At 36.7% G+C, this 68,234-nt stretch overlaps 4 protein-coding genes across 12 annotated transcripts in view; 2 read left to right on the plus strand and 2 right to left on the minus strand.

Annotated features, from left to right (window-relative positions):
• LOC144962615 (uncharacterized) overlaps positions 1-123 on the plus strand; it is a 4,628-nt gene extending 4,505 nt beyond the window's left edge. The window contains exon 4 of the mRNA XM_078895709.1: positions 1-123. This exon is cut by the window's left edge and continues 117 nt beyond it. Coding sequence (XP_078751835.1) covers positions 1-123 — 123 coding nt within the window.
• Positions 124-17,555: 17,432 nt separating this feature from the next.
• Positions 17,556-39,568, minus strand: LOC144962835 (DNA-directed RNA polymerases I, II, and III subunit RPABC1-like). Of its 3 annotated transcripts, XM_078896149.1 has the most exons (9): positions 39,317-39,568; positions 32,594-32,793; positions 29,188-29,276; positions 28,816-28,877; positions 28,112-28,251; positions 26,584-26,664; positions 19,042-19,100; positions 18,553-18,631; positions 17,556-17,849 (listed from the first exon to the last, which is right to left on the minus strand). In XM_078896149.1, the coding sequence occupies exons 2-9, from the start codon at positions 32,786-32,788 to the stop codon at positions 17,784-17,786; spliced, it is 771 nt and encodes a 256-aa protein (XP_078752275.1). In that variant the 5' UTR covers positions 32,789-32,793; positions 39,317-39,568; the 3' UTR covers positions 17,556-17,783. The 3 variants fall into 3 exon arrangements, with proteins under 3 accessions (XP_078752275.1, XP_078752276.1, XP_078752277.1); XM_078896150.1 differs by lacking the exon at positions 32,594-32,793; XM_078896151.1 differs by lacking the exons at positions 32,594-32,793; positions 39,317-39,568 and adding an exon at positions 33,676-33,812.
• Positions 39,569-44,501: 4,933 nt separating this feature from the next.
• On the plus strand, positions 44,502-59,565 carry LOC144962837 (glutathione peroxidase-like). 4 transcript variants are annotated; one of them, XM_078896157.1, is made up of 7 exons: positions 45,076-45,105; positions 45,633-45,841; positions 50,044-50,141; positions 52,154-52,298; positions 54,007-54,155; positions 54,401-54,485; positions 56,574-59,565. In XM_078896157.1, the coding sequence occupies exons 2-7, from the start codon at positions 45,740-45,742 to the stop codon at positions 56,604-56,606; spliced, it is 612 nt and encodes a 203-aa protein (XP_078752283.1). In that variant the 5' UTR covers positions 45,076-45,105; positions 45,633-45,739; the 3' UTR covers positions 56,607-59,565. The 4 variants fall into 4 exon arrangements, with proteins under 4 accessions (XP_078752285.1, XP_078752284.1, XP_078752283.1 ...); XM_078896159.1 differs by lacking the exons at positions 45,076-45,105; positions 45,633-45,841 and adding an exon at positions 44,502-44,853; XM_078896158.1 differs by lacking the exons at positions 45,076-45,105; positions 45,633-45,841 and adding an exon at positions 44,848-44,945.
• Positions 59,566-63,135: 3,570 nt separating this feature from the next.
• Positions 63,136-68,234, minus strand: part of LOC144962836 (nucleoredoxin-like protein 2) — an 8,823-nt gene continuing 3,724 nt past the window's right edge. For 3 of the 4 annotated variants that reach the window (XM_078896153.1, XM_078896154.1, XM_078896152.1), the window contains exons 3-4: positions 66,653-66,864; positions 63,136-66,253 (exon numbers count right to left, since the gene is read on the minus strand). In XM_078896153.1, coding sequence (XP_078752279.1) covers positions 66,037-66,253; positions 66,653-66,864 — 429 coding nt within the window. In that variant the 3' untranslated portion in view covers positions 63,136-66,036. The other variant, XM_078896155.1, reaches the window with a different exon arrangement.

A 68,234-nucleotide genomic window follows, 5' to 3' on the forward strand; every position in this document is an offset into this window, starting at 1 on the left:
GGTATTAGACCGACGCCAAAAGATATTCAAAACTTGCGGCAAAAATATCGGCTGTCTGATAGTGAAGAAAAGCAGGCAGCCGAAAAAATTTTGGCAGACATTGTCATGAAGGGGGAAGGGTAGATACTCATTTTGTCGACACTACTGATTCTTCTTCTGATGATATCCATTTCAGAGACATTATGTGTCTGACCTATCAGACTTCTACAATGTTAGAATTGCTATCTCATTTTGGTGATGTACTTATTATGGATGTTACTCACAACACTAATAATATTTGCTTGCCTCTTCTCACTGTTATGTGTATTGATGCAGACGGCAAAGGCCATCCCGTCCTGCATTCTTTCTTGCATTCTGAGGAACGGGACATTATGGTCAAACCTCTGAAGTTTTTGAAGGAATCATATGATTTCTCAAAGACGGCATGTATCTTTGTTGATAAAGATTTTTCCGAAATCGGGGCACTCTCGTCTGTTTTTTCCCGATGTCAAACCCATTCTGTGCTCGTTCCATGTTTCTAACGCCATAAAAAAGGCAATGAAAAAGAAGAATATGTCTTCTTCTCAGACTTCTACTATTCATTCTATTTTCATGGCCATGAAAGAAGAAGTAACAGAGGAGGGCTACTTGTCTTATTTACGAAAGTTTCAGTCTGTATTGCCTTCTCATGTTTTTGACTATTTCAATACTCATTGGTTCAGTAAGCCTCACTTGTGGGCTGCCCACCGGTTGGTGGAGTGGACACTGTCAAACTCCATGTCACCACTACCAACCACTGTGAGGCATACCATGCCACAATTAAAAGAGTAGTGAAAGGTGCTCAAAAACTGTCCAATGTCCTCCAAGATCTCTTATTCATTGATAGAGATATTGACTTTCTGTTTTCTTTCAAAAGCCTCCGGTTGATGAATACGAGGGCAGTTGATTGTGGCGATCCTGTCGTTAACGCTATAAGAGATGATGTAACTCCCTTTGCTGCGTCTATCATATTGAATCAATATTCTCTAATGAGCAAGTTGAGCTATGACATCAGATCTCACTCTCTCTCTGACAATACTTTTCGGTTGTCCAGACAATCAAAGTCCTACATTGCATCTCCATCTGAGTGCTCTTGTGAATTTTTCAAGAATTTAGACTTACCTTGTCGGCATATTTTTTTTGTTCGTTCTCATCTGTCATTACCTATGTATGTTCGTCTTCCTGAAGGACATAGATTCAAACCAAGTATACGCCATTCTCTTCCATCAAACGCTACGTCTCAAATTACTATTCACCAAGTTCCTTTGCCCAAAGCTCCCAGAATAAGGACAAGAGAGGCGAAATTTAACAAGGCAAATTCTTTCTTCAATAAAATGTCTAACTATCTGAGTCTTTTGGGAATGCAGAATTCGATGAGAAAATGAATTTTCTTTCTTCCTTATTTGATAGTTGGACTTCATCATCCAGTGACCTGTATCACCACTCTGTTGATGGTGATGCTATTTCCAGCGAAGATATTCCTGGTCCTTCTCACTCCAGAATTGACTGCAGTAATTTTGTTGAGCATGCTGTTATAGCTAGTCCTGTTGTTGAGGCTAGTTCTCTTATTGTTGGGGAATGTTCTTCTGTTGTTAAGGATATTCCTCTTGTTGTTAAAGCTAGTGCCCCTATTGTTGAGGATAGTCATCTTTCTATAGCCCATCCCCCTTTTGTTGAGACTAGTCCTCTTGATGTTAAGGCTGATCTCCCAGTTGTTGAAACTATTCCCCCTGTTGTAGCAAGTTCTGTTGTTGATGCTATTTCTCCTATGGCTGAGGCTAGCCTTCCTGTCGTTGTACCTCCACCTCCTATTGTTGAGTCGACATCCATAAATATTACATCTCCTCTTGCGGGCCATTCTAGCTCCTCTCCTGTCTTTTTTTCAAATTTGGTTTCTTTTAGTGATGTTAGACTAAAACCGGTGCGTGTAAGAGGTAGGCCTAAAAATAAGCCAAATTTCACACGGAGAAAGCGAAAGGCAACTGGATTGATTCCCTTTTCTACATTATTGGGGAAAGGAAAAAGCAGTTCATGTTAAGGAGAGCTGTTGATGAAGTCAATAACCTGAGGGGAGTGCTTTATAGTACTTGCGATCTGAAGGATGCATTGCGGTTAGGAGCTGTACTATTGAGTGAAGATATTGAATGTTTGGAGGACTTGTTCACTATTACGGGATGGAGTGAGTTGATGCGCAGAGTTGATATTAGAAAGGACCAAGGAATAGTTTGTTTTAAGTGCAAGCATTATGATGATGGTGAGAGAATGATGACAAAATGTGAAGGTTGTTTGGAATACTATCATTATGAATGTGCCCGTTATGAAGAGAGTTATAGAATATCGAATTGGTTTTGCGAGGACTGCTTTTAGTTTGTAGGTGTCCACTTCCCTTTGTATTCGCATGATGGTCTTCTTTCATTTTTAATCTTCAATTGTAATTTCTAGTCTCTCTCCTCAAGTTTTTACTGTGCGTTCCATTCTAGTTTTAGGTTCTTGGTTTAATATTTTTTATCACTACATTGTAGAAACCATCCTTTCTGCTGGTCCCTCTGTTTACTCAATGTCCACGCAGTTCCCGTTTCATAATATTTTGGCTTTTCATCAGATCAATCTAATCATTTCCATAGCCGCCCAAACCCCCCCCCCCCCCCCCCCCCCCTGACTGACAATTTAAATATTTCTAATATTCGTGTAAATTACTTCTTATATATTGTGCATAGAGACAATGTGTGCTTGTGTGTGTGTGTGTGTGTGTGTGTGTGTGCGTGCGTGTGTGTTTGTTTGTGTGTGAATGCGTGCGTATAGTAGTTGTGTGTATGTGTATGAATGTCTGTGTTTGGATATTGCACACAATCGTCAAGATTATATCAATTAACTTATCAACTTTAATTGTTTTCAACTTTCGTCATCACTATGTCTAAGTGTCTATCTTAAGTTTTCAATTTAAATTCTATTCGCAAAATTACCTAAATGTGCAATAGTATTCACAAGCTTTTTTGACATTTCCAATGATTCACCATCATCTGTGGATTATTCCGAAATGCTTTAACCGATTTATCAAGTTTGTTGCTCAAGAGTGCAAGTGGTCTTCTTGCTTTTTTATTAATATTTTCAATCACATAATTGGTACTCTGTACGGTATTTTTTTAGAGACATCTTCATTCGAATATTTGTATTTTTTGTTTTTCTTGAAATGATGAAACATTCATTTTCAAGCATATGTTTATTATACAGAAAATTTCTAATGCTCATTAAACTCAAAATGCTAATCTGTTTTATTTAGATTGTTAAATTAATGCAGCTACAAATGATATTCGATAATGTGAATAATGATTGCTGTCAAAATTTGTGAAACGAACATGGTTAAAGAAAAAAAATGTACAATGTAAATTAAGTTTGGAAGTATGTGAAACAAAAACTAATGAGGGATATTTAATTTATAGAACTATAATGACGAAATTATCATTGATGTTAACTAAAACGCAGATATAATGAATATCTTCGATAGCTTTTCTTGCTGAAGATAATCTATATCGAATATGCATTTTTCAATCAATCGTCATATATATATATATATATATATATATATATATATATATATATATATATATATATATATATATATATATCAGTGTTATGAAATAACTATTACAATAAGAACATGTGTCTAGATGGCTGCCATCTAATGTGTACTTATTTGCAGGTCTGATAATCTAAATATGTTATGGTCTCATTCTTATTATGGAAATACTCTCGAAGGCAAAATGTTTTCCATTGCAACAATGTTAAATCAAGGCCATAATTCCGTTCAGTTATTAGACCTGCAATTATGGGCACGTATCCCCCGTCTTACCGTTTGAAATGATTGCTACAGTTGTCTACCCTTTTCAAAAGCATTGAACAAATCTATGACATTATACATTATATCATATGATTTAAAATAAATGGCAAATGTGACTGCAATGTATAAAAGGCTTGACCTTATGTGATGGTCGATAGCATACTATAGTGAATATTTTGAAAGTATAAATATAAAAAAAAATAACTCCCTGCCTTCCCCCCCCCCCCAACCCCCCCCCCCCTCCCCCAAAAAAATAAAAAAAAATTAAAACCCCAAAAACTCAAGCTCATGTGGCATTCAATATCTGATGATATAAGGGATTTCTCTTCAAAGTGACTAATGATAAAATATATGATTTTCAAAATGGCGGCGCTGAATAGCGACGCACAGTTACACCTATGTGATGCGGGTGGTTGGATGGGAGCATCACCCTTGAATCATATACCTATGATGTTCTCATGGGCGTACGATCCGATAGTGATGTCGTTGCTTCTTCTCTTTACTAGCCTATCCTGCTTCTATGGTTTGTGATTGTATTTTTGACAGGGGATATTTTTTTCTGTAAATCTTCTGCCTGTTTGTTCTTGGTTATTTATAATTTAGCTTATGATATCTTTAGGTTATGATTTTGATTTACATTTGTACTATTTTTGTTAGATTGCTTGTTTTTTTGTTTCAGCGGTCTCTCATATAACCTCAATTGTGTTGGAAGAGACCTAAAGCAACAAACAAAAAACACCTATGTGATGAATTCTTTTGGTATTTATTTGTTTCATGACAACCTTTCACTCATTTACATATTAAACGTTGTATGATTGTTCGTATTAATGAATGGTATGTACTTCAAACTTTAACGTTTAGAGTCCTGCTTCAAATCCTCGGAAAAATCGTTCGTATCAATGTTTTTGTCTCGAGGAAATCGAAATGGCGGCGGTTATGTTTACTTCCGACACAAAATTGCCCCGCTATTTTCATCTTATTTCGCGATTTGTTGATTGAAGACCTATTATTCGCTTAATTATATAAAGCGTTGTACGATGGTTTAGCCTACAAAGAGGCATCAAAAATAATAAACCACCCTCTTGATGAAGTAGAAAGAATTCATGAAAAGCAATAGAAAGGAAAGCGTTCTCAATTACCAACAATAAAAAACATATTTTATACGATGAATTTAGTCTTTTACCATCTGGGAGAAGGTTTTGTCAGATTAAATGTAGAACTAAAAAGTATAAGGGCCGAAAGTATAAATCAACGTTCGTTCCATCAGCAATTGTTGAATATTTCATATGGTACAGAAAAACCAAGGATTGATGCGTTGACTGATTGACTGATTAATTTATTTAATGTTAGATTAAGTGACCAATTGATAATGATTATAATATTTGGTGTTGAGTTGCCAAAAATGTAACGAATTGAAAATGAAATGAATATGTTTATGTTGTGTATATCGCACGCGTGAAAGAAAGAAAGGAAAAGAGAGAGAGAGAGAGAGAGAGAGAGAGAGAGAGAGAGAGAGAGAGAGAGAGAGAGAGAGAGAGAGATCTGATCAATGTTATAGTTATCATAACAAGTGTAACTAAATGATTGCCATATTTATGGACAATAAAGATCTATTATTATTATTATTATTAGTAGTAGTAGTAGTAGTAGTAGTAGTAGTAGTAGTAGTAGTAGTAGTAGTAGTAGTAGTAGTAGTTGTTGTAGAAGTAGTAGTAGTAGTAGTAGTAGTAGTTGTTGTAGAAGTAGTAGTAGTAGTAGTAGTAGTAGTAGTAGTAGTAGTAGTAGTAGTAGTAGTAGTAGTAGTAGTAGTAGTAGTAGTAGTAGTAGTAGTATCTCCCATTTAGACTATTCAACGATTTATTTCACATATTCTTTTTATCAGCATTGTTAGTCCAGAGGCTTAAGATTTAAGATCAATAAACTTTTTTATTTTTTACTGGGGGGGGGGGGGGGGGGGGAGAGTGGGAGGGTGGCATAGCTCATTATGTAGAACACTCACTTCACAACCAAAGTGACCTGTATCCATTCTGTTTGAAGTTGAGATTCTGTTCACCCTATTGGGTTGATGGATTTGTTAGATATAACGGAAAGTAGTTGCTGGAGATTAGCGTTCTGTTCAAAGGATAGCAAGCAATTTGCTGCTGTCCGTTTGGCGGTATCAAAAGCAGGAAAAGCCTCGGCCTCGTGAACCCTACACTCTGAAATATATCTTGTTTTATAAAAGGATATTGACCGCTTTCTATAGTGTGATAGCCACACATAGTTGAAAACTAACATCGCTACATACTCATTGTCAGCATAATATCCACACGTTTTCAATCCTGAAATAAACGATTGATCTTCACACTGTGTAATAAAACTGGTATTATTACTATTACGCACTATCACTATCACCTTTTTATTATTTCAATTATAAAAAGATAGTGATAATGATGATGATGATGACAATGATTATGAATATTGCAAAATAAAGATGATATCAGCTATTTATATATGAAATAGTATGTGTTTGTTCTTTAAACCTGGTCGTGTGCCTAAAGTTATTGTCATTACCTGTTTTGTTGTTTTTTTTTTTCTTTTCCTTTTTGTTAAGACTGACATTCAGGGTCTTTGAAAATAGCAACACTTAGACTTGAGACTGGAATTCCACCAGCTATCATTCAAATTTATTGATATTATGCGATATCCGCAGGGTAACTCATAGCCTATGCTTCACTACACCGCCATTGGGTAACTCGAAAGTACCTCAAGGGCTTTTTAAGTCTTTGAAACTTTCCATGGTGGGCAGGAGGCCACCCTGTGTCTTCTATCCCCTATATCTGTTTTTCCGAGTTGTTTTCTGTCTTTGTCTTGGAATGGGATTACTTTGTCTTGTCTTAGTGTCGGAGATATTTTTCCCTTGTAAATCATCTCTCTGTTAGGTATTGTTAGTTGTATATTCTGTTTTGGATGTATTCTGTAAACATTTGAGTGCATTCCTCATAGGGTATCCTGTCTTGGTGTCTGGATGAGACTTTAAGGTGATCACAAACTAAGTACATTGCCGCTTGGCTCGTACATCTGTTCCCTATTTGAACCAATTCTCCTTTGTCTTACTTTTTCTTGGCGGGCGCTTTGATTGTAAATGTAGAATATTTTGACTATTCCATTTTCTTCTTTTTTACTGTCGCTGATGATATGACTTAAATAAATGTGCCGCAAGCGCCGTAAAAAAATTTTAAATTCCCCCCCCCCCCCCAAAAAAAAAAAAACAAAAAAAAAAAAAAACAAACCAACAAAACACAAGTCTTTGAAACAAATATGTTCCTGTATCAATAAGCCATGGTATCTTCCACGCACGTGGGTCAACTTCCCTGTTCGTGTCATGGTTGGGTGGGGGGGGGGGGGGGGGGGATGGGGGAGGGGAGGGGGTAAACTCTTACTACTGTCTTGGTTTCCCTCCATGTCTGTCTTCATCATTCCATATTACTTTCTATTCTTGCCATGGAATGATATTTCTTGAGACCACTTTAACCATTGATTGGAGTTCCTCATCGACACCCTCAAATTTATGGTATCTTTTACGTGATATGAGGGTCCAGATAACTCTGTTAGTAGAGCACTGGCTTCAGACACATAAGGACCAAGATCGATCCCAGGTGCAGTCGGGATTTTTCTGACCCCCGTGTTCCCCCTGCATCATTAATTGGGTAGCAGGTTCAATTATATCTAGTGGAAAGAACTAAGATAGACCAGCGTCCTATCCTATCCAAATGATAGCAACAAGTGTCCATTTTACGCTATAGAAATCGGGATAAAATCCGGCTCCATGGGTCTTATGGATTTGAAGAACTACTTTTTGTTATGTGATATAGTATTGTAAGTCATCAACTTGTTATAGGTTTTGATATATTGGCATATTTAATGGAGATCCTTTGTATATAGTTTAGGTCGCTCTGGATGAACAGGTATAATACGTTTAACTTTTAACATCCTTCTATATAATTTTATAGAGGAATACTGGGACTTTCAAAAATTACACTGCTTTTAAAATTCCCTTCAATGTAAAGGGATTGAATGCCAAACCATTTCTTCATTTATTCCATAGTCAAACCAATTGGGGCAGGTCACTCAAATTCAACAGGTGTGTCAAAATTATCACAATACCTATGTATATTATTGGTCAAGAACTAATTAGCCTACTATCTATGTCAAAGTCAAATCGTTTTGCAATTTAAAAGCTCAGGGGCTTTTTCGTTGCACCTGCATGTATATGTATATCATACGTATTTGTATGTATGTATGTATGTATGTATGTATGTATGTATGTATGTATGTATGTATGTATGTATGTATATATATATATATATATATATATATATATATATATATATATATATATATATATATATATATATAATATATATTACACAAGCATAGAGCCCAATTCACTGGACGAGAGAAAGTACCCTAATGAATATTATAATATAAATTATAAATACGGACCCTTATAAATATCACGACGTTTTATGCACATTCAATTAATCCATTCAAAATTGAACAATTGTTTGTTCAAAGTGAATGTAATGATTGATGATGTCCAGTTTAGTCATTTTATTTATTATAATATAGGGGTATCTATGCCAGATACAAAACGACATTAACATTTAAATATTTCAAATTTTTATAATCTGATCAATTTATCTAGATATTATTGTTGAAATGGAGACGGCAACAATTTAAAATTACATGCGATTTGACAAAACGATCGGATGATATTTAAAATATGGATATTATGTATATTGAATAAGAAACCATTGCATTACAAAAACCAATTTCCTAGGAGAGAGAGAGAGAGAGAGAGAGAGAAAAGAGAGAGAGAGAGAGAGAGAAGAGAGAGAGAGGGGGGGGGGTGGAAAGTGTGTTATACAAGTCCTATTGTAGGCACTTTAAGATTCGTGTGTGTATGTTATGTATGCATGTATGTATCTATGTATGTATATATGTAGGTAGTTATATTTGTATCTATGTGTATGTACGTATTTATGTATGTAGTGCGTGTATGCTTGCGTATGTTCTATGTATAATTATGGCACGATTACAGAAGATGTAAACTCGTAGCCTACTAGCCTATATCATTTAAAGAGAAAAGGAACTGGGAGAGAAAAATACACAAAACCGAAAACATTATGGGAGTGGGAGTAAAGGTTAAGGGCATAAGTCAGACTTTATCTTGTCTGTCTGTTTTATACTTTTTTAGTATCAAATCTTAAATTGAATCTTCCTTTCAAACTAAGAAAACAATATAATTTCTGTTTGTCAATGATATTGATCAAAATATTAATAACTGCCACTCTTGATTAGCTTTTAAATTCAGATCTACGAAATATTTGAAACGGGACATCAACAATATTTCATTCAACTTTTTTCATCTCTTTGTAAAACGAAGTACCACAAGTGTTGGAACGGTCAATTCAGATTTTACAAATTTCCATGAAGTAACCTAATGACACTATAAACTTTGGTAAAATAACCTAGATCCCAGTGGAGGGAACTTCCTTTCGAGACAGCAATACCTGTCTCGGGTTCATCGTAGACACAATTAAATAGGGAGGGTTGGACACGCCAAAGGATTGAACCACCCAACTTCCTCCCAACGTCCTCCCCTCTGTACTCTTTCTTTTTCTTTTTCAATGGGGACGATCTACATTAATTTTCCACGTGCTCGAGTCATTAGTCACATTGCAGATGTGCTCAAAATGGCATAGTTAATAAAACGTTCACAGTTCTTGAAATATCCAACGTCACATTATGTTACTTTTCCAGTTTGACGGATGAGTATGTTTACAACTTTCATAGACAGAGCAGCGTGTTTACTTTTATTAAGAAAAGATCAACCGTTAGACAGACCTAATCATGTGACTCAGTTGGACTAAAACTTGATTATAGATCGCTCTCATTTGGATTAAAATCTTAAATCTATGAGAGACCTAGATCAGAGTAGAAATCAGGTATCCAGATCAAATTTAATTTTAATTTCATATATACGAAAGCTAAATTAATTATGAAAGTATAATCGACAGAATGTGATGTAACAAAATGAGACTGTTTCATTTTTATAAACCTCTTGTAATATCTAACCTTCCACATATCTATATTCAGCCGCTTCATAAAATAAATTTTTTCATGAAATACAATGAGATAAAATTAATTTCTGAAATTAGACAAATATACAAACACTCACACACAAACACACTCGCACGCACGCACACAAACATACACACACACACATAATTTATTATTATTATTATCAACTTTATCTGTCCTTTAAATGCTGCTAAAGATATTTAAATAATATTACAAAGTTAAAATCTTTTATCCCCCCCCCTCTCTCTCTCTCTCTCTCTCTCTCTCTCTCTCTCTCTCTCTCTGCACCTACAGAAACAACAACCACCATCCCCGTTCGTTAAATGCTCTCTTCCTGTGACTGTGACAATGATTAACGATGTTTTAGTCCACGCTCATTATCAAGTCTTGTCAACCGCCCCCCCCCCCCCCCCCCCCCCCTTCTTACCCAAGCTGTATAGTCTACGGTCTATACGATATCTTCTTTTCTTTTTTTTTCTTTTTTTTAACCTATGGCGGGACGGAGAAAAAAAAATTGAAAAAAACATCAAATAGCAGCATTGAGTTTTTCAATAATAAATGGGTCACAGTATCCGTTATTCAACTTCGCAAAAATTATTCGTACGTAAGTCTAAGCCGTCTGTAAATTTTAGAACTGCCAACTTCAACGAATAAAAAAAAAATATTCGGAAGTTTGCAAGATGGTGGTGACCTTGTTACTTGTTATGGTGATGATGGCGATAGTGACGCTCTGGGCCCCTTTTTATGGACGTGGACTAGCGCTTAGTCTTTGATTTTAGCTAAGGACTTGAAAAAATCGAATTATATGTGAGATGACCAAATATTTCCCAGACTAAAATCACGTCACCTTCAGACTAAGTTTGATTAAATTTTAGTCATTTATTGCTGAGGCCGGACTTCAAGCTTAGTCTGAGACTAGTTACGAGGATACGTAATATCGTCGATAAGCTATTTTTAGATAGAGAGAGCTTCGATTCGGAAAGAAAATACTTCGGTTACGAATGACAGAGGCAAAAGGTGTCCTGCTGGTATTGTCACTACTTTTTTAAAAATGTAAGATATGCTAGACCTTCGAAAGTACAATTTTTTTGTGAGTAAAAACTAGGGAAAAAACCCGGAATCTAATCGGTTAGCAGGTTGCAAATGAACGGAGACTCGAAGTGGAAGGGTTCGCTTCAAAGAACAACGAAGAAAATCAAACAAACAAAAAACAAAAGAAAAAAACAAACGACTAGAAAGTATAGTGGAGACAAAAAATTATTCTGCTGGCATGACACTGACTGAAATAATGTGATTCGTCAGAACACATTTTCCGTTGTTTTTTTTTTTTTTTTGTTTTTTTTTAAAAGTTCAATTCGTTTGATTTTCACTGACACTTTCATTGGCCTAAATATATAATTGACAGTCGACCATGGCATCATTGTTGTCTGATCAGTCGACAGTCAATATCATGTGATTTCATTAATCACGGCAAAAGTAAGTTCAAATATGAAACGGAACGGAGGTGTTGCTAATTTCTTCTTTGGAAATCTTTTGCGTTGAAAATATCAAGGCTGGTGTCTTACTTGCCATTGTGTACTAGAGAGCTTGATGTTACAAGCACAAAATAGCTGAATTAGGCACCGTCCTAACAACGCCCACTTCTCGGCAAGAGCCTCGCTAGTCAGAGACTAGAAAACGTTCATGAAATCCCACTTTTTAGACACTTGTTCCGCCTCGGCTTAAGGCTAGCAAATCATTTACTAGACTAGTAAATAACTAAATCTAGTCCGCTTACATAAAATTGGGCCCTGGTGGTGGTAGTCGATGTTGTGGTGATAGTAGTTAGTAGTGCTAGTGGTGGTGGTAGCAGTGATGATGCTGTTAATTTTGTTGTTTTTGTGATGGTCGTGATTGAAATGGTGATCCCTGATTGAAATGATGATGATGATGATGGTGGTGGTGGTGGTGGTAGTTACAAAGCTGATGCATTGGTGATGTTGATAGTGATAATAAGAATAATGTGGTGGGGACGATAACGACCATAATTTACTTGTAGTGGTGGTGTCAATGATCAAGAAGCTGAAGTGATAACATTGAAGGCAATGGTGACGCTATAGTGTACGCCTGTGATATTGGTATTTAAAATGATTGTTTTCTGGAGTGGTGGTGGCTGACATGAGAGTTATGCTTTTGCTAGTGGTGGCAATAGTTGATATGACCATGGTAATGGTAGGTATAATGCTGTGGTAGTGATGTGGATGGGGGTGCTGATACGTATGATATGGTGCAAATGATGGTGGTAGCGATTCTGATGGTAATGAGGCTGTTGTAAAAGTGCTTGTGGTAGTGATTATTGTCTGTGATGGTGATGGTTTTTAAATTGATGTGGATCGACGTGCACTTATTTTCAGGTCTGATAACCCATTTCCTTATTGGCTCATTGTTGTAATGGAAATCTAAAAAAAAAGACGCAAAATACTGTCCATGATACAACAATGTTAAACTAGGCTGAAAAGTGGGTTCAGATGTCAGACCTGCGTATTTCTACACGTCGATGGGGATGATTTGTTAACCTACAACGCAGCACAAATCCCTTTCGAAATGGTATTCTGCCATCCCACTATAATACAATTATAAGTCGAATGCTTGGCAGGTCTGTATCACTGCGTACATAGACACAAGTTAGTATTAGTAATATCTATTGAGTTACCACATTGAGTGGTGATAAGCCAAATTACACATCTGGAATACAACATTTGCATACAAAGTTGTTTGAATACAGAATTATTGAGAAAAATCGTGTATTTTTTCTTGTAACCATTGTTTAAATATATAAAGCTTATTATGTATATATTTCCGTGTTTTTATTTTTCAAATTTTAACTAAAGTTAGAAATATATTTTTGGCCAGTAATCTTAGCTTTATCAGACGTTAGAGACGTTTCTAATATTGATGTTGTTATCTATAGACCCCTACCCAGATCAAAATAACAATCCCAACACCCCTGATAACATAACCCATTGTTCTGAGTTTAAGAACATAGGCAAATTATTGTTCTTAGGCCGAACTGGGCTTTTATGTTCTGTATCATCCTATTTCATCCAGTTTCAACCCGTAGACATTTCAAAGCCCAGCCCGTTGACATTCTAACTTCTCGTCAGGGCAAAAGTGGATATCAAATACTTAATAGTATTAGCTAACGAATGAAGTACTGAAAATATTGAGGACTTGGTATTAGTATATGTAGATTAGATTAAATGCAACGTTGTGCTTTCGGCTTTGGAATTAATTTGCGTGTTGTAAAGCCGCCAAATTCCATACCGTCTATACCATTACCTCGTTCACTGCCACTAACTCATTGAATTCTCCGTGAATTAAATCTACAATTCTGTAATACAGCTCGTCTACTCAAGACGGTACAACTTATAACAAAATTTTCTGAAGTTAAAGGACATGTATCGACATTGTTCAAATAAATGAAAAATGTTGGCTAAATTCAAGCCAATATTGATGGCCCTCACTGGAGTTATCAAGATTATAATATTTAAAAAAAACTGCTTCTTAAGAGATGTTTTGGGCTGCTTATATTACTATGACTAATATAATATTTTTGACAATTTTAATACTAGTCATTTAAATTAAATAGTTATTGAGTGTTAAACCACTATCATAGATAGAAAACATGTAATAAAGGCAACCCCCCCCCCCCCCTCACACACACACACACATACACAACAATTTTTTTTTTTAAAAGAAGAAGAAGAAAAAAATAATTATCCCCCACCACCAAAAAAAAGAAAGAAAAGAATACCTGACGAATCTTCCTCTGTGCCCAACCAACCCAAACTTTCGAGCAGGCATTTGAATAGGATACTTGCCAAAAGGAGAACACGATAATAGTTCCTAATAAGGAAACGATCACCATTCTGGAAAAAAAATCCCAGAAGAAAACGAAAAAAAAAAAAAAAAAAAAAAAACAACCCCCCCCCCCAAAAAAAAAAAAACAGAAAACAAAAAAAACAACCCCCCCCCCACACACACACACAAAACTAACACATACACGCACACACACACACACCTACACACAACTGATTATTTGACTCACTAACAAAAATTTAAAGACGATACGGATATATCATGTAATTACGTAGAATCGAATCTAGCTCAGTACAAACAGAAACGGAATAGTGCCCAGCTGTAGTGTGAAGTACGAATAGTGCAAGCAACACTATTTGTCCTTACGGACGGCAATGGCGGTTGATGCTATTCGACCTTAAGGACGAATAGGGCTACCCGGTCGTGTCAAGTCGGTAAACATCCTCTCGCTCATAATGTTTATATTATAATTGAAGTTCGGCACAGGTTTTCGCTTTCTATATTCTGACGCGATTTCTTCTCCCTAAATTCTCTCATATGATTTATATAGCGAGAAGAAATGGTGTGTATTTCATTTAAACATATGCCATCAATACACAAATGGCATGTTAAACAAATTGGCATTGAACAGCCACATACGGAAGGAGCCCCTAATTTTCATGTCTCAATATTTTCATTTTAGTCTCCAGCAACACAGTTTTGTATGTCGGTACATTATATCTGGCTGGCGGATGTTTGGATTATTTTATCTAAACGCATCGTATCAATGCATTTACGAAGACTACAAATTGATGCGACTTGTTGGTATGCACTGGCGTTTGCTTTTTATTAAAGGTGTCTATTAACAACACGCTTGTAACAATTTCATGGGAGAACAGTCATTGCACCATTTTTCCATCTTGTTATTTCAATAAAATTAATTTTAGCGCATGTACAGCGAACAAGTAATAATCTAGTGGCAGTTTTAATGAACTCGTGTTATTGCTCACCAACGCCTTGTCATTCTTATTTACGATTGAAGTAAGGAACAACCTGAATTTCCAGATTACAACTTATTTGAGCAACTATGCTTGCCATCAACACAAATTATGCGCATGACAGAGGAATAGGTTCTGTATCCAAATCAACGTCAACGAGGAAGAGCAAAGGTCGGCAGCATTTACAGATGACGATAAAAAAGCAATAATGATATGCCTACTATCGATGAAAAAGAGAGCCGAACGAATGGAATGTGACTTTATACTTTTCAGAGGCCCAAAAATCATGAAAATATTAATATGCGTGAATTTGCAAATGCTCAGTGATATGGATATCCTTTCAGACTTCCACGAGGATATAGGGATGTTTGTTTTAATGGTTTTACTGTGCTTGCGACACATTTAGGTCATTTCAGCGCCAGTCAAAAGGAAGAAAATGGGAGAATAAAAAAGTTATAGATCAAAAGCACAAAAGAAAAGTAAGCCAAATGGGAATAATATAAATATGGAACAGATGTAGATTCCAAGATCATACTATCGGTGTACTGAGTTTGAGATCATATCCAGACACAAGCACAGGATCCGACTAAGAGGAACACACTCAAATGTTTACATTATACATTCAAAACAACTATAACAATATATAACAGAGAGATGATTAACAACACAAAAATACTATTACAGCACGCTTTGTCATAAAAAAACTCCATTTGGTTCTATGTATTTAATACAGGGTAATATTTTTAAAAAATATAATTAAAATATTTTAAGTCGAGAGGTTCAGTTGAGCGTTGTCCTCGTAAAGTTACAACAGTTACGACACTGACCAAAAATTGACATCAAAATGCCAGTCTTTCGCCACAAAAGAAAACAAATCGTGACTTGTATTCAATAGTTCAACCAATGAAATAACTTGTTTCCGTGAGCATTACTAACGACAACTCACTAGGCAGTGCAAAACCCAAATAATGACGTCAAACTGCCAGTCCTTTTGGATTTCAGTGTCAGGCTATAACATAACTATGGCTACGGTTTGAGCTGATGTCTCGACCTCGTCAACGTATTAATTAATATTAATATCAATATCAGAGAGTTTGGTTGAGACGCTCGTTGCCAGTACGTAGTTCCAGCAATTTGTGGTCACGTGTTATCACTGATCACAGTCACAGAGATCTATCTACGTATTGGGCTGTCATCTGCATTTTTTTGCCAAATTGGGACCTAAAATTTGCCAAAATTTGCCCCAAAAACCTCCAAAATTTGCCAAAAAGACCAAAATTTGCCCAAAAATTTGCAGAGAACTAAGCGTTTCAGTAAAAATTAACACGCGATACAGAAAAAGATATATATAAAAGACAATTTATTACATTTAAGGAGGCTACATTTATTAATTTACACAATAGCGTTGTTACAAAGATTTTAAAGGATCATTATCCGTAGAGAGTAGCTTCCCTTGGTTTGGGCCCAGGCAAAGCTACAACATTTCTCAAGTTTCGCACTTTTTTTTTCGTTATTTTGTTTTCGCTTCTTTTTTTTCCCCCAAAATTTGCCACGCGATTTGCCAATTTTCCCAAAATTTGCCACGAATTGCCAATTTTGGGAAATTTGCCAAAATTTGCGGATCACCCTGATATTTGCGGCCGCAAAAAATGCAGATGACAGATTGGGGTACTGTGGGGCGTGTTCTGTTGCTTTTATTTTTATTGTGTGTGTGTGTGTGTGTGCGCGCGCGCATGCATGTTTTTCTTCATAATTAACAACGCATCCGTGACCATACAGAAGCAATCCTCGATTAAGAACTTCTTTGTTAAAAAATAACTAAGTAACTGGCCCATTTCTTTGTGTTATTGTATTTTGCTTTCCTGTATAAAACGAAAAGGAAAAACAATTTTTAAAAAAAATATCCCACGAAAATTGAAAACCAGTCATGAAGCTAAGCAAGTTTACCAACATGGTACTGCAGTGGATTCCAGGACACTGTGGGATACTTGGAAATCAGATCGCTGACCAACTGGCAAAGGCAGGCAGTCGCATGCAGCAACCCTCCCCAATGTACTCAACAGGAGAAATTAACAAAATGGCCAAATTTATCCAGTCTCAGAGATGGAGAGAGAAGCACCCAGAATACAACATGAATGACCCAATCAAGGTGCTCGACAGAAAGGAACAGGTCATCATCTTCAGACTGAGAACTGGACACAACCAGTTAAAGGAACATATGTGGAGGATGTCCAGAGCAGGTGCCTCTGGACAATGTGACTGCGGACTTGAAAAAGAAAATGGACATCATGTCCTAATGGAATGTCCAAAGTACAACCAGTTGAGAAGGAACTTCTGGCCTGACCCAACCCCATACTCAAAGAAGCTGTACGGCAGTGAGGACGACCTCAGGACCACTGTGGCTTCATTCACCAGACCGGACTGACCATGTGACGTGACGGGAACGAAGAAGAAGAAGAAGAAGAAGAAGAAGAAGAAGAAGAAGAAGAAGAAGAAGAAGAAGAAGAAGAAGAAGAAGAAGAAGAAAACCAGTCCATACTCTCCAACTTCGCTGATAAGGGAAGTAAGGCAGGAAACAATACTTGAAGAACATAGTATGTATTAGTTACCTCCCATGACCGACGGATTTCAGCACGCTCAGATTCTAACACGCCATTTGACTTCTCCCGAGAGTGTGCTAGAATCCAGGTAGTACAGTATGCAGGATTATTATGACAATAATGGAAAGAAGGCTCATATAAATTCTTTTCAACAATTTATTTGATAAAACAGACTTTCCTCTCTCTCTCTCTCTCTCTCTCTCTCTCTCTCTCTCTCTCTCTCTCTCTCTCTCTCTCTCTCTCTCTCTCTCTCTCTCTCTCTCTCTCTCTCTCTCTCTCCCTCTCCCTCTCCACATTAAACATGAAATTATAATCAATGTTTTCGATGACATGATAAATGACATGAGCATTTGTGAAAAATAAAGGTCAGACAACCAATCTATAGCTGACATATCTTCCTGCTGTCTCACTGGGTCGAATGATCTTAACAACCTTTGGAAAAAAAAAAAATAAATGTCTCGGTTTTGACTTAAACCATATAACATATAGTAAAGTAAACACAGATGAAGCAAAAAATTCATAAAGATAAAGAACTGAACATGTGTGTAAGAAATGGACAATAAAAAAAACATCCCAAAAAAATCAGTCAACCTCAAATGGGGATCGAACCTCAGACCTTCTGATTACCGGTAATCAGACGGTTTGAGGTTGACTGATTTTGTAGGATGCTTTTTTCTTTCTTGTATTTTTTATTCTTGCTTTGTTTAGCACGTTTCATACACACTTGTTCAAAACAAAAACAAAAAAATAATTACAGTATGCAACAGGGAGATGATTTTTACAAGGATATAATATCTCCTAAAATTAAAACTAAACATTTGTCTGTCTCCCTCTCAACCAAGGACTCCAGCTAGGGCCAGGACATACTAAGTAATCTTTTTCCAAGTCAAAGATAGAAAGCAACTCGGAAAACAGATAAAGGGAATAGAAAACGCAGCAAATGATCTCCTGCCCACTATCCGAGGTCAGAGGACCCTAAGAGTTTGTTCTATATCCAGACTTGGCCATGTTTATGGCCAGCTGCGGGAGAAACTGGGTTGATTGTATATCAAAAACAAAAACCCTACCTCTACGCATCTGGTGAATGCTAACTGCGGAAGGAAGTTCTAAAATAATGTGCTATGAATGACTATACCTGTCCACGTTTAATGCCAAAATAACGAGCCACTGGATCCCCTTGCTGTATCCTGGGTAGTTGGGACTCTTTCAATTTACTGGCATGGGTTAAAGAATTGAACACAACAGTTCCATCCGTCCTTATTTAATTTGTACAGTTGTACACCATATGATACGATAATGATGATGATGATGATGATGATGATGATGATGATGATGATGATGATGACAACAATGATAGTGATGAAGATGAAGATGATAATGAAAATGACGATAGTGATGATGAAAATGCTGATGGTGATGATGATGATGATAAGCTCATCAGATTTGTCCCAAGTCAAGATACGGAAAGGATTTCTTGGAAAATTGATGAGGATTCCCATACCATTCTCTTCCACAAAATAACACTTGAGAAAAGTACTTTTACAATGCAAATTCGTCAATTGCTACTAACCATTGAGCAAATATAATATGAAATGTCAAGAAACAACTGCGATGCAAAGGATACTATCTGTTTAAAAGCTCTGCCTTTTCGTCTGGAGTCATCACTTTGTGCTCAGGAACCAGCTGAAAAAAAAAATAAAAAATAAAAAAGGTATCAGTTTATAGAACGTAGACATTCACTTTTATAGCGTCCATGAAAAAAAAAAAAACCCGAACACCTAAAAAATAGGGAACTAGTTAAAACATGTAACTAAGATAATAATAATAATAATAATAATAATAATAATAATAATAATAATAATAATAATAATAATAATAATAATAATAATAATAATAATAATAATAATAATAATAATATTAACAATAACAATAAATACAATAAAATTCTCTTTATTTATCCACAAGGGGAAATTTGTATTTAGGATCAGGTCTATTTCAAAGGAAGACTTGGATTACCCAGGCGTCAACCGTAGTGCAGCGCCACAAAGTGAGCTAGGACGAGGCGATTGGCTCAAAGCCACAGCCTCACAACGCGGCGTGGATTCGAACTTGGTACCTATTGGGTACGAAGCAAAGACCATTCTTCTGCTATAAAGAAGGGCATGTAAGTCCAAGAAGAGTTTGAACCCTTCTAATTCTATGGGAAATTTCGCTTTCTCCCGAACATTATAATTAATGTCAATTCAGAAAAGTCGGCTGTTACAACCAAAAGGTGAAACCTAACAGGCAAGTCTGGTTTTAAGTTGTAGTGTGTCAAGGTTAGAAAGAGCACACGATGTGATAATAATTATTGGTCTCTCTCTCTCTCTCTCTCTCTCTCTCTCTCTCTCTCTCTCTCTCTCTCTCTCTCTCTCTCTCTCTCTCTCTCTCTCTCTCTCTCTCTCTCTCTCGCTACTTTAAATACTTCTGCAACTGCTGCTGCTACTATTACTAATTCTATTACTACCACCACCACCACCACCTCGGATTTCTCTAGGCCGAAACCGAAACGGACACTAGCAACTGCTTGTTACTATTTGGGATCAAATTAGATACTACGAAACTACGCTATAAAGTCAAAGCGCGTTGTCCATATTTAAAAAAAAAAAAAAGCGCCACATTATCCTCCCCCTCCCCCGCCGACTCTTTTGTGATTAAAAAAAAATAAATCACTGCTGTCCTCTTTTGGAACGTCCCACACACACACACACACACACACACACACACACACACACACACACACACACACACACACACACACAAACACTATTGTACGAACAGTCTAAAAAAAATCCCCTTCTGCCCCTGTCCCAAATCCTGGCCTTTACCAATTATTATGATAATATTATACTCCGGGCATAATAATAATATTATGACCAGCGTAACATCCCGAGGGCATTATGTAAAACATGACATTAAGTACGTAATAGGTATAACTAATCACACATTTATTTCTTCTTTAAAACTGATAGACTCTCTCTCTCTCTCTCTCTCTCTCTCTCTCTCTCTCTCTCTCTCTCTCTCTCTCTCACACACACACACACACACACACACACACACACACACACGCGCGCGCGCGCGCGCAAGCGAAAAACATTTAAAACTTCATGCAAAGAGACCGTGTGATTAAAGCCATTTACGGTGATTGGTGTGTGTGTGTGTGTGTGTGTGTGTGTGTGTGTGTGTGTGTGAGAGAGAGAGTGTGTCTATGTGTGCGTGTCTATGTGTGTGTGTATGTGTGTTGTTGGCAAATGTAAATGAATGACGAACATGTATGCACCAGATTTAACTATCCACTAGACACTCTGTAATCGATAACACACACACACACACACACACACACACACACACACATAAACACACACAAACTCAGCGAGAGAGAGAGAGAGAGAGAGAGAGAGAGAGAGAGAGAGAGAGAGAGAGAGAGAGAGACCCGCCCACCACCGTTACTGATGCAATACGTATTATACTGCAACAACGCCGGTCCCGACGGTTGACTTTCCATTTTAATCATCAATTACTACTACTACTACTACTACTACTACTACTACTACTACTACTACTACTACTACTACTACTACTACTAATAATAATAATAATAATAATAATAATAATAATAATAATAATAATATTAATAATACCGCAAATAGGTGGGAATTCGTCGTTTGGTTACACTTATACGTACTATTACAAAATAATGAAGAACACACAAAATATATCGACATATCATACCGGGGTGGCTCAGAGAGACCGTGCCCTGATTACTGATTAGTTTCCCACTTCTTTACTATCTTACATCCTCAAACCTTAAAATCTGAATGGCAGAGAGATCAAATATTTAAATTTATGCTGTTTAAATTTAAAAAAATGAAATTCTTATTACTTTACACAACAATCAAAAGCACGGTGCCGATTTGTTGAGTGAATTTGAAAGTGCGTGATATTTTACGTAGAATTGGTTTCATGGGCTCGTTGAATACGATCGCTTGAAGTATAAATTACTTTTACAACAAAAAGGACCCAAAAGAGCATTGAATTCTGGATCACAGGTATCGATCGAGTGTACAAAAAATTATAAAAGAAAATAAATATCAAACTGAAATCTGTGAAAAGACTCAACACATCAAATGTGAGAGCATCTTCAAAGTTACATCGATTGTGTAGGGCTAAAAAACATTAAAAGCGGTACACTGATAATATTCGGGTTATTTGATTTTCTAATCGAAAAAAAATATGTCTAACTCCCATCATAGTCAAACAATTGACACAAAAAGAGACACACAATAAAGAGTCAAAAATGTGCTTATTTTACCATGATCATTTCAACAACAATTATAGCTGGTGAAATTACTCGAAAATTAGTATAATGACAAATTTATATTTGCAGTAAAGGTACAGCAATATAGCTTAATATCATCATAATAATCATCAACATTATCGTCATCATCACATCACAGCAACTTTCAAAATATTTCCATTACCATCCTTCTCTTTCACCATACCCCATATCACTATCACCATCCTCATCATACTACCTAATATGTATCTTATTGTGGTCATGTAAAAAGGTTATAAGAGGGAAAGCGGGTGACTTTGATATCCGTCATCAGAAAGCCAAAGATCGTGCGCTCTCTCCCTCTCTCTTCTGCACTCATTTCATTTCCTCTTTCATTCCCTCATTATTTTCTCTATTCCTTCATTTCTTTTCGCTTTCCTTCCTCTGGAGAATAGGGATCATGTCCACTCCCCCCCCCCCCCCCCTTCCACTCTCTCTCTCTCTCTTCCGTTCCATCCTCTCTGTATGTGACAAATAACTTTGTATATGCAACAAAGTTACATACATAAATATATTTTGAGTCCTTATCACACTCTCTAATCTCAAAACATAAGTGCACACACACACACACACACACACACACACACACACCAATACCCCCCCCCCCCCCCCCCTTCTCTCACTCTCTGTTTCTTTCACACATGTCAGAAAATAGTAATACATTATATTATATTATAGGGTAAAGGGTCCGAAATTCGACACAGGCCCTAAAGTCGACACTCTTAGAGAGCCTTCATTCAAACCTATTTTTCATCTAAATTTATGTTTTCGGACACAAAACCACTGAGTTCATCTTAACCGCCGATAAATTTTCTTTCTGTTTCACCTAATTTCCGATTAAAAAACGGATGGAAAATTCCGTTTTGTCATGCGTAAACGTATGGTTCACGAAATCCGCTTCAACACCCGCCATTTTGTGAAAGTTAAGGGGTGACCCTAATTTCAATACCCTCAAGGAAAAAGTTCCAAACAAGTTCCAAAGTTGAATTAAAAGTCTGACGACAGAAAAACAAAAGCGGAGCCCAAAGTAATCCTTTAGAGCCAATCGGCCCATGAAGCCGGAGTTTATCCCGGTTTCTGTAATGGAAACGGACATTAGCAATGACTTGCTATCCTTTAGATAGGACACTAGTCTATCACACAGTACTTTTCGCCAGATCGAACAGACCCAGCTACCCAATCACTGCTGGGTGGACAGGAAGACCGGAAAAAATCTCGACTGCACCCGGGATCGATCACAGTCCCTTTGCCTGTGAAGCGAGTGCTCTACCAAATGAGCTATCCGGACCTCCGAGCTTAAAGCAGGTTATGAAAAAATTATAAACTACATCCATTCTCTCCATTGGGCCAAATCAATTCAAATCAACTTTTGTGATTTCAACTTCAAAATTAAAGTTTCAAGCCGACATAACACTGCATTGAGACATAGGGTCATTGATATATCTGTTTACAGTTAAATTACAAAGAATCCTGTGTAAAATTATATATATTGTGACCATTGGCACGTATATAAAATGTGTGTGTGCGTGTGTGTGAGAGGGAGAGGGAGGGAGAGAGAGAGAGAGAGAGAGAGAGAGAGAGAGAGAGAGAGAGAGAGAGAGAGAGAGAGAGAGAGAGAGATTATGCTGTACTTTCATATCATTCTTATCAAAGAACAGAGCCTGATTCTTCTTTACGTATTTATTATGTATTACCTTATTATAATGGAGATAAGCCCCATACACTGTTGCTCTTTAGATTTAAAAGTTAAGAAACCAAGATCAGTCAAATTTGGATTGTTGATTGGGAACGACAAAATTCTGAGAGTTGTAGTTATATGATTAAATGGTAATGTTTGGTTCCCTCACAATTTGAATAAATAGACTGAATTATAATAAAACAATTACGAAACAGGAAGCCGCCATTAAATGACGACTTCTCAACCTCTGGCCACACAATCAAAGGCGCAAATAACTAAAGAAATCAGAAAGCGTAAAAGAGGTAAGAAAAGAGGCCAACTACATTATTCGGTCGCAGTCCACTTTTGTAATTATAGTCAATGCGTGCTATGTGGTTCGCCAATCGGGTAGTTTAACCCTCCCCGAGTCCGTTTGTAAAATGGGAATACCTGCTAATAATAATAATATTAATAATAATAATAATAATAATAATAATAATAATAATAATAATAATAATAATAATAATAATAATAATAATAATAATAATAATAATAATAATAATAATAATAATAATAATAATAAGAAGAAGAAGAAGAAGAAGAAGAAGAAGAAGAAAAAAGTTATATTTTGCCTTGAACTTCAAGTTGAAGCAATTATCCATTTATTATGGTCACAGCAATACTCTCTCTCTCTCTCTCTCTCTCTCTCTCTCTCTCTCCCCTCTCTCTCTATCTATCTATCTCTATCTCTCCTACCCATGCACAGAAAGATTTAAAACAAATTTTAAAGATAATTAAATAAATTAAGTATATGGAATAAAAGAAAAAACATACAAACCCAGAAATCTAAAAAACTGTAGGATAAGTGTGTCAATGTTTCGGGGTTACAGCGTTTGTTACACTCTAATGGAATTTCGGATGTAGGTAAAAGGTTATTCACAAATGTTGTTTACAAAGGATAATAGGGACGCCTCGTAATATTTTTGATATTACGCTATAGTAAAATCAGGTTTCCCCCAAAACCAAAGGGCTATAATAACATACTATGAAATGTAATGAAACTAACTGGAATTATGGTTTTATAATGCTGAGTCAAGATGATGACATGAAATGGAGAATAGGAAGGTAAAAATGCACCAATCATGGGCGACAGCCTTTGTCATGATCAAGTAACAGTCAATGATGGCTACAGTGGTTACTAGTGATAATTAAATATGGCCCTTGCTTTGTATTCTTGGATAAAGTTCACATCGCACTAACTGATTCAGTGTGGCAAGACTTATGTGAATGAAGACACTTAAGGGATGCATAATGTATCAAATGGGAATCTGGTACAATTTGACCAGCTGGGAGAGAACAAAAAGAAGCACTGTAAAGCTTTTCAGCTTGACGATACAGATTGCGGCAAAGTAAAATGAGAATTTTCCCCTTGAACTTAAATGCTGATAACACCTGAACTTTTTCACGGATTGCAAACAGTCTGGCATGGCTATGCCAAAATTTGTGGAGATGATACATTTGACACACTTATTAAATGTGAGTGGCATCCCCATCTTTATCTGATGACAATGCCATTAATTTATGTAACTATGAATAGATGGAAAAACATGGCTATTCAATCTCTACAATAAAGGAAATGTAAAACGCAATAAACTTTCTGAAAGGTCAAATATTCCTCTTTTAACTGCAAAATATAAGCATTGTATTTGACTGAGGTAAGAGAGATAGTAGTGGGCCCAAAAACAATGGGGCTTGCTTAACTCACCAACCTAAACTTAACGGTTTATAATATCACTTTAATTTTACATATTGTAACAGGGGAAGAATTGCGGTGGGGTCATAAGTAATTTTTCAAAGATACCTCACTCATGGTCAGGAAACTGAACAAGACTTCCCCAACTTAAATTAATCATCAAGCAAAAATCAAAGGCATATTAAGTGGTTTTTAGACCAACAAAATTCTGACTTGAAATATGTGATTATTATATAGAAATCAAGACTCCTAAATAAAATTAAGATAACATCAAGGACAGGGTCATTGCAAGTTGTCTCCATGGCAAGAGTATCATCATGACATTTCAAAAGGTATATCAGTTTCAGTAGAAAACGGTAAGGGCTGCCTGAAGCCGGTGATCGTAAAATACTAACGAAAGAGTGAAAATGGAAAGGCTTCGTATGGGAACACAAAACAGACAATGGACGTTTCGGGTACAAACCCTTTGTCAGCACAACAATACACAAATAAACATGGAAAACAAATAAAATATAATGAAAAATAACTTGTAGCGTCTGCACTCAATGGTGGTTGCAGTATGAATGAAATGTTAGCGTGGCGTGGGTAGAGGATAGGGTGCCCCAGGGGGGTGATCTAATTGATAAGCAAAGGTCAGCGTCAGGGAACAGAACTTTCCAGACTATAATGGAAGATAAAAGACATATTGGTAGTAGTAGTAGTAGTAGTAGTAGTAGTAGTAGTAGTAGTAGTAGTAGTAGTAGTAGTAGTAGTATTAGTAGTAGTAGTAGTAGTAGTAGTAGTAGTAGTAGTAGTAGTAGTAGTAGTAGTAGTAGTAGTAGTAGTAGTAGTAGTAGTTGTAGTAGTAGTAGTAGTAGTAGTAGTAGTAGTAGTAGTAGTAGTAGTAGTAGTAGAACGCTGTAGTGAAACAGTACGGGGGCGGTGGAGGGGGCGAGGTGAAAGGGTCACGGCAGAGGTGGGCGGGGGGGGGGGGGTTGTTGGATGAGCGAAGGTCGAGTCTTCGCGAAGGAACGATGCGATAGTAAAGTGGAATACACCAATAAATAGATAGATAGATAGATAGATAGATGGATAGACAGATAGATAGGTAGATAGACAGAAAAGAGGGGAGAGAAGAGAGAGAGAGAGAAAAAAAAAATCAGTTTCAGTTCCAATGGCAACTCTCTCTAATTATCAAAACCAAAAACCTTCAAAAATAATGAATCTTAAGAAAAATGGACATAGGTAACTCTCATTTTTTGTTCAGCTACAATCTGTGTGTTTTACACTGATGGTAGAAAGATAGCATTTTTTTTGAAACCATTAATTAGAAGAAAAAAAAAAAAGCAAAGAAAATAAAGAACATATTCTGAATAGGATGAGTTATCTAAACAACTCTTACCATATGCTCTGTTATATTAATCAGCAATTCGGATTCAATGAACATTTCTAAGATGTATTTTGGTGCCATTTCTACCAGTGCCTGAAATAATAAGAGAAAAGAATAATTTAAATTTATAATTATAATAATACTGTTTGACTTCAAGTATGAAAAATTTATATAAAAAAGTATGCTGGGTCTTTAAAAGTTAACTGAGGACATTTTAAAAGTAGACTACAGGTCATCCATATGTGACGAAAGACAGTAGTGATCACTTTTTTGCACGCCAGATTTCTGCAGACATTGCATTACTGCAAACTATTTCTGGGTGACAGAATATTTTTCTACATAATAGTATGTCTCCATACCAGCATGCAAGGTTCAGATAACTGCATGCTCTACTTCGACAATCTTCTTTTTCCCATCCGATATTTTTACAACTAGTGTAAATCATTGGCAATGGAAACGGACTTTGATACATCATAATTTATCTGGGAAATGTGATAGTACCATAACATTGTTACAAAGGCTAATTACATCTTACTACAAGGTGGATCTTCGATGTTCGCCAGGCCATGCAAGGTGTCATAATCATAATGTTAGTGAGAGTTTACACAGAGCGAATCTTCGCCATTCGACAGGCCACGTGAAATGTGATAATGTTAGTGGGAATTTACACCACTCAGCCATCGTGTCTCCCTATGCAATAAGTCTTCAAAACTGCATGCTCTTTGTCGACATTCTTCTATTTCCCCATCAGACTTTTGTTTTATGACCAGTATAAATCACTGTCAATGCAAACACACTTTCACACATCATAAATTATCAGAGATGTGTACTATCACGGCGAATCGTCGTTTTTGCCAGGCCAGACAAGGTGTCATAACGTTATTGAGAGTTCACACCTCTTCGACGATTGCAACCTATCAGGCATTGAAAGGTTGAGCTGGGTCGAAGCGTTGATTTATGGGGAAGAGTTGAGTCAAAACTTAAAATTGAGTAAACTGTCACATATCATTAACGAAATTGGTTTAGGCGCAAGGCGCATTGCATTGAGAGGTGCTTAAATGCATGTGTGGGTAGTACTGCATTGTCTCCCTTCACATATAGGATTACCACATGCTTTTCAGCTCTCACGAGCACAGTGCAGAAATGTGATGACTACTGTATCATAACAATAATGAGGAATTAAAAAAAAAAAAAGAGCTTTTATATAACGCAATATCCACTAAACATGCTTAAAGCGCTTTACAAGGGGTCCCTATGCTATTAATGGCCAGGTACTCATTTTACACATGAGTACAGTGAGAGAATGTGAGTAAAGAGCCTTTCCCAAGGACTCAACTATGCACTGAGCGAGGCTCGAACCCAGGACCTTCTGATCCGAAAGCAAGTGTCATACCACAAGACCACCTAGCCGCAATTATAGTAAGAATTATTGAATTGTTGAATATCAATTCTTTGGCGTTGTTGATAGTTCTTAACAGACCAGTGACAAAAAAAAAAAAAATTGTACAAAGTAAACACCAGTGAGTAGCACTCAACCAACCTGCTTTGCTGAAGGAGTCATACTGGCTTGCACCACAATGATGGCCCTCATTATATTCTCTTCCTGCATACGCTGGCAGTATGTCTTGATTGTCTTTAACCCAACTTTTGCCTCATCCGGAAAAAATACAAACATCTGATCTGTAGTCAGTAGATTTAGAGACAAATTCACATTACAATGTTGGTCTCAGTATGATCAAGGCATGTAAAAAAGAATCCATTTCTACATGATAAGAAAAAAATGTGAATGATATTACTTGTAAAATAAAAGCATTTCTTATGGGTTATGCTTAAAAGTTTATACATAAGGGAAATAAAAATGTGCCATTGTGATAATATAATGTAACTCATCCCTTTTTTTTGGCATGCGATCTTGAGTGAGGCAATAGAAACCATGAGATCACTCATCAACTGTCTTTGAGCATTTATTTCTTGTTAAGGCAAGACTATGAGTGACTGAGAGCCACAATTTAATATTATATCAGGGTGAATCGGACAATGAAAAATGAAAAGTCTTAATCACTAGAAGTGAATGCTTTTACTTAAAAAAAGAATAAATGCCGTTTCTTAAACTGCTAAAAACTCAAAACTTCATCTTTCTAATCACTTTGACTTTAAAATCTAATTTCCAGCATCTGGTTTATTTTGACATAATATAATGAGATTGAAACACATTTATGACATAATCCATAAAATACATCTCACCTGTTGGATCATCATTGTGTGCAACTAATACGATCAAATCACTACGGCTGGGTTTTCTTTCACTGGAAAATAAAAACACATAACAAATATGTGAAAGGAAAGATCAGTATTAACATATAGAGGAAATTGTTCCAAGTATTCAGCATTATCTTGAAAAAAGTTATGCTTAACTTTATCAGACGTGTTCCAAAGAGTCAATTTGTGATGATAATCAACCAAATGTGTCACTACTTAAATCTTGAGAGAATATTACTGTCCACAAGTGTGATTGATGGATGGCAATGCGATCAATATTTATTAAATTATTATTGCTAAATTTTACTTTCTCTTCTAATGCTTCATAGCTCATATTTCTTCAGTAAATTTTCTTACCTTGGCTTATCACCAAATAATTCCTTGAAGCCTTCTAAGGTTTGATCCAACTCTTCTTGTGTTACTAGATATCCTCTGTCATGGCACAACTGAAATAACAGTGCAATAATAAGACAGTCAAATGCCTGATATCAAGAGCATATGTTTACAATAATATGAGAGTGAGTCAAAAAGTAATGGGACTCTGCTTATTACTTTAAAATAAATTGAATCAATACCATGAATCATACCACAAATTAAAACTTGGCATTAGCGGAGTAGAATGCCACTTCTCAACATAGCCTCCGCCTCTCTCTATAGCCACAGTCCACCATTTTGTATTCCGTCCTCGTAAAACTGAGTTGACTGAACTTTTAGCCAATTTGTCATTGCTGTCTTGGCTTCTTCATCCTCTTCCAAGTGATGTCCCCTCATTGCCTCCTTCAGTGAACCAAAAAGATGGAACCCTGAAAGTGTCAAGTCTGGTGAATACGGAGGGTGAGACAGCGCTGTCCATCGATTACCTCCCTTTTCCTGACACTTGTGTGTGGATGGACATTTTCATGAAGAAACAGTACCTGTTCCATCTCCAAATCTGGTCTAACTCGACAAAATTCTTGCTTTCAGTCGATTCAATGTCTATTTGTACCTGCTATCTCATCAAGAGAAGTTCTAGAAGATCTGATCAATGCTTCTGTCTTTATTTGATTCACTTAGTCAACACTGCTTGGACGGCTCACTACTCAGCCATCTCGTGTCTCCCTATGTATTAAGTCTTCAAAATTGCATGATCTTTGTTGACATTCTTCCATTTTCCCATCAGACCTTTGTTTTATGACGAGTATAAATCACTGTCAATGGAAACACACTTTCACAAATCATAAATCTGTCTTTATTTGATTCACTGAGTTGACACTGCTTAGACACGGCCATCACAACATTTGTCAGGATTTCAGGTCAGGTGCTGGATTGCATCTCATTTTATTCTAAATGACGAGATACATGATCAACCCACCTAAAAACACTCTCTACAAAATGCCTGAGTTTTATAAACTTTCCAAGGCTTTTAAAATGTTACTTGAGGTTTCCTCTTCGAAAACAAGAAATTCAATGACAGCTTCCTGTGGCTGACGGACATTTGTGGGGGCAGCCATTTTGAACTGCCATTACTTTGTCAAAATTTGACAGAATTAAAATGTTCAACTTTTGGTTAAAAGAGTACATGTTTAAGTTCAATCGAGCTAAATATGACATCACATGAAAAAGCAATGAACTCAGTAGGTTATTTGACCCATCACTTTTTGGCTCAACCTAGTAATATAATATTACTTGGATAATTCCCCAAGATAGCACAACAAGTGGGTGAGAATGACTAACCACAAAAAAGGACATTTTTCTCCAACCACTGTGAGGGAGAATAGCTTACCCAATTCGGTGGTGGGGAACGGTTATAGTAGTGGTGATAGGGGTGATGGTGTGGTGAGTATGAAGGTTGTGGTGGTGGTGATAGGAGTGATGATGTGGTGGTAGGGATGATGATGTGTAATGTAAGTGTGTAATGTGTTCAGCGTTGGAAGGCTGCTTTTCACAGAGCTCTTAAAATTACTTCATTTTACGGCTGTTTTTTTAAGTGTTATTTCTATACAGGACGAATTTTATTTCATATTCAGAGGATTTCGTATGAGTTTGTGCTGCTTTTGACGAAAATTCGTGGATTTTAAACAATTAATTTAGCAATACTTTAAAGTTTTATAAAATTTTTGCAAGGATTTTATCATCTATTAAGACCATTGTTGTTTACATTTTACGATTTTAAGGAAAAAACAGTGAGCTATTTTAATCGTATTACAACGTTCGACGATGAACACCGAGAATGACAACACCTAATTATTGTTATAACTATTCACCCCAACACCTTTGTACAATACGACACACATTTAATAATACACCGAATTTAGAAATAGTGAACCTTTTGAGATCTATTAAATTATTCAAGGCATACAGAAAAATAACAAAAAGAGGAAATAAAGGTGGAAGGAAACAAAAACAAAAACAAATAGAAGCCAAAGAAAACATCAAAAACAACTCAGTCAAATTAAAATGCAATAATTTAAATTCTACTAATAACAATCTAAAAATTCTAACAGTGAACTGTCGCAGCATTGTACACAAAAGAGCTGAATTCTGTGCACTCATTGACAAACATGAACCAGACATTGTTTGTGGACAAGAATCGTGGCTAAATGACAATATTAAGTCATGTGAAATCTTCCCCAAAGAATACGAGGTATTCCGAAATGACAGAAAACTACCTAGAGAAGAGGCAGAAGATGAAGGAAGTGAAAATGAAGACTATGAGACCAGGCGACCGGGAGGTGGAGTATTCATACTCGTTGATAGAAAGCTCACAGGCTGTGAGCAAACAAAATTCAAAACTGACTGAGAGATAATTTGGGTAAGCGTTAAAATCCAAGGCCATAAAAACATCCTTGTTAGATCGTTCAAATGCCCCATTGAAATGAAACTGACATCGTAGAACTGCAAAAATTGCTTGAAATAATCAACTCAGAAAAAACTCCAAACCAAATGATTCTAACAGGAGACTTTAACTGTCCTGATATAAACTGGGACGGTTCAAAAACGTTATCTGTCTGCCCACAACGTGCAATACAACAAAGCCTCATCGACATTACAGCAGGAGCGCACCTAACACAAATTCACGAAGAATGCACACGCGGTGACAATATTTTAGATCTTGTTTTCGTATCCAATCCATCACTGATCCATTCAACAACATCACAACTAGGAATATCAGATCATGCCTGCGTTGTTACTGAAACCACACTAAACCCCAAATATATTTCAAAAAGGCCAACTGGGCCGCACTACGAAAACGAATCGAGGGACTGTCATCAGAGATCACAGAACAGCACAAAAACAGTATGGATGTAAATGAAATGTGGAGCCATTTTCAGTCCTGCCTACTCAGTGCAATCAAGGAGTCAATTCCCCAAAAAGTACATAAAAATACAAGAACGCCGCCGTGGATGAACAGGAAAATACGAGCACTACTCAGACGCAAAGCAAAAGCATTCAAGCGGGCTAAACTGAGCGGAACCTGGGATACATACAAATCGTTGCAGCGTCAAAGTAGGCGTGAAATAAGGCAAGCAGAATGGACGCACATTAACAATGTCATAGAAAAAGGACTTGAAACAAACAATACCAAGCCATTTTGGAAATACATAAAAAGCAAGAAAAACGATTCCATTGGTGTAGCCCCATTGAAAGAAAATGAAACCCTGTACATTAAGGGGAAGGATAAAGCAACGATCCTCTTGGATCAATTTAAATCTGTCTTTACCCCTCATGAACCACACGATACAACCACCCCACCGACATCACATAGGTGTGACCAATCTCTTACTAATATCAACATAAACATCTCAGGAGTTGAAAAGTTGCTGAAAAACGTCGATCCATCTAAGGCGTCAGGTCCAGATAACATCTCCAACACAGTACTAAAGGAGTGTGCTGAGAGTTTGGCCCCCTCATTATGCATAATTTTCCAAAAATCGGTCGACACCGGGATGCTCCCTAATGACTGGCTGAAGGCAAACATCGCACCTGTATTAAAAAAAGGTAACAAAAATAAAGCAGAGAACTACCGTCCAATCTCACTGACGTCTGTAATATCCAAACTGTTAGAACATATAATCTGTAAGAACATGATGAACCACTTTGAGAACAATGACATCCTAACTGACCTGAACCACGGGTTTCGCAAAGGATACTCATGTGAAAGCCAACTCCTAATAACTGTAAACGACCTGTTGAGACTCCAGAATGCCAACACTCAGGCAGACATCGGCATCCTTGACTTTTCCAAAGCATTTGATACTGTGCCCCACCAAAAACTCCTGCAGAAACTAGAAAATTACGGAATTCGTGGCTCTTCGAGAATGGTAAACATGCCTGATAATGTCATATATCTATACTGAGTATCAATTCAAACTGGCCAGTGATTAATAGTCCATAATTTTTTAACTGTTAGTCACATTGACATACTTCATACACCATTGGAAAATTAAGAGAATTCCAGGTATAATATACGAATTTCAGTAAGATACATATATTATATATATGTTTACCCAAATGGGGTGTGGTTGAAAAATATCCAACATTTCACAGAGAGCAAAAGTAAGTATAAATGTACAAAGTTGAAGAATACATATCATTTCTTATAGTCGTGTTGTTTTTCCCCTCATACCTGTTTTGTTCTGGTTCAAATTTAATTCATCTGGAACATATATCGTGAAAATTCTGCCTATAATGATACAAGACCTAGCGAGCACTTTCATAGGTAACTGAGTAAAACAATGTGACACTCACAATAACAAATAATGTTATAAAATGTCTTTCAAGAATGGATATGCCCTCTCTGCTGCCTCCTTAAATTCATGCACACAGAAATACATGGAAAGTACAATCGAATTTAAGCTTGCTGACCATTGATATTTCCTCTATTTCTTTACTGCATAAGGTGGCCACTTCATAACGCAGCTGCAGCCATTTATTTCTGGGGAAAAAAACAAACCCTTGGACTTGTGTACAGCAGCCAGATGAAATCTCTAATTGATAATATTGAACCCATTATTAGTGGTGCTTAAAGGATCCAGGAGTGTTACTGGATGCAGCTATGTGGTCTTGTGGTATGACACCCGCTTTCAGATCGGAAGGTCCTGGGTCAGAGCCTCTCTCAGCGCATAGTTGAGTCCTTGGAAAAGGCTCTTTACTCACATCCTCTCAAGTGTAAAATGAGTACCTGGCCAATCAGGGCTTGTCTCTGTCGGAAAAAAAATTGTAATATCGCCTAACAGGCATCATGTCTCGTTTTGCATGTTACGTGTTGCTGTTGGTCAAAGACCCTTTGTAAAGCTCTTTGAGCATGTTCAGTGGATAATGTGCTATGTAAAAAGCTCAAGTTTTAAATCTGTGAAACTCCAAAACAAATAAACCTCTTCAAGCTACCTGCTTGTCTTTGCAAAGGTCAGACTCAATCAATCTATCATAAAATGAAAAATTACATGGTAGGTAGGTACTATATACCCTTCACACAGACAAACATACCTTTGGCTGAATGATTATGTGTGCAAAGAAAATGTGAAGATAAATTTGTCTTATTGTCTTGCCAAAGTGATCTTGTCAAGAATCAGATAACCAAGGACCGTGTAATGTGTCATTATAACAAGACTAATTGAAGAAGATGGCTATCTACAGTATAAACCAGAAAGCAAACATTTTATGGCCAATTGATTGCCCCTCTTTTTAAAGTCATCTTATTTCCACAATGAGAATTCAACTGGAGTATCGCATCTCTATTCCCAATTGAAAGTTTACTGTGTGCTTGACCAGACGATCATACCCGTAGGCTAAATGACAAGACAGTACAATGAGTAAATAACACACCTGTACTAATTGTGTTGCAAAATCCTTTTTGGGCTATTTTAGATCAAATGCAGGTGTTTATTCAAGTCAAACAACATTGAGTTGAGATGGTCATTATAATACTCAATTGGAATTAGTGGTTGGGAGTCCTGCTATTCCGTTGGCAGAGCACTTGTTTCACACATAAAGGAAATGGGATTGATCCTGGATAAACCTGGGATTTTTTTCTGACCTCCTGTCCACCCAGAAATGATTGGGTAGCTTGGTCTTAGATCTGTAGACTAATATCATATCAAAGGGTAGCAGTCAATTGCGGATTACTGGGATTAACTCTGGCTCTATAGGCATTATGGCTCTGAAGGACTATCTAAATAGGCATGATTCAGAGTTGAAACTTTAAAGAGAATGAGAGAGAAGGGGGAGAAAGTAAGGGAGGGAAGGAGAGAGAGGGAAAGGAGAAAGAGAGAGAAAGAGAGAGAGAGAGAGAGAGAGAGAGAGAGAGAGAGAGAGAGAGAGAGAGAGAGAGAGAGAGAGAGACTGACAGGATAGTTGGGACTTAGATAAGTTTTATTTAAAACTGATATAACATGTAACTGCCACTTATGTGCTGTCCCATGGTTGGCCACATTATACAAGTTTGAATGTATATTGGTGCTTCAATTATGTTTTCAGGGATAGCCATGTATTCTTTCAAAACCACCTGAAGCTCTGAAACTGTTTGATGTCATTTGTCATTCCATTTGCCAACTCGCTGACCTAACTCAACCCAAATGTGTACAATGAGAGAGATATCCAAAGCATTGTCTTGTCTGGAAACTTGAATTCAGCCCAATCATGTGGTGTTCCTTGAGTAGAATTCTAACGAATGGTCATCGACACTTCAATTCTGCCTCTCCGAGTCTTCTTCTCACAGTTAATAATGAAATCTAGTTTTCACTCGCATAATCCGACTGATGCAAATGTGTCGTCATCATGATGTTGGACTAATTATTTGGACTTTTTTTTTTCCCCAATGACTTGGGAGGTTGAAGGCACTTCTTTGATTGTGTTACAGTGGTCACCATTTATAAGCACTGGGTAAAAGCACAATCGGGCTAAATCCACACTCGGGCGTGAGACAGAATTTTTACTATTGATAAATTTACCCCTTTATAAGCATGCCCACCGAAAATGACTCCGCTTTTATAAGCATGCTCAATTTTCAGGTCATTACTTTAAAATTACAAAAATAAAATGAAATAAATAAATTACCTATGATTGACAAACAGGGTTAACAGAAACCATCAAAATGCTCTGCGAGTAACGTAAGAGTACACCTCACTACCCCATAATTACAGTGCAACCTCGATATAACGACATCGTCGGGACCGGGAAAACGTGTCGTTATAGAGGGATGTCGTTACAGAGAGGTTTCCTATGTGTGTATATCAGGAGGTGTTTTGGGTCTTGTGTAGTGAATGTATACTTTTTCATTTTCCCTCTGTAGTTTATCCGGGCTTGGGACCGGCAATGAATGGAGAGTGGACAAAGGATTTATAAACAGTCCAGTGTTGACCTGTCACAGGAATTCATTGGGTGAAAGGCGAGCCTTTTGATTGGTGAAAGGCGAGCCTACTGATTGGCTGCGGTGTTGTACAAATGTGACTATTGATTGGCTGAAAAAGAAGCGTTTTCATTGGCTACAATAAGAACTAGCTCTGGGCTTATTACGAGTAGACAACATACATAGAATGGAAGATACCACTTGTAATAGTTACGAACAATTTCATGGTAGACAAACACCTTCAAGGTTTGTCGGACCAGAAATGTCGTTATACAGGGGTTTTGCTGAAATGCACGTTGCTATATATGATATATAGTAAAATAAAATGGGACCTGAGTACCATGTCATCATACAGGGAATGTCGCTATAACGGATGTCGTTACATCGGGGTTGCACTGTACTTTACTTGCATGGCAGAGAACAGAGTCGGAACCAGTTCGCAGTAAAAGAGAGAAAAGCAAGTGCATCCAACCAAATAATAAAGCAAAAAAAACAAAAGCTTCTTTACCCAAATCAAACACCAAAGATGTGATGATGTTGCATACTGTGGCATTTGTCACTAGGCTAGTGGCTGTGACCCCATTTTTTTTGACTATTGAGTGATGGGTCTCAGAAAAAGTTCCATAGAGATATTTTGTTTATGGATGGATTTTAATGATTTAAAATTAAGTTATTTTTCTTCAGGAGGAATTACTCTTATCGTTTGGTGTTATTAATTTTTAAATCAATGCTAATTTGATTGTGGATAAAATAGGGTATAATTTAGCTTTCGATAATTAAAAAATTAGAAATCTGTAAATCAAAATTTCAGTGATGGCACGTGATTTAACATCTTAACCTTTTAATAACAATTCAGGGCAAAACTGAATACTGCATCCATGAATTTCGTTCCAGCAAAATCCTTACTCAAATCTTAGCGGACATTTTAGGCCAGTTTTGAAATCCAAATGGTGGTTACTACCGGAAAGGGTTTCAGGTCACAAAGTCCGTCAGTTCAGTAAATAACAGGCAAAGACCATTTTTCAACCTTTAAACTAACATAACTTTTCTTCTGTTTATCTGATTTTCACAATTTTGGTATCATTATAATTGTGTTGAAAAGCACTTTATAATGATATAGGTTTCAATTTCATTGAGCTCAATCACAATCCAATTTGAATTTTTTACCAAAGTTAGGCACTTTGATAAAATTTTCAAACTCAAAATATCTTGATTTGACTCAGTCAGGGGGATAGGTCTTGAAAAAACATAAAATTTGTTTCTCTACGACCTACGGTTCCAGAGTTATTTATGTTTTTCTACTGAAATTTTTTGTCAATTTTACAGAGAGAATCTGTGATCTCACCGCTGCCTCAAAACCAGCATCTTGCGGCGATTGGGAAATTTTGAGTCTCGCAGTCAACATGGCCCACTTACAGTAGAACTCGGAAATAGCGAGTTCTACGGGTCCACTCCTGATTACTCGCTATTTCCGAGTTCTCGCTATTCCCGAGTTGCCAGGAAAGGTCACTCGGCCGTACAAAAATATGGAAAGACAATGTGTTTGTGTGTGTGTGTGTGTTTGTGCGTGTGTGCCGCGCGTGCGTGCAAATGACTGTGTGTGGATAAAGTGGGGTGAGGGCAGGGTTGAACACGGCCTTCGTTAACTACGTAATGATGGCCACAGGTTGAAGTTGATCCACCCCTTCCATTTCCATCAAGATTTCATGTATGTGTGTGTGTGAGTGTTGTAAGCACTAGGCATGTTTGATGAGGTAAGCAAGCGCATCACTCAATCACTGACCCACTGAAATGATGGTTCCACGCTCCCCTCTCTCGCTGATCGTGTCGTTCGTTAACGAATGCGACTCGCTGACCGATGATGCGAAGTGAGGCATGTTGGCATGGTGGCTGCCAGTGCTTACCTCGCGCGGCACCACATTGGGTGAATAATTGACCCCCACACGCACACAAACACACACACCCAACCCCCCCCCAAATTTGTTTCGCCTATTATGTACTCTAGACTAGGCTACTATGTAATATTACTCGTAACGAAAAATAAGAAAAGAAAAGAAGCTAGGCTAAAAATATTTAAATCGCCCTTGTCTGGTGTTTTGCTTTACTTCGTTCCAAGTCCTAGGCTGGGGCAGGAAATGCTCGTTATTTCCGAGTTGACCTCTTTTTCATACTCGCTACTTGCATGCTAATTTTATTGACTCAAATAAGAGAAAAAAACGGGGATTTAGATTTTACTCGCTATTTCCGAGTTCTCGCTATTTCCGAGTACGTTACTTTCATGTTCTACTGTATTGTTTTCAGTAATTTTGTTTCAATTAAAAAAATAAATGGCAAGTGTTAGATGTCATTTTAAAGGTCAGAAAATACGCTTTATTTTCATATAAATCATTTTCATGTATGGAAAGTGTGGAAAAAATTAAGGATAAATGAAAATGGAAAAAATATGAGGTTTTTGTCCTAAAAAGTGGGGTTGGTGGCGGGAAAAATAAAATACTGAGCGAGTGTATCAATTTTGATGAAATTTGGCAGAGATATTCTTCAATTAATTGTCTATCGATGTATGAAGTATAATTAAAATGTATCCATAATTTAAAAAGTTCTTATAATTCAAAAATTTATAAATTTTTATTACATAATTTTCTGAGAAATACAATCAGGAATTAAGAATGAAATACACCGTTAGATAAAGCTTGTTTTGTGCCCTTTATAATGATACCAAAATTAGTCACATAGGTTCACAAATAACGCCATTGTGACCAACACAGTAGAGGGTTAAAAATATCGGCGGCCACTGGACTGGAGTTGGAGTTATCAAAGTGCCTATCAAAGTTAAGTACCTGCCTATCTATATTGCATTCGAATTCAGCGCATTTATTTTTATATTATATTTACGAACTAGAACTGTGCATTTCTCTCTCTCTCTCTCTCTCTCTCTCTCTCTCTCTCTCTCTCTCTCTCTCTCTCTCTCTCTCTTTTGTAGTTTGAAAAATTAGAAGAAAACAATACCAAAGATTCAGAAAAAAAATTAAATACCAAACCCTAAGGGGGCTGAGAAAACGAAAGTAGAAATCAGGATCAGGAGAGAAGAGATGAAATTCCAAGATCAGTAAAATTCCCAAACAATTGAGAGAGTCTATCACATCAAATTCACAATACTACCTGCATGACGGTCTTTCTGATCCTCCACAGTTTATAAGTTTCTAATTGATCATCCATGGTTTTAATGAAAAGTAATTTAAAAGTTGGCAATTTTAGAACACACCGGTCGGCAGTCGGGAAGTCAGCAAAACAATAAAACAACCCAGTTGGTTGGAAGTCGGTAGTTCTTTCCCCTTTGACTGGATTTCTTGTAAAAGTTTCCACCGATCAGTTTTTAATAACGCAGTGGCTATTTTTACAGTCCCGTAAAGATGGTTCTCGGGGCTATTTTTACAGTCCCGTAAAGATGGTTCTCGGGGCTATTTTTACAGTCCCGTAAAGACGGTTCTGGTGGCTATTTTTACGGCGTTGCGGTAATAGTAACAGATTGGCTGAGTAGACGCCATTGGCTCTAAAACTCTCACTCCCTTCGTTCAGGTGCGGCAAGTTAGCATCCTCTCTCTCTCTCTCTCTCTCTCTCTCTCTCTCTCTCTCTCCTCTCTCTCCTCTCTCTCTCTCTCTCTCTCTCTTCTCTCTTCTCTCTCTCTCTCTCTCTCTCTCTCTCTCTCTCTCTCTCTCTCTCTCTCTCCCGGTCTTTCTTTGTTTCTCTCTCTCTCACTCTTTCATTCTTTCTCTATCCCTTTCTTTCTTTCTTTCTTTCTTTCTTTCCCTATCTCTCATTTTCTCTCTCTCTCTCCCTCTCTCTTTCTTTCATTCTTTCGCAATCTCTTTCTTTCTCTCTCTTTCTCTCTCTCTCTCTCTCTCTCTCTCTCTCTCTCTTTCTCTCTCTCTCTCTCTCTCTCTCGGTCTTTCTTTGTTTCTCTCTCTCACACACTCTTTCTTTCATTCTTTCTCTATCCCTTTCTTTCTTTCTTTCCCTATCTCTCATTTTCTCTCTCTCTCCCTCTCTCTTTCTTTCATTCTTTCCCAATATCTCTCTCTCTCTCTCTTTCTCTCTCTCTCTCTCTCTTTCTCTCTCTCTCTCTCTCTCTCTCCCGGTCTTTCTTTGTTTCTCTCTCTCTCACACTCTTTCTTTCATTCTTTCTCTATCCCTTTCTTTCTTTCTTTCCCTATCTCTCATTTTCTCTCTCTCTCCCTCTCTCTTTCTTTCATTCTTTCCCAATCTCTCTCTCTCTCTCTCTCTTTCTCTCCCTCTCTCTCTCTCTCTCTCTCTCTCTCTCTCTCTTTTTTCCTTTCTCTTTTTCTCTATCTATCTCTTTCCCTAGTGGTACCTCAAAGCCTAGGCAGAGGGGTCTGACCACAAGGTGAACACCGCTTTGGCGGAGAACAATAAAACAACCTCCTAACTGGGAAGGGAGGAGCAATACAGCGACCACTCTTGTCTGGTCGGAACAAACACTGGGTCAATCGGGAAAGGAGTAGGAGCAACGCGATGGTGGGACCAAAGTAAAATGCCCTCTCCACCTCGGCGCCCCAATGAGGATCAGTCTTGGGCACCTCTATTCTTTTGGATCATGACCGACCATGGTAGAGAATCATCATCATTATTTACTTTCTTTTTTAAAAAAAATATTATTCAAAAGAACAATATTTAAGCATGAGGTGTTTCGCAATGTGCATCTTTACCATGGACATCCACATTGGGGGGGGGGGGGGGGTAGTCATTTGTCCACAATACGGTTGGGAGGTTTGGGGGGGGGGGGGGGGGGGGGGTTCTAAAATTATGGTCAAAATGTGTCCAATTGGTTTGTGAACGGCATCTTTTCTGAAATTGGATTCAAACCCACTCTCACGTGAGAAGACTGCACCCTGAATGTTAGACGTCTACGTCTTTTAAAATTGTATAAACCGTTAGTCCTTCCTGACTGGTTATACTGGTAAAGTATAAACAAAAGCCAACCTGTAAAGTATTATATCTTGAGGGATGTCGACTCAAGCAGGAACTAAATATACTTTCAGTGTTTGATAATAGATCTATATTATGTATGTTTGACAGAAAAAAAAAAAATCAAGACATACAACCTAACCTGCCCACTGATGATAGAAAACGGGCTGTTCTGTACTGCAAACATAAATTATGCAAAAAAAAAAAAAAAAAAAAAAAAAAAAAAATTATATGTAATAAAAATGACAGTACCGTAAAAATCGCCAAGAGAATTGACTTTACATTAATTATTTGTTAATTTTAGTTTTAGCTTTAGATCTAAATATGTTAAATGAAATTAATTTTGCTTTCATTCACCGCCTCTAGCTCTGTACATCTAAATATCGGGAGAAATGATATGTGAAGTTTTGTGAATACTGCAAAAAGATGATAATCTATAACAATGCGGATAATTGAACAGAATCGCATCAACGCCATAAAAATAGCCATGAGAACCGTCCTTACGGGACTGTAAAAATAGCCCCGAGAACCATCTTTACGGGACTGTAAAAATAGCCCCGAGAACCATCTTTACGGGACTGTAAAAATAGCCCCGAGAACCATCTTTACGGGACTGTAAAAATAGCCACTGCGTTGTTAATAAAACAAAATTCGACGGTAACCACCATCAACATTTCATCCAAAGCAGAAAAAAATGCACCGTGTGTACATGGAGAGAGAGAGAGAGAGAGAGAGAGAGAGAGAGAGAGAGAGAGAGAGAGAGAGAGGGCACTGATAAAGGAGAGAGGTCCCTGTCGCCATCTTGCTTTGTTTACACAGAGACCGTGGCCAGATGGTTTAAAGTGTTCCAAGGCTAAATATTAGCCAATTATTTATTTTTTTCTGTCCCTGAATTTTTTTCTAGCAACCAAAAATATAGCCAGAAAAAGAAGAAGATTGACAAAAAAAGCGCTGTGATTATTAAAAATTCGTTATCCCCAGACACCTGTCTGGGGATAACGAATTTTCATTATCCCCAGACGCATATTTGAAACTCCGCTCTTTAAAACAATTATCCACATTCCAGAATATGGAATGTTTCCAGATGCACATAGAAATAAGGAAAGTTACTAAAATATCTATAAAAACATGAAATTAACCAACATTAAAATCAGTTGTTACTACATATACCTACACAATATGCGTCGACTTCGAAGTGGGTGTCATAGCCGAATGATTTAGTCGTCTGCCCTGGAAGTTTGACCAGAATCGACGTTGTGGTTTGGAATCCTGGTTCCGCCACTTTTTTTTTTTAAATTCCGACTTCTTTTTACAGAACGTTGAAAGAGATAAATGTCCCATCCATCCTTTCCCCCACCTCTTTTTTATTTTTTTTTTTTATTAAACTCTCTCTCTCTCTCTCTCTCTCTCTCTCTCTCTCTCTCTCTCTCTCTCTCTCTCTCTCTCTCTCTTGTTTTTTTCCTAGTTTCTAGCAAATATATTCGTCCCCACCCCGATATCAAATAGTGTCTATAAAGAATAAATAATTAAAAAGCAAACAAACAGAAATATTCAGAGAGCGACCAAATGGTTAGATAGAGGAGAAAATAAACAAACAATAATTGTTTTAAAAATAAAAACAATTTAAGAAATTCATGCTCAGAAACGGAAAATTTACATAAAGGTTTAGCAAACAAAAAACTCTAAGGTTTAGGTCAAAATATAAAAAAAGAAAAAGAGAGATTTCCCTCGGAGCAGGGAATAGTGTTAACAACAACAATAATAATAATAATAATAATAATAATAATAATAATAATAATAATAATAATAATAATAATAATAATAATAATAATAAATAATAATAATAATAATAATAAAAATTACAATTATTATTATTATTATTATTATTATTATTATTATTATTATTATTATTATTATTATTATTATTATTATTATTATTATTATTATTATTATTAATATTATCATTTGACCAACAAAAAAAAAACCAAAAAAAAAAAACCAAAAAAAAAAAAAACAATAATAGATCTAGAGCAAATTAAATAATGAAATAATATTTTCGGAGAAATAAAAAATTCAACTGATTTAAAAAACTCTTGCTCGGAACTCGGAACAAAAGTGAAAACAATGAAATCAATTGGGAAGAAAGAAAGAAAAAGTAAAAAAAAAAAAAAGTGTATGTGTGTGTGTGTGTGCGGGGGGGGGGGGGGGGGGGGGGGGGGTCGCGACTGGTTCGAATCTGTGCAGCTAAAAGGAGTAAAATGAAATGTGGCCTAACCCACTGAGCTGTCTATCCATACCGCTATCGGAATATCTTAAATTCATATATGAACTAAACATATTTCCACCATTTTTGCTTCCTTGTTTTGGTAGTTATTTTCATCTCTGATTCGAATAAATATATGTTGTTGGATCTAGTTTTATCGACGTGTGATACTAAATTGTATTGTCCTGTGCGAAGAAGACAGGAAAATAACAGGTGTCGGTTTTGGGCTTTGGGGCGAACAACACCATGGCCTAGGAATTCGTCCGCGAAATAAAAAATAATTCCCGGTCATCCCCAAAATTGTGGCAAGAATGAGCAAATTATAGAAACAAGAGATGATCAATAAAGTTAACAGGTAGGTAGGTAGTGAAAATTTAAATGGTTGGTGGACTATGAACAGATTTGATGATTGACAACTTTCTTCCTGGTTGAAAATAAAAAGTCGAATTGCCAGTTTGACGTTTTCAGATCAAAGTAACAAAAGAAATTTCATTGATCCATTTGCTTTAATATAATTTTTTAAAAGAGCTGGATTTGACATTTGATCACTATTTACTTTCATCTTGTGTTAAATATCACTTGATATATTAACTGTTTTGGGACACAACCACTAGTATTTTTTTCAGAATATTTGGTATTTTTCACGCCTAGTTTGGCATTTTGCATAAAATCTTTCTGCCCACTTGCTACATGCATCTGGGGATAACTAATTTTCATTATCCCCAGACAGGCGTCTGGGAATAATGACAGCCCAAAAAAAGTAAGAAAGAGAAGAACAAGAAAAAAATCTGCGTTTACTTTAAACCCGATTCCACTGTGTCAGATGCTAATCAAAACAAATACGACCCCCCCCCCCCCCCCACCAGATATCTCTCTCTCCCCCTCTCTCATTTTCCTCTTTTTGGTAGTTTACTGTAGCTAAAGTGGCAACTCAATCTCTTTGCAAACAAAGTAAGATGGCGGCTGGGACCTCTCTTCTTTAACAATGCCGAAGAGAGAGAGAGAGAGAGAGAGAGAGAGAGAGAGAGAGAGAGAGAGAGAGAGAGAGAGAGAGAGAGAGAGAGAGAGAGTATGTGTGTGTGGAGAGCTATCTGACTACCTGACCTTTGACCTAGAATTAACCCTCTTGTTTGTTGTGGTTGTGAGGAGGGGCCGACGGTGTAAATAAATTACATAACTTCGGGCAATTATACATTTTATACCAGTTATAATGTATTAGGGGTAGAAGCAGCGTTTAAAGCAACATGCCAAATCGCTTAACGTATAATTATCTAGGTCCCTTGTAATTTTTTGAGAAAGACATCATTGAGCCGCTGCGAGCGACGCCCCTCTTACTCTTCTTATCTCTGTGACGTAGGCTAGTAGGCACTTGCGATCAACTCATCTCTTTGAAAGTTAAAAAGCTTCATCATCATAGGGTCGTGTTCTAGTAGTGGCTCTATCACCATGGTAAGTTAACAGTTTGTTCATGGCAGCTATCTATATTCCTATTTCATACCTCTGTTTTATGACATTAAATTTCGCTAATGCAGAATCCAATGGTAAGGTCAACTTTGTAAGCTCAAACTCTTTCATTGCGCAGATAGCCATTGTTCTGAAAAAGATACCATTCACTTTTAACAAAATGGGAGAAATAACGGAAAAAAAAGCCAACTGAAACTGAACTGACCCGACCTTTGATACCGGCCGTAGAACTTCGGGGTAAAACTGCCTTGTGTTATTCCCTTAGCCCTAAGATTCAGGGACCCAAGATTCTCATGTTTTTACGTTCCAGGACCCCTAAATGAAAAGGATAAAATAAAGGAAAAATGAAACAAGATATCTAAATTATCTAGATATTACCACATTTTCATTAAGTTAAGAGCTCGCATTTTGTTGAAAACGAAAGGAAATATAGATATAACGATTTTAGATTTAGAAGAGAGTTTTCAGCTGAGGTCATAACGATAGATAGTCCCGAGGGTCAAGCAGTCTTTTTCTCTTCTTTTCAGTTCAGTTCACATCTTGTAGTAATTAAGCCTAAATTGAGCGAGAGAGAGAGAGAGAGAGAGGGGGGGGGGGGGGCACTCTTGTTTTATTTTTTGAATGATTGATGGTTATTTGTGAATTTTGACTCAACACCCGGTGTGTGACATGATTTTGTTTATCTGTACAAAAGAAAAAAAAAATTTTTTTGTAAACAAACAAAATGTTTAGTCTATATTTTTCATATTCTTGTGTTCTCTTAGGATAAAATAGTTCTGGTACACAACGTTTCTAATAGGTTGTGTAAATTTTGAGCACAAAAGAACAGGAAACATTTTTTCGTTATTTACAAATTATTTTAGTTTAAGAAATGTTTCCTCCTCTTCGTTTCAATTGCATTTTGAAACTTAGCAGTTTTGTGGGACATGGCATATTCAGGAGAACTGTATGTACGACAAAACAGTGCCTTCAGGTAAACAGGAAGGAACTCTTAATGATTCTAAATAGTTCTTAATATTGTCACTCACTTAATCCTAATATAATACTATCTCAGATTGCAGAAAGTTCTGTTTACTAGCGACATTGATTGGAATAGACTTTTCTAATTTCAATAAACAAACTATACTTGTAAATGTTGTGCTATAATTTGACTGAGGTTACTTTTACCCATCATTATATTTACATTTTTAGTGAAGAATGTATGGACATTTTTAAAGCAGCTGTCTTTAATTATTATGATAGAGTGTGAATGGCTAGAGGGTAGAAATGAATAAGAGAGCAAGAAAAACGGATTAAGGGGGGGGGGGGGGGGGGGGGGGGGGGGTTGCAAAAATGAAGTTGGCCTAAGAACACACACCCACATATATATAGTATAGGGGACGAAGTGGCCGAGTGGTTAGGGCATTGCACTGTGACCCAGAAGGTCCCAGGTTCGAGCCCTGCTTCAGGCATTTTCCTTTTTTTCCCCATGAACAAGATTATTAACCCCCAATTTGCTCACTTGGACAACATGGGTGATTCCTGTTGACATCAGACATCTTGTGTGATGAATTATCTATATTCCTTCGTGGAACGCCTAGGCAACGGTATCTTATGATGATATTGTGGCAGAAGGGCATAATTAATTTTAAAAAATATATATCTGTATAGTAGATTCAGGCTTACCGGCCACACAAGCCTTATCTGTGGTCGTCTCAGAGAATGGAAGACTGCTGGCCAGAAATAAGACCAATGCTGTATAGTGATGTCGTAAAATGTAACGCTCAAGTGGCCGGTTTCAGGTGAACCAGCCGATTTTGCACCCTAAGCAGTCTTATCCATGTTCTCCGCGCAAAATGTTACTCTTGACATTTTGGTACTACCTGACACTTATGGAACTTTAAGGTCCAACCGGACACCCAACTTGGGCAAACCGGACACCCTTCACGGATGTTGAAAAACACTGTTTCCTTTTGTTTTTTTAATAGTTTTCAGTTCATAAACAGTTACAGCAGATCCATAGGCTCAGTTGGTAAAATATCTGCCGGGACATTGGTCAATTTAGGGTTCGATTCCAGTATTCCAAGGACTTTGAAGGACTCTTTCCATAAATTGGCAGAATGTTTCCTTCCCCCAAGACGACTGCCATATATTTTCATAAGTAGCTAGACTAGATCTAGACGTCCAGATAGATAAATAAACCCGTTTATGTTCATTTTCAACAGAGAAAGACAAAAATAATTTATTCAAAACAATTAATAGGGTACATAATCATAACGCAACATGTCACTTGCACAATGTTTTGTTATCGGAGCCGACTTGATAGGGGTGCTTGGAAGAAATGTCGGCAATGATGACTGAACCTCCCAGGTAGAAAGGGAAACCAGTCTCGTCGCAATTGAAGACGTTACTGGGGGAGGGGGGGGGGACCTTGGTAATGTCAATGCCATTTGACAGTAGCGATGTCCGCATGGTGTGGAACCACCCACGAATCTTTCCTTCTGATACCTGGGCGCGTTGTTCCCCAAGGGACATGGCTTTCCTCTCCCGCACCTCCCCCTTGTGTCTCTCCATGAATGCTTTGTACCAGTAATATCCTGGCTTGTTGTTTTTGAAGGGGGTCTCTCTGCCTTCAGCATTCATTATTCTTTACACCTCCAGGCACAGCTGCTCCCTGTCCTTCCCTTCACCTGCCCTGGCACAGGCCACCATCCACTTGACTAGTTTCTTCTCCTCCTCTGCGGCCAACACTGTATGAGATACCCTATGGACGGGGTATTTTCCGCCATCTTGTCCATCAGGGTTGATTTCGGGACAGAGTAGGTCGCAGCTGCATGGCGGAATGAAAGATTTTTGGTGCGGATGGCATCAAGTGCAGCATCCACACTCTTTTCAGTATACTTTGATCGCGGCATCTTGGTGCATGTAACAATGTGAAAAAAATTAACTTTATTTAGATATTTGAACTTCATTTTCATAGACTGGCTAGTCTAATAATGTAAATTTTCCTTTACAATGGTGAACATAATATAATTTTAGGGAGGCCATCCGAAAGCTCCTACATCCCCAGGATTTTTTTATAATGTTCAAGTAGGGGATTTGGGAGAAGGGAAAGTTTTATTTTTAAAGTCTCCCCCCTCCCAAACCCCCGACCAGAACATTATAAAAAAAGTTTGCCCCGTCCCAAAACATTATAATACTGGGGATGTAGGTGTAGACGCTTTCGGAAGGCCTCCCTAATTTTATAATAATAATAATAATCATGATAAACATAGACCGGTCAGCAGAAATACAAGGAAAGCATTGCAACAAATGATATTATAGACGTCTAGAATAATAATAAACAACTTAATCAACCTGGCCGGTTTCACCTGAATCGTTTAAATTTTCTTTGGTCAAACCGGCCACCCCCCACTGGAGCTAAAATGAAAACCGAACATCGTCAGACAATCTAACCACAATCAAACGATCCTAAAATAGCATGTAGTGCAGTGGTTGAGCCGAAACTCCTTAATAAAGAGGTATAAATAGCTTAAATAGCAACTTCCTTCCACACCTTGCAACCCATAACAAAGAACGCGATACTTACGTTTTGTGAGAAATATCTCGATGTAAACACGATTCTTTGACTTCTCCTTGATTGTACTCATTGAAACGGCGAGAAAAACGTCACACGAGACATCTGCTTAGTTACTAGAAATATGCACCGGGAAAAAACAAAAAAACAAAAGGAAATTAGACATCGAATCGGGAAGCGTCCGGTTAGACCTGTGTCCGGTTTGACCTGAATCTACTCTATATATGATGTGTGTGTGTGTGTTCTTTGGCCGTTGTCTTTGTGCCGCACTTAGCTTTCGATCTGTCACTCAGACAACAAATGAATTAATACCCTTTTTTAAACCTGAAATAAGGGGGAAAAAACAGGTGACAGAATTGTCCAGTTCTAAATAGAAGTAATTAAAGTGAATTGCAGCGTTTTTTCCAACAAAGCCATCATTTGTCAAACAATCAGAATCAGGAAACAGCATATCTCAGGAAAGTTACTATTATCTTTCATGTTCAAGCCTGGGGAAACATGACAAAACGGTTCTATCCATTTTTTTGTGTGTGTACACACCATTAAAATCTGGAAAAATTGCATGAAATTGCCAAAAGCTGCAGATTTTGTAGCTGCAATGCAAATCGGGGAATTTTTGCAATGCCAAAAGTATGCCATACCAAGTTGGACAAGTTGCCTCCCTATAACTCTAATGAAAGAGTGAAAATGGAGAGGCGTCGTATGGGAACAAAACAGACAATGGACGTTTCGGGTACAAACCCTTCATCAGCACAACAGTACACAAATAAACGTGGAAAACAAATAAAATATAATGAAAAATAACTTGTATCGTCTGTACTCAATGGTGGTTGCAGTATGAATGGCGTGGCGTGGGTAGCGGATAGGGTGCCCCAGGGGGGTGATCAAATTGATAAGAAAAGGTCAGCATCAGGGAACAGAACCTTCCAGAAAATAATGGAAGATAAAAGACATATTAGTGGTGGTGGTAGTAGTAGTAGTAGTAGTAGTAGTAGTAGTAGTAGTAGTTAGTAGAAGTTGAAAGGTGTGGAACAGGAGGGGGCGAGGTGAAAAAGTCACGGCAGAGGTTGGGGGGTTGTTGAGTGACGACTGTCGAATCTTTGCGAAATACAATCAGAAAGACGAACGGTCGGATAGCGATGTGATAGTGAAGTGGAATATACAGATAAATAGATAGACAGACAGACATATAATATAAACAGATAGATAGAGAGATAGAAAAGAGGGGAGAAAATAAATAAATAAATAGATAAATACATAAATAAATTTAAAAAAAAAAGGGGGGGGGGGGGGGGGGAGTCGGACCGGTAGAGAGGGGGAATTGAGAGAGAGTGAGAGAGGGGCAAGTTACTGGTTTTACAATGACCCAGTTCTCATTTCAACAAACAATTAAAAGAATAGAATATGCATTAAGAAATTATGATTAATTATTTTTATGATTAGTTCCTACACCACTTTATAACGTAGTTGCTTTGAATAAATTACCTTTGACCAACACCAGATATCTGATGTAATTTTTAATGTTATTTGTACATGTACAGGCCAAATTAGGCTTCAAATTATTTTTTTTTTTATTATCTGTTTATTTAATTAAAAAAAATTTTTTTTTCATTTTGTAGGCTTCCAGTGGTGAAGAGTCTGAAAAAAAAGTACAAGATGTGTATGGCTTTCATGCCTTGAATATTGATGGAGAAGACGTTTCATTGGAAAAGTATAGGTAACTTGTATTTATGAAGTTATATGTTTTCTTCCCACTGTTTTACTTTATTTTCATTTGAATTTTATCATATTTTTTCTGGTACTTTTTACAATTTTGGCACTTTATATATAGTCCTTCAGCATGATGCCCTTGGAGCCGATGGTTATCCCAGTTTTTATGGCATGAGACGGACAATAGTAAATGCTTTCTACCCTTTCAATAAGACACTGGTCGTTCCACCAGTTCTAACAGACCCAGCTACCCAATCACTGCTGGGTTGACAAGGGGGTCTGAAAAAATCTTGACCTCCCGGGATCAAGCTTGATCTATTTGCATGTGAAGTGAGTGCTCTACCAACTCAGCTATCCCTCAGCACTTTAAAAGTGGCAACTTAATTTTGTTGTTAGTATATTAAAAAGTCTTATAAATGGTATTAATCAAGTCGTTTGGAAATGGCAATAGGTATCAATTCACCCTATGATTATCAGGGAATGATTCTTGATTACAGAAGTGAATTTTGTGCTGGCTATGGGTACTTCTTTTAAAAAAAATTTTCCTATCAGTGGTTCTGTTTCCAAGTAGTACTAAATCATTTGTGTGATTTATGAAAAAGAGGATAGAAATCTAATATTTTAGGATGATACTCCGACTCACTAGCATTCAGCTAAAAGGATGGTTCTCGTTTTATTTTTCTTCATTGGCTTTAGTACAATATCTTTAGCAATGGAACTAATTTCAAACCCAACCTCTATTCCAATGAATCAGAAGTATAGGTAAGCTTATTTAAAAAATCTTTAGATACTTATACAACGAGTTGAAATTCAAACTACAAAAGGTCTGCTGTCAGCTAACAAGAACAAAGACGATAGAATGTACCTGAGGCCACACATCCTGCTGTGTAATACAGGTGGGGCAGAGTGATGTGGCCAATCATTTGGCTGGCAATGTTGAGCAAGATAGAGATATTAGTTTTTTCAAAACATAATAAGCAGAGCTGCCAAGTGTATGCTAATAAAGTGGAATTGCTGGGTAGGGTTCCTGACCTGCCATAGTGGGCAGGGAGGTTACTTACTGTGTCTTCTAAACCCCTAGATCTCTTTTCCAACATGCTTTGTCTCTTTGTCTTGGATTAAGATTACTTGGCTTTTGTCCTTTCCATAGTCGGAGTTCTTGGCTGAGAGGGAAACAGTCAAATGTATAGTACAAATGTTGGGAGTTGATATTTTTTTTCTTTGTCAATCATCTTTCTATTATGTATTGTTATATGTGTTGTTTTGGATGTGTAATGTAAGCATTTGAGTGTGTTCCTCTTAGTGGGATTCTATGCTGGTGTCTGGATGAGACTTTTAGATGGTCTCAAACTAAGAACATTACATTGATGGTATGCTCTTAGAATCAATATGTTCCCTATTCGAACGATTCCCCTTGTCTTACTTCTTTTTTGTGTCCTTTTAAATCTAAAGCTATGATTTTTTTGACTATTCCATTTCCTCCTTTTTATAGTTGCAAGCACCGCAAAACCCTTAAAAACAAACACACAGAGCGGAATTCAACGCTTTTTGGGCTTTTGCACAATTGTAGGTGATGCTGATGAAATGATACACATTTCAGTAATGGTTGAAGTTGGTGGGTAAGATTAGCCAAAGCAAATATTTAGAGATTTGGTTGGTCAAAAATGTTGGTCACAGTATACGAAAGTTGTTCTCCACATAATATTCTATGTCTTAAGATATACTGTAGTTGGATTTATACCTTTTTTTTTCTCTAAGCATTATAGTAATTGATCTTTCTGACATTTTCCTTCAAGTAATCATAAATAATGCTACTCAATTCTACGAGCAAATCGAGCTATTTTCACTTTTGAAAAACATCTAAACTTCTGTCAATTACATTGCTTGCCAGCCCCAACTAATGACTCTTTGTCCTATGTAATGATGACTTTTTACTTGAAGAAATGATGTCCCACAATTATGCCAATTAAATTTTGTCCTAATAATTGGCTTCACCTTGAATATTTATTTAATTTTCAGGGGAAGGGTATTGCTCATAGTAAATGTTGCCTCTAAATGAGGTTTCACTGCTAAAAACTACACTCAGCTACAGGAACTGCACACCCAGTATGCTGAGAAAGGCCTTTCCATTCTTGGATTTCCTTGCAACCAATTCGGAAGCCAGGTAAACGTTACATAGGGTTATTGAATTAAAATGTCATTTAAGTACAATTGCTTTGATGTTGAGACTAGTTGCCGCTAATCGTCTTAATAATGATATTGATGTAATGTTCCTATTGTTCGTTGTTAATTCAGTAAAATGCTGAGGCATGCTGGGCACTACATTTTATTAACAAGCAGGATGTGTAAATGCTAGTGTCAGCCTTTTATCCAGAAAGCTGGCACAATTTGGGCCAATTACTCTTGTTAAATATGAAAACAAGAATGTAGTAGTCAAGTTCATCAGTGATGCTAATCTTCCATGCAATTCCTGGATTTCGTGATTTTCTCTGAAATTTTCCGCTGATTTTGCCCTGACAAACATTTCCCCCTGATAAAAGTTCAGGCCAAGACGTGGACCATGAAAATGAGTCTAGACTTTATTTGTAAGTAGGTCAGGTGTTGTAGAACAGTTATAGGTGCGTTTAAAAGAAAATTATTCTAACTTCCCCCCCCCCCCCCCCCCCCCCCCCCCCCCCCCCCTAATTAGAAAAAAACAAAAAAACCATAAATTAAACTGCTACTCCTACTCTCTCTCTCTCTCTCTCTCTCTCTCTCTCTCTCTCTCTCTCTCTCTCTCTCTCTCTCTCTCTCTCTCTCCCCTCTCTCTCTCTCTCTCTCTCTCTCTCTCTCTCTCTCTCTCTCTCTCTTTCTCTCTCACTCTTTCTTTATATCTCCCTATCTCTCTTTCTGTTTCTCTCTTTCTATCTTTCCTTATCCATATATATATATATCTCAACCATTCTTCTATCAATCTTCATATTCTTTATAAACGTCATCTGGTTAAAGAGAGTTAATATTAATTTATTACAATTATAAGGGTTGATCAACTCAGTTGACTCTTTTTACCTTTGTTTTTACAATGTTTTACAATTTTAATTTATTAAAGATACTTGAAGACTTAATTGTAAAATCCATAACCCATGGGCTACAATAACAAAGATAAAACAAGTAAAAACAAATACTTTCAGATCTTTTGACCAAAAGTTAATGTTAAATCTCTTGAATGTAAGGTATGTCTTTAAAATCGTTTAAGGAAAGGACAATTCATTAAAAACTTTACATACTCTAAAGTTCGTTATATCTCTACTATTAAGAATGGATGTACACAAGAAGTAGTAGTATTATAATATACGAAACTATGATATTTTAGGTTTTGGTTTTGTTTGAGTTTGACCGATGGACCGAAAATTTCCTCCTTTTTGATAAATTGCCATCATCATCATTGGGTCATCATACTGAATTTGTTTTTTGTTGGGTTTTTTTTTCTTGTAACAATTAGCCTACATCTCAACATCAAACTTGTTATAAATCAAACCTTTTTATTTTCATTGAATGACTCAATAAAAAAATGAATTGCTGCCATCTCAAATGCCTTAAATTGAAGAGATGGAAAAAAGTTAATATGGAAAGAGATTGTCGACACGAAAGAGTCTCTTTTTGAGAGAGATGTAATACTACATTAGAGCATCGATATAAATATCAACCCAGAGTAGAAATAATAGTTCTTTATAGCAGAGTTTATTCAGTTATTTAATTTATTTATTTAAATTGTGTTCGTTATAAGTGTGCTCTACAGTATTATTTTCAATATCAGATAATAAATGAAATCATGTTTCATTTGGTCATCATGTCACGTTTTTCATATTTTAATGTTTGGTGCACATTAACAGGAACCTGGAACAGATGAGGAGGTGAAGAAATTTGCCCAGGAAAGGTTTAATGTAGAGTTTGACATGTTCAGCAAAATAAACGTCAATGGGAAAGATGCACATCCTTTATTTGAATATCTTAAAAAGGAGCAGAAAGGAACATTAGGAAAGTAAGTACTTAAAATTTATAGATGTAAGAATACTAATTATGTATGTACGTTATTATAAATTGGATTGTTATTACTTTTTATGAACCTGTAAAAGACGATAATTCTTGACCCCATTTTTATATCAATATTTATTTGTATTCTTCTATTTATGTCTAAATTCGTTCTGCTATTACCAATGCTTAGTTATTTCCGATATGTACGATTTATTTAATAGTCACAATGGTTTATTTTCTATTTAATTTCAGCTTTATCAAATGGAACTTTAGCAAATTTCTGGTAAATAGAGAGGGTAAACCAGTCAAACGATATGCCCCAAGCACTGAGCCTAATGTGAGTAAAAAGATAAATGCTTTTAAATTACGTAATATTTGCTAAATTAAATGTAGTCAAATCAACAGCAACATTGAGCGTTTTTTGTGGTTTTTTTAAAATTTTATGCCCTGTTGTTTTAATTACACTTAAGTAAGTTGAGAGAATGTGAGTTAATAGCCTTTTCCAAGGACTCAATGTTGCATCATCTATGGCAGGACCCAGACCAGAGAATAGCAGTTTAGAAGCTGAGTCTCATCCCATAAGATTAGAAAGCCACACTAGAGTAATAAAATTTGCTGTCTTCATTTTACAATTAAGTTAAGGGTTGGTGAAGGGATGGTTGAGAGATCCCCTGTCTATCGCAGTCCCAGTTGTGCAGATCCAGATTGATGAGTTTATTTTATTTGGACTAGCTCACGGATGGAGTTTATCTTATACATTTTAAATTACTAATAATCCGGAGCAGAAAAATCATGACCAGACTCAATATTTCATTTTAAGTGAGAGTTTATTTTAACGCAGTTTATCTAAAGCGGACTGGAATGTATTTGAGGGTGAACCTGATGTCAATAAATTTTAAGCTCAACTTTTAATTTAAAGGAAAATTAGTGACCTCCACGAGTAACATGTCTCCCTTACTTTTAAACTTCAATAAACATAAATTTCCTCATTCTTATTATTTTGATTTTTCGTTAATTTTATTTATCTATTTAATACCAAACTGACATCAGACTGACAAGGTAGGCCAATTATGGTTCAGTGATAGGACTAGTGTGTGATTGATCTTCAGTCCAAGATCTGCTCTTTATATTCTACAGGTTGATGATCTTGAAATATTCAAAGTGGCATTACGCTGACAAATTGATTTCTTAGGAGCTTCTTTAACTAATTGCTGAACTGCAGCAATGTTTTCCTCAGATCCAATTTGACAATGAATCATTAAATCCTTCTTTTTATTAGAAGCAGAAAGGCAACCTTTTGTTAAAAACACATTACACCTTCTTATGGTTGTATTTTTGAATGGGCAACCCCACCTTGTGTCTCCATTGATTGTCATGATCTGGACAAAATAAGACACAGACTTCCTGTGATGACTTGCGCTCAAATTTGTTCACAATAGAAAAATAGCTTATCCAAAAAATTCTGTTTTCATAGTATGAAATGCTCATATTTATTTCAGATTCCATTCATTTTTGGCGCTCTATTGTATAAAATTGATAAAGTTATTAAATGTTTATTGAATTTCGTCAAGTTTGGGACTTCTGGTAGATTGACAGTCTAAGTGAACCAAAAGGGTTATGGGCATATCTATGTTCCTTATGCTCTCTATGAACATAGATACGCCCATAATCCCGTGTCCTATTCAATGATGGGAGCCCATGCAGGCTGGTTCGTTAAATCAGTAGTGAACATAGATGGGGAAAAAAACCTTTAGTGGGCTTGCTCTTGAGTTTGTTAAAACCATCATGTCTTATCTTATTTGTGTATTTTGTACTATAACTTAATAAGAATTTTTAAAAAGGAGGGGGGGGGGGGGGGGGGGGGGGGGGGGAACACAGATATATGTTTATTTCCATCCATTAGTACAAGCATGTTCATGGTGAGTGTACTCCACTTTATTATCCTTGTTAACTGCTTATATTTTAGAAGCTAGCCTAGCATAAAGGATTGCATTGCTTTACACTACAATTTTTGAGTCTTTGGGGGGTCCTCAGTTGGTAGAGCACTCGCTTCACACGCAAAGGGACTGAGATCGATCCCGGGTGCAGTCGAGATTTTTTTCTGATCTCCCCCCCCCCCCCCCTATCCAGAGGGTAGCAAGCAATTGCTATTTTCCATTTCACGCTATAGAAACTGGGATAAGCTCTGGATCCATGAGCCTAATGGCTCTTAAGGACTTTTTTTTTTGTGACTCTTTTATCTTGGCCACATTTTGATATTGTGGTAATGCAATCTCACTGGAGTTCATCCTTCAATTGTTAGCCAGCATATTTCCACAAACCTTCATCACACTTATCAATAAAACAAAATTGATGTGATTGCCATGTGTAGTTTTTCCGCTCCTACTCCTTTTTAATTGCATTGTTTTTATTTTTTCCCTTCCAGGCTATTGTGAAAGACATCGAGAAATTGTTGTAGAAGGACTTGTGCCAAACTCATCCTATAAATATGTTTGAATGGTTCATACTTTATAATGTTGTTATGTTGACTGCAAATTTTAGTGTTCAATTATAGAAAATCATCAAGAATTGCATTTCTACTTTAAACTCGGGTTTCTTAACATATGACTTTTTTTTTTTTTACCTTGCCCATGAGATCATTTCATTAGCAGAATTTATGAAGATGACTGCCAAAACCTTGATGCAGGCGGAAGTCATTGGAATGGTAGTAAGTGCAGTACTGCTGTCTGCTATGATTTTAGATGAGCTTGTGTAATTAAAAGAACTTTTCTTATGGACTTGTATCGTAATTATTTTCTCATCGTTTTGTGTCCCCTACCTTAACATTTTGTTGTTTATGCGAATTCAACCATATAAAAAGGGGTCTTTTCCACAATTTTAACAATGTTATTTTATGATGTTAAAATGTCTTTTTCATTGCAAACTGTTATGCAATTTTTTAAAATGCTTTGAGTACTTTTTTCCTCCTTACCAAGTAATTCATCATAGAATTATGCTGATTGAACAAAGTGATAGATGTAAGACTGAGAAACGGCACATGAAAAGGTGCCTTCAGTGTCTGCAAAATGCAAGGAGAAACACACATCAACCTTTCATGGCGGGTGGTTGGATGGGAGCATCACCCTTGAATCATATACCTATGATGTTCGCATGGGTGTACGATCCGATAGTGATGTCGTTTCTTCTTCTCTTTACTAGCCTATCCTGCTTCTTTGGTTTGTGATTGTATTTTTGACAGGGGATATTTTTTTTCCTGTAAATCCTCTGCCTGTTTGTTCTTGGTTATTTATAATTTAGCTTATGATATCTTTAGGTTATGATTTTGATTGACATTTGTACTATTTTTGTTAGATTGCTTGTTTTTTTGTTTCAGCGGTCTCTCATATAACCTCAATTGTGTTGGAAGAGACCTAAAGCAACAAACAAAAAAAAAAAAAAAACAAAAAACCTTTCATGGCTTCGGATCGATTATCCAACAGAGGAACGCTGGTCTATTTTCATAATTTTGTTTTCTTCAGTTCTCAGATTTTTATATTACAAGAATGCCTACTACCAATTTTGTCATTTATTCAACAGATATTATTCAGAAAAGATTTTTTTAAATGTCTTTAAATGTCATTGCCTTAATTTTTAAGGCATTTAATTCCCCCCCTCCCCCCTCAGGATAGGATTTTTAGTTGAAGTCAAATCCTACAGCTCTATTTTAGTATATTTATAATTACGAATTTGAAATGATATAATCCAAGATAGTTAATCAAGATCGGCGGACAGTGCCTATTTTGTAAATTCTGGCAGTAAATATGTTAGATGATCACGTTTTTACTATCTGAAGATATTGCACCATAGATCATTTAAAAAATATGTGCAATTTTTATGGTCTTTTATAATTATTTTGATCAAATCGATGCTTTGCTTCTGTTATCTCGTGCATGAAATAAATACTTAAATGCTGATCAAAATTTGAAAATTTTTCTTTTTGTTAATCTGCTATGTTTTAAAATGACAATATAAGTTGGGTTTTTTTTTCCGGTTGTGGACATTTTAGATATGATTACTCCTGATATAATATTCATTTGCCCTAGTCGTTATATTATTGGGTGCGAAAAAAAAACAAACTGGAAAAAGGTATGACGCTGTTTCAATATGAAGCAGAAATCAGAGACGTTTAAAAGTTTACAAGCAACCTGAACAAGACCTTAAGGTAGCACTTGCCAAAATTAATTTCAAAATCTTCCATTGGTTAAGAAACTATGCCGGTTGTACCAAAGTTGTATACAGATCATGATATCAAAGTCTCCAAACTTGCGTTTTGTTTTTAGCAGTGTAGGAAGTTGGCCCACCTTGTTGAAAACATGTCATCGATTGGGATAGAGTCTGGAATAATTTTTTCTTCTAACAAGGTTACACACTTTTCAATACAAAGCAGAATTCACATTCTATTTATTTATAAGTATAAATGGCCTCCAATGAGTCATGTCTTGAGCCCAATGGACTACAGCATTGGTCAATGATGTCCAATTAGTGGTGTAGACTCTCATCTACAGACTGGAAGGTCCATGGTTCACGACCTGCTCTGAACAGTGCATAGTTGAGTCCTTGGAAAAGGCTCTTTAATCACATTCTCTCACATAAGTCTAGTGCAAATTGAGTACATGGCTGTTAACAGCATTGTGTCTGTTGAAAAAAAAATTGTATTATTACCTTACAGGCATCATATTCTTCCTACATGTAAAGTGTTGCTGTTGGCTAGGGACCCCTTGTAAAGCACTTTGAGCATGTTTAATGGATATTGTGCTATATAAATGCTCTATACCGCCAAGGATGGCACAAGAGTTTATACAAAAGCAGAATAAATTCAAAATGCATTGTATTGAATCATTATTCACACCATTAATCAATTGGAGCTCACACTACTATGTTATGACGATCGACCCAATCAGCAAATTCCGTAACTCAACTCGTGCACCATCGCAAACCCACCCGGAAGCTTCGTCACAACACACCGTTCAACTTGATGCTCTGCGGTTTCGGGCTCGTTACCACAATGGGTAATGGCGAAAAAGGCTGCGTATAGTTCTAAAGCAAAGATCTACAAATGACATCAAAATTTGAGAATTATGTCACAAATCTTCGATAGGGCATGGGAAATAATTGGTACATTATGAAAATGATCATTGGGTTGACATTTTTCCAACATATTTTCCTGAAAAATTGCGTAAATTTCAATTTATGGTGTGATTGTGGTAAAATTTCAGACTTAAATCATTTCTATCTGACCATTAACGGCTTCTAAACTTTTCCAGATTTTTTTTTTCTCGCACCAAATATAACCAGTCACCAATTTAGCCTTCTAGTTAATGTATTTTGAAATTATTTATGGCTTTATGAATTAAATTGTTTGTATCATTCAGACAAAATTTTCTTATTGCGTAAAATTGTTATATTTTGTCCTGATATTGAATTGTCACACACTTTGCTTGCTTTCTCTACCCCCTCTCTCTCGGCTCAGTGCTAGCGCAATTTTTGCTGATCTCTCTCTGGGTGGGGTTCCTACCTCCATTAGTGGGCAGGGAGGTACTTGCTATGTCTTCTATCCCCTCTTATCTGTTTTTCAATTGCTTTCTGTCTTTGTCTTGGAATGAGATTGCTTGCTTTTGTCCTGACTTTGGTCGGAGTCCTTGGCTGAGAGGGAAACAGTCGAATGTATAGTTATAGTTTTGGGAGATGATATTTTTTTCCTTGTAAATCATCTCTCTGTTATGCATTGTATTATGTTTAATTTACATATTATATTATATGATTTGTAAACATTTGAGTGTATTTCTCTTAGTTGGGACCTGTGCTTGTGTCTGGATGATACTTTTAGGTGATCTCAGACTAAGTACTTTGATAGAATGCCCTTGGAATCTACATCTGTTTCCTATTTGAACCAAGTCCCCTTTCTCTTACTTTTTCTTTTGTGCTTTAATTCTAATTCTATAACTTTTTACTTTCCCATTTTCTTCCTTTTCACTGGCGCTGATATGACCTTAATGTGTTGCAAGCGCCGTAAAACCCTTAAAAGCTTAAAAGCAAAAGCAAAGCCGATCTCTCTCTCTGGATATCTTATCAGTGAGGTCCTGGATCTGGCTCTCTGGCACATTGATATATTTGTATTCTCTATTTCCTTTATTTCCCATCATTCTTCATACAAATGTTTGCTCCTTGTTGGGATATTTGTCCTCCGATAGTGGGCAGGGAGGCACTTGCTATGTATTTTATCCCCCTATATCTGTTTTCCACCTTACTTTCTGTTTGTCTTGGAATTACTTGATGTGCCTGGGTGGGGTTCCTGACCTCCCATAGTGGGCAGGGGGGAACATACTGTGCTGGTGTCTGGGTGAGACTTTTAGGTGATCTCAAACTAAGTACTTTGATAGTGTTCTCTTGGAATCTACATCTGTTTCCCAATTCCCCTTTGTCTTCCCTTTTCTTGTGTGCTTTAATTGTAATTCAAGAACTTTTTACTACCCCATTTTCTTCCTTTTTACAAGCGCCATAAAACCATTAAAACAAACAAAAACATATCCACCTCTCATTGCCCGGGCTCACCTCCACACTGCTGTTCGGTTCCCATAGCTCCGAGCGCACTCCCCACTGGTGTCCATATCCCGTGGTTCTGTGTTCACTTCTCAGTGATGTCCACCTCTAATATTCCTGGATTCAATCCCCACTGATGTCTACCTCCTATAGTCCCGGGTTCACTCCCCAATGGTGTCCATCTCTCATAGCCCGTGTTAACTCCCCACTGGTATCCACTTCTCATATCCAGGGTTCACTTCCCACTGATATCCACCTCTCAAAATCCTGGGTTCACTTCCCACAGATGTCCATATCTGGTGGTCCTGTTGTCACTCCCCAGTAGTGTCCATCTCTCATCATAGCCCCAGGTTCACTCCCCACTGGTGTCCACCTCCCATGCTCCTGGGTTCTTTCCCCAGTGGTTTCCACCGCTCATAGTTCCAGGATCACTCACCACTGGAGCCCATATCCAGTGGTTTGGCGTTTACTCACAAATGGTGTCCACCTTTCATAGCCCAGGGTTCACTCCCCACTGGTGTTTACCTCCTAGTCCTGTTCACTCCCTGCTGGTGTCCATATCCTGTGGTACTGTGTTCACTCCCCACTCTTTTCAATCTCAAAAAATAGGCTACAGTCTGTTCTTGTGTCCATATTCTATAGTTCCGTGTTGAACCCCCATCCCCCATCTTACTGCCCTCAGTTCATTGCCAATCAATGCTGCCATCCCATAGCCCCAGGTTTACTCCCCACTGGTGTTCACATCTCAAAGTCCTGGGTTTACTCTCCACTAGTTATGACATCTCTTATCCTCTGGTTCACTTCCCATTGTGTCTATATTCTGATGTCTCGAGTTCATTCTCCACTACTGTTCGCATCCCCGGGTCTCTTGGTTTTCTCCCTCTAATATTGACCTCTCATTGTCCTTGGCATAATCTCTATGGGTGTCCATCTTAAATGGTCCCTGGTTCAATCCCCACTGGTGCCTACCAATCAGAGGCCCGGGTCAATCCGCAAAGTCACTTAGATACAATAATATAGTGAAACAACAGATGGGCCACGCCTCTTTATCCTCTGAGCAATCTATTGCAGTACAGAAGACAGCAGTTGGAAACAGCATGGCGTTTATAGAGCTCCGTTTTTCAATATAAAAGTAAGTGATATTGAAAAGTAAGTGAAAAAAATTGCTATGCAACGTTTCACTTGTTACTGTGAAAAAATTGCGTTCCTTGCATTTTTATATTATTTTGGTTTTTATTTTTCCTTAATAAATTTTTTTTTTAATGTGAAAAATTGCGGAAAAATCAATCGAAGCAATTGCTGTGGGATATACCATCCCAATGAGATTAGAGAGATATTTTGGCAATGAACATTCCATGCACACAGTGACAATGGTAGCTGATTTGTATTGAATAGGAATACGTTGGTCCACTGGCAGGCAATGTAGATGTAGTTAATCGAGATCTGCAGTTTTCCTGTCTTTCTGCAGTACAATGTGGGCTGCCATGATCTGTAAAATGTTTATTTTGTCCTTTGTGAGACCAACAAACAGTTTTAGGTGATCTCAAACGACAAGGGTCACGAGATAAGTTTCCAGAATTGGATAGAAGCAGTAAAGATGGATCTATAATTCTTTTTGCAAATCATTAAGCATCCTTTAGTGGAAATCCCCACTAATATTCATTCATTTATGTTCACAATTTTGAGCACAATAAACGAAAATGTGATGTCATATTTAAAAGACTAAATGGCAGATGCAAAATTCCAGAGCCTTCTTGAACTTGGAAATCATGTGGAAAAACTATTTAAAGGTTATTCACCACAGCTTTGTTCAATGTTAGAGAGCCACAAGTCAATTCATGACAAATGAGTTCAATGCATCGTGCAACTCCTGCAATAAATTCACTACTAGTAATTGGATTTCTGTTAAAACCCATTTAAGTGTTATTCCAAATGGTTCCTATATATGATACTTGTTAAATAAATGTATGTTAAATTGCATGATATTCAATATTTCCTTAAGGACATTGAGTTTGAAACTCCCGGTAGTTATCATTAGCACAGGTCACGGCCATGGCACAGGTTCATAGCCTGTAAATTTTGCATGGTCAAATCAAATATAAAATGTGGATCATTATTAAAGGCAATGTGATTGGTGACTCATAATTCTTTGGGCAGGGAGTTACTTAATGTGTCTTCTACCCCCTATATCTGTTTTCCAACTTGCTTTCTGTCTTTGCCTTGGAATGAGATTACTTGGTTTTGTCCTGGCCCTGGCCGGATACCCTGGCTGTATTACTTTTTCTTGGGTGATTTAATTGTAATTCTAGAACTTTTTACTAACCCATTTTCTTCCTTTTTACTGGGGCTGATATGACCTTAATGTGTTGCAAGTACAGTAACCCCTTAAAAACAAAACCAAAAACCATTCATTATTCTTTCTTTTTATTAAAAAAATTCCCTGGACTCCCTTCATCGCAAACAATTGGTACATTGGCCAGACAAAATCAGTAATGAGGATGTACATGACAGATGCAGAGTACAACCAGTCAGTACGCATATAAAGAAACAAAGATGGAAACTGTTCGGACACGTGCTCCGGCGAGATGAAAATATTCCAGTTCCAGCACAAACCTCAATGGATGATTACTTCAAACAAGGAGCCAAATACAGAGGGCGGACACCAACTTCACTTCCAACAACATTGAATCAAGATCTCAAAAAAAATCAAATACATTTAGAAAGAACAACCGAAGAACTGATTTCAACAACACAAGGAAACATCCAACTACCTCAGCACCTTAACACACATGATGACATTATAAAGCTAAGAACACTTGCACTAGACAGAGATTTATGGAGGCAGATTACTAACTGGATAATAGAAACAGACTGACAAACTCACACATTCATGGCAAGCGTCCATAGAGATTGCACAGCCATATTTATTATTATTAATTACAAAATTGGTATTGTTATTATTCACTAAGTATTTACGTATATCCAATATCCCGATAGCTCAGTTGGTTGAGCACTCGCTTCACAAGCAAAGGGACCGTGATCGGTCCTGGGTGCAGTCGAAATTTTTCTGACCCCCCTGTCCACCCAGCAGTGATTGGGTAACTGGGTCTATTCGATCTTGTGGAAAGTGCTTTGCGATAGACTAGCTTCCTATCCAAAGGGTAGCAAGCAATTTCTATTTTTCATTTCACGCGATAGAAACAGGGATAAACTCTGGCTCCATGGGCCTGGTGGCTTGGAAGTACTACATGTACGAATATGTTTTTGAGTCAGTAACATTTCATTCATTTTGTTGTAGTTCAAATTTATTAATAAAATAGAGAGGAAACCCAATAAATATACAGTGAACTGGAAGACAAATTCATATAAACAATATAATGAATGGCTGACTGTTTATATTAATAAGGATAATAATAATAATAATAATAATAATAATAATAATAATAATTATTATTATTATTATTATTATTATTATTATTATTATTATTATTATTATTATTATTATTATTATTATTATTATTATTATTCTTATTATTATTACTAAAGCTAAGACTTGGAATGCATCACAGGCATGTATAAGGAGGGTACAGATTTTCGTAAACAGGTGCATGCGTAAGCTACTCAGAATAAAATGGATGGATTTAATTAAAAATGAACAAGTATGGAAAGGAACACAGCAGAAACCAGTGGGATAGGAAATAGGAAAAAGACGATGGAGGTGGATTGGATATACCCTAGGAAAGAATGACTCCACTATAACAAAGAAAGTATTGGACTGGAACCCTCAGGGCAGAAGATCAAGGGGAAGGCCACGAGGAACATGGAGAAGAATTAAAGAAGTTGATATACAGAGAAGTGATAAGACATGGAACGAGATAAAAAAGGTTATAAAGTTATTATTATTATTATTATTATTATTATTATTATTATTATTATTATTATTATTATTATTATTATTATTATTATTATTATTATTATTAAAATAATATAATAATGGAGAAGACAATGATGATGATCATGATGATGAGGAAGCTGATATTGATAATCTTATACCAAAATTCATGCCTCAGTAACATTAGTTCCATGAAATCAGCACTTTCATGTCGTGCATCACTGGGAAGCTTAGATTAAGCTTTAAGTAAGAGATCATACGCAACATCGATATTGATGTTAACCCAATGTTTGAAATTTTCCACTTCTGATAGTTACCACGAATGCAAAATTCAACTTCTTATTTCAGCTTTAACTGCTTTTTTCTCAAATTGTTACATTTTGACATATAAAAGTTAATCTTCCTCCAGTTGTTAATCTAGAGCCTTGAAATTTAGATAGATCATAGACAAAGCAAATATCTTTTTAAAAAATACACAAGCTTCTTTTGATAATTCAAACAAAAAAAATTTGTTTTGAATTTTTATGTTGTGGAATTTGTCAATTTTTATGATTGTTTCACTTTCCTGAAGTTAGACATGAATGAAATTTTTAAAAAGGCCTGGATCTCAAAAAGCTTGAGTAATGTTTTAAATAATATAATAATCTATTACGACACATATTTTTAATGCTATTACACCAATAGTTTTAGAGCCTTTGTTTCTGTTTAGAAATGGTAATAATCTCATATGGCCACCAAAAAGTTTCAATTTCCATGACAACGGGTGAGTATTAATTCATCTCCTGTACACGTTTTATCTTCTTGAATCACTAGCTATTAAGTGAATTGGGTTGTAACATCAGTACTATAAAAATTATTTTTAAAATTTTTGCGACCACATCTCTCCTTCAGACTTGAGTTTGAATTTATATTATATTGGATCGATCCTCAAACAGCTGGGGCTACTACAGAACGAAGATGATGTTGCCATCACAATATCTTTGATATGCAACAATCTTTTGTCGTATCCTCTAATGCGCTCTCAGTTTAAAAGATAATATGATAGACTGAAACAATGTATAATTATAAAAGCAAACAACACTAACCTGAAAAAATAAAAAAACAAAATCAAAGCAGTGGTGAATGTGAATATGAAGAACTATCACTATCGTTACACTGTCAAACATGCCAAAAATAGTCGTCAATGAATGGGTTTTGAAATCTCATTGATTTTTCCATAGGCACTGAATGACTAAATTCTAAAACCACTAGCAAGTTTTGGTTGGCTTTCATCATAAACTAGTTGGAAAACATTATTTCACACGGCATTGAAGGTGTTTTCTTTCTTGCATTTCAATCTACATATCATATATTATATGGAATCTGTGTAGTCTGTTTAATTAATCGATTTTAAGTACTCAAACAATTTTGTTCAAAATTAAGGGGGATTAGGAGGATCTGTTGTGGATGTGTTGCCATTTTCCTGCTCCTTGTCATGATGTATGTATTTATCAAAACCTGCTTGCCATGCACGCATGCAGACGACCCCTCGATCTTGAACATCTTTGCGTCCCTTGTTGCTAATCACTTCCCCATCTGGTTGTATTACAATCAATTTAGGGATAACGCTGATGGAGTATCGTTCTGCCAACTCTCTGTTGTTGCAAGGATTAAAATGAAGTGTGATGAGACCTTTTTTTTCTCTTTAAAAATAAATAACTCGTGAAACAACAATGCAAAATATATGTGGTGAAGAATTTATGCAAAAGCTCTTTAGAAATGTAGTAATTTTTAAAAAGTGCTATGGTTTGGTGGTGCTGATGATGATGATGATGATGATGATGATGATGATGATGATGGTCACGATGATGATGATGATTCAGCATTAAAAAATTAAAAATAAATATGACAATTATAAATCATAAACAAAAATATGATAAGTTTTTCCTCTATTATTTATGCTTAATAGTAACACATATGCCAATAAAATCCTTTCCCCTCTTTGGGGGGCGGGGGAGAAAGGGAGAAACTATTAAATCTTTGAGCAATCTTACTGTTTTAAAGTGTCCCCAAATTTTACAGAGAGCCAATCTCCATGCTTTTCTTGATAGTAGTTCATCATCTCTTCTTCGGTTTTGTCAAAACTGAGAAATACAACCTCAAGTGGAATATTCCGATGCACCAGTTCTGAGTAGACCTCCTTTAAGGTTGGAACAAAATGTTGACAAGGTGTACACCATGATGCCGAAAAGAAAAGACAAACAACCTGTACCAAATTAATTGAAAATTATTAGGCAAATATAATTCGTAAGTCCAAAAAAAAAAAGCTTTTCAAATGCGGATGATGTAAAAACAATAAAAATACCCACAACAAGCTGCATACCTAGTTATGTATGAAATAGATTTCTCTGTCAATGCAGAATTCATACAATGAAAAATAATTCATGATTTGTGTAATATTGTAACACGCTTAGTGAGGAAATAACAGTGTAACAGCGATCATTCTGACTTATAGTTTCTTGATAATATAATTTGACAATAAAGGTCCAGCCTTATTAAATGTGACGTTTCACATGGGCATTGTCTTATATTGCCTGTCAAACTACATTTATTTTTATACTCATCAGTATTTACCTGGGCAAACTGCAGTTGACCATGGTATTATACGGGACAGCGAAAATGACAAAAGATAGGAAGATGGGTATTCAGTCAATGTATTTGCTATTACATGTTAGGATTTTGACAAGCATTGTGTAGTCTAGTCAACAAAAAGGAAGAATATGGCAGATGAGTCACTCCATGATTTAGCTCTGTGTGTTGTGGTGATGAAAACCTGTGAAGGAAAACTCTGATAGATAGAAAGATAGATGGGTGGATGGATGGATGATGACAAATAGATGATGCAGTAGGACCTTCACAGTCTACAAGAGTGGGAAAATGTATGGCTTAAGAGTCTCAATCCTGAGAAATGCAAAGCGTTGAGAGTTACTGACAAAAAGACGCCATGTTTGACTAACTAATGTTATTCATGGATCAACCCTTTCATTTGTCAAGTAATAACTCGACCAGAACATAAGCATCACTCTATCCTGGAATGATCATATATCAACAAATTTTACAAATAACGCAAATGGCATCACCATGCTTTTCCAAAGATATAAAAAGTTGTCCAAGAAACATTCAGGCCAAATGCTACACGACTCTGGTAAGACCTGTCATGGTATATGCCAGCACTGAGTGGGATCTTTTAACTAATAAAAATAAGAAAAAGGTTGAGATTCGTAGTGCAAAGAAAAGCTGCCCATTTCGTTTAAGGCGATTTTGACAGGAGACACAGCATTGAAACCATGCTTACCAACCTTCAGAGGCTAAATCTGAAAGAACAAAGAAAGCAGATATGCAGGAAGAAGAAGAAGAAGAAATAGAAGAAGAAGAAGAAGAAGAAGAAGAAGAAGAAGAAGAAGAAGAAGAAGAAAAGAAGAAGAAGAAAGAAGAGAAGGAAGAGAAGAAGAAGAAGAAGAAGAGAGAAGAAGAAGAGAAGAGAAGAAGAAGAAGAAGAAGAAAGAAGAAGAAGAAGAAGAAGAGAAGAAGAAGAGAAGAAGAAGAAGAAGAAGAAGAAGAAGAAAGAAGAGAAAG

Source organism: Berghia stephanieae, chromosome 1, assembly GCF_034508935.2.
Source record: "Berghia stephanieae isolate SIO BIC M18660-M18661 chromosome 1, UCSD_Bste_1.3, whole genome shotgun sequence".
NCBI lineage: Eukaryota > Metazoa > Mollusca > Gastropoda > Nudibranchia > Aeolidiidae > Berghia > Berghia stephanieae.

What these genes read in the sequence shown, in the direction of transcription:
- LOC144962835 (XM_078896149.1), bottom strand. Translation starts at nt 32,788, where the DNA reads ATGTTTGCCTTCAGCCAGTCATTAGGGAGCATCCCGGTGTCGACCGAT. An exon ending in TTATTTGGTGATAAGCCAAG is followed by an intron (nt 28,878 to 29,187) that starts GTAAGAAAATTT and finishes TTTATTTTCCAG; the next exon opens with TGAAAGAAAACCCAGCCGTA. An exon ending in TTGGCATTAAACGTGGACAG is followed by an intron (nt 17,850 to 18,552) that starts GTATAGTCATTC and finishes TTTTTTCCAAAG; the next exon opens with GTTGTTAAGATCATTCGACC.